Genomic DNA, 65849 nt, shown 5'->3' on the forward strand with positions numbered 1-65849 from the left:
GATTTGTTGGTGTCGATATTCTCCTTGGTTTACCGCTTGCGGCTCCGACTGCTTGTGGCGAACCATGGGATCCAACGTTCGCCTAGAACATGCGGATGTGAAGAGGGCTCAATGCGCGCGTCAAACTTTGTTATGCCTTTCAGGCCTTGTTTAGCAATTAAACAATAAAGAGCGAAAGAGCGAACGCGAATGGAATTAAACAGAGCGCTTAAGTGCTCACTAAGTGCAAACACACACACATACATACATACATATGTACATGCATAAAATTGTTAATTCTGTGCACAAGTTCTATGAGTGGGGGCATGCCATTTCAAATTTATTGGAGGCCCAGCACCCAGCTCCAGTCTCAGCGCCAGTCCCAGTCTGCGTCCCCAGTCAATAAATTTTTGGGGGCTTGCGTGCCCGAACTTGAGAGTTCTAAGAAAGTTTTTGCCTCTTTGGCCAACCCACACTAAAACTCAATCGAACCCATTTGACCCCTGGATGAGAAATTGATTCATGTTAATTAAATGTGACAAAAGTTGAGAAACTTTTACTGGCTTTTTGCCTCTGGCTTCTGGCTGTGGCGGTGGCTGAGTGGCTCCTTTGGATTCTCTCCGCTGCAGATAATTTTAATCCTGGCCATGTCGGGGCTCACTCACTGCTATCTTCCCTTTCCACCTCTTTGCCACTATACGTGTGCAGAATCTTCGATTACGATCATCAGGCCAGAAAATGTTGCATAGCAAAACTTTGTTCACTTTTACTGGAAAATAGAATCGAATTCGCAAGCTGTCGAAGTTCATTGATGCCTGATATCCCTGTCTACAGCGGGGTGGGGGCTCCAGTGGGTGGCTCCAGTGGGTGGCTCCAATGGGTGGCTCCAGTGGGTGGCTCCAGTGGGTGGCTCCAGTGGGTGCCTACAGCGGGGGAAATGGCCTGCTGCACTGCCAGCACAGAGCCAAGAGCCCATCCTAATAATGTCGACTTGGATATGGACTTCCTGCTCCTGCTACTGCCTCCACCAGGGAAAAGTTTATGCAATGTTTGGCCGCTCGGCAAAGTGGATGGGGGTGGTGGGAAGTGAGTGAGAGTCGGGAGTGGAACTGAGACGCAAAAAAGGAGCTTGGGAGCGCTGACTGCCTTTGGTCCGTTGCCAGGATTAGCAATATTTCTTTTGCTGTCAACTTATATCTTTTGCCATCAAGTTTCCATTCTCGAAGTTTATCGAGATTGATACGATGTGTAGGGTACTCATTTGTTAACAGATCAAACAAACAAGCTTGGAGTCTATTTAGGCAGCGTGATCTGGCAAGACTGCAGGATGGAAATGAAGAATGTTGAGGCCGCAGAGGTGTATAGCGGGTGGGCGTGGCATTACTACTGGCGCCCTGCGCCTCCGGCTGCGGCATGAACGCCTTGAATTGCTCGGCATTTCGATTGAGTCGCGGGGGCAGATGACGCTGGCGTGGTGGGGGCGCCTATAGTCGGGGTGCGGGCGCAGAGGCCTTAAGCGCGAGGCAGGAAATTAATCCGTTGATAGCCGAACGGGATGCGCTGCGGGATCGCCGCCAGAAGGCCGACAGCCAGCTGAAGAGTATTCAACTGGACATGCCGCAAATTGAGCGAGGATAAGAACCCGGAGTATAACGTGATCGGCCGAAGGAGGACTAACTGGGCGCATGTCCACGAAACGGGAGGACAGCGGATGCGGTCCTGGAGCTGGATCGGGATCGGCAAGGCCTCTGGTGGCTGCCCTAACGCAGGTGGATCGGACTGACCAACCGCATACGCAGAGACCTCACACGAGAAGGATGTGCTCAGCTACGAGCTGCAGGAGCAGCGTGAACTAATTCGCCAAGCTCAAGCAAAGTCAACAGAGCGTCCAGTTCAATGCAGAGCAGCAGGCCAAAAGGCTGGCGTCGGAGAAGAACAGTCCGGCAGCAATCGAAGGATCTGGCGGAGCAGTGGAATTCCCAGCTGGAGTCCAAGCGGGCGCAGCTGCCACAGTGCAAGCAGCTCAATGAAAAATGCGCCCATAGAGCGGCGAGCTGCTGTATAGGAAACAGATCGCCTTCGACAAAATCACAAAGCGATATAACGCCCTGGGAGTCGGACTTTGAGGTCATGCTGCTGGAGAAGGAGGTCAAGAGACACGAGTACGGGGTCGCTCGAACTGGCCCAGAGTCAGTACATCAAAGCTGCCGGAGGCAAGGCGGGCGAATCAGCAGAGAAGAATTCCCAGCTGAATAGCCACATGGAGGGAATCTGGCTGAATTCAGTTCGCTCGATGATCTTTTGCTCAAGATTAACATGCACTCGCGTTGGCGCCCTCGGAGTTGCGCTGATCGAAATGGCCAACTCAATGGAGGAGCTGCCTTCGGCTACGGGGGAGTCCTCGGTAAACCAGACATAGCGACTTGGTTGAATCTGTAGAGAAAGTATGGACGAGCGAAGAAAGAACTGCTCCGGGCGTGCAGGACAGTAGCAGGAGGCACTACGTATCGTGGCTAAGGCATTGAGTGAGGAGAAAACGCGACTGCAGCTGCGCCTTGTGGGCGAAGAGAACAGAAAACGGAGCGAAACAAAATTTGGCCAGCAAGGGCTATCTCGCAGCTACAGCTGAAAAGTTAGATTTGTTGGGGAGAGCCGGGGAACGGGATGCGGCTGCGGGGGGATCGCCGCCAGGGGGAAGCGCGACAGCCAGCTGAAGGAGTATTCAAACGGTGGACATGCTATTGAGCGAGGACAAGAGTCTCAAACAGGAACGTGATCGGCGGTTGAAGAGGCACGGAACTGGCGAATGTCCACGCGCAAGATACGAAGGCGGTACCTGCTGCAGTGGTATTGCATCAAGGCCTTTGGTGGCAGCGCGGCGTCGTGGAAGCTGCAAGCAAAGTCAGAGCGTCCAGTTCAAATGCAGAGCAGCAGGCCAAAAGGCTGGCGTCGGAGAAGAACAGTCAGAGCGAGCTGCAGCGGAAGCTTAGTTCAACTTTTTAGCTTCAAGGGCAACGGGAGAACTCTGGAAACTCGAAAAGCGTAAATAGCACCAGAAAACCTGCAACAGATGAAATTACGCTATACAATAAAAACTAACTGGACTCCATTCTCGCAATCCTCTGTGCCCATTGTTCAAGTGGTGTTGGACACCAAGCATCCAGCCTCCATTGAAGAAATTTTTAACGTGACCACTCAAGTACACATGACTAATGATTTTCACTTTTCGCTATGTCCGTAGATCCTTCGATTGCTGCTTCTCCTGACAGGCTCATTCAGCTGCTGCTCCATGACGCACGTTTCTGCTCCTCCTCCAGCTTCTTGCGCGTTTTTGCGGCTGCCGGGCCATGTTGTCCTGCTGCGATTTGATGTTCGTTTGTATTTGTTGGCTGCTTGATCTGGACATCCGACACCGAATTGCTTATCGAATAGCTGGTGGTTCCCTCTTCTTCATCCTCCAAGTCAAAGAAAACGGCCTTGAACCCCTCAGCTGCCTTCTGACTTAGCCTTGGGCGCCGCACTTGTCCGGTTGTCCGCTCGTGTCGCTCATTTGCTACTAAAGTGTTAAAATTATTTAGTACGAATTTAATCTTATTTAAAATTTATTTCGTACCGCTTCAATTTTGTAGTGTGTAGTTGACTCTAGGTTGTGAATTCGGTCACGAATCTGACTAACTGAATATTCTCAGTCGAATTTGTTGCTCAAGGCTACTGGCCAGCCTGCTGGGTTTCCTCTGCTAAACGTATAAAAAGTGTAGCCAAGTAAGTCGTTGATGTGGATATTTTTTAGGTTCCTTATGTAGGTTTGCTGTAAAAAATAATCACAGACAATAAAGTACAATTAGTTAACGTACTGTTACTGTTGACTAGCAACTTTTGGTAAGGGTCAAGGATTTCTTTTACTATTTGAAAAATCCGGAATGGTTTTCCCGGAACGATGTTGTGGGAATGACGCCGGTCCAGCAGCTCTAGGTGTGGTGCTTCGAAAACGGTGGTATGCGGTGTCAGCGAAAGAGACGAGAAAAAGACAGCCATTCAATTTAAATCCGTTTAATGCACTGGTCGCAGCCAGCGATGCCAACGTTCGCCCCAGTTTAGAAGGGAGGCGATCGAACGATCGTAACAGCGACTGAGCGTAACATTCCAATAACTCTTATACTATGCTATTCTATGCTATACTATGCTATGCTATTTTGCTGCTGCTCCAACATTCCGGCCCCGTTGAAGGCCTGTCAAGCCACCATCCATTGGCAATTTTGCCAGTTTTTGTATTGCGCGTTTAATAACGCCTGCGGAATCCGCACCTCTGCCACGCGCACTCTCCTACCACCGCCGTCGTTGCCACCACTCCCTCTGTGGTCCACTTCTGAGGCGGTGTGTTGTCCTCGTGGCATGAGCTGGTCCTTCGGTGAGCCTCTGCTGCCGCTGCTGCAGGCTGGCCAGGTAGTCCTTGGACCAGCCCTGCAGTGTCTTCCAAGCGGAAGTCATAGCGATCAGGGAAGCCTTGAGCTGCCTTAACAACAAGCTCGGCTACCGTGGCAAACTGTCGCAAATCTCTCCATGAGATGGCTTATCAGTTTGTCATCTGTTAATATGGGTCCCGGGCCACCAGGACATTGAAGGCAACTGTATAGCAGACGAGCTGGCCAGAGCTGGTACAACAATCCCACTTCTCCATGATAAGGAGGATATTCGTATGCCAATGGCAACCTGCAAGCTCAAAATAAAAGAAAATTTTAAGAAACTAATAAATGACAGATGGCAAACAGTGCCACTATGTCGCGTACACTGGCAAATATGGCCTAACATTACTAGGAAGCGCACCGAAGAGCTTTGCAAACTCAGTAGGAGCAGGTGCAGCTCAGTCACGCTCCCTTACGGGACATTGGCTAATAGGCACCCATGCTAACAGGCTGGGTGCCCCCTATAACGACTTCTGTCGGAGCTGTAGAGATGAGGACGAGGAGGAGACTGTGGAACACCTGTTCTGCTCCTGTGCGGCTCTCTGTAGAAGGAGACTTCAAAACTTGGGTGCACCTGTTCTAATTGACATTTCGGACATGTCTACAATCAGTCCCAGATGGATCGCAGGCTTCATAAGGGCATCCGGATGGGAGAAACGGATAACATAGTGTCTCACGAGGGAACGATCGATGCGGTATCACAACGGGCCGAAGCCGGCCTAGGTGTGTCGGGTTTCTGACGATCCGCCAGCCTTACCTAACCTAACTGAGTGCTGCTTGCTGCTGCTTGATAAACGCCTTGAATTGCTCGGCATTCCCCTTGAGCCCCGTGAGCAGACTCTGCTGCGTGGTGGAACAGTCCACAGTTGGGGTGCGGGCGCAGAGGCTTTGCAGCGTGAGGCAGAAAATTAATCCGTTGATAGCCGAACGGGATGCGCTGCGGGATCGCCGCCAGAAGGCCGACAGCCAGCTGAAGAGTATTCAATTGGACATGCTGCAATTGAGCGAGGACAAGAATCTCAAACAGGAATGTGATCGGCTGAAGGAGGACAACTGGTGCATGTCCACGAAACGGGAGACAGCGGATGCGATCCGCCTGGAGCTGGATCGGCACCAAGGCCTCTTGGTGGCTGCCCAAACGGAGGTGGATCGACTGACCCAACCGCACGCAGAGACCTCACACGAGAAGGATGTGCTCAGCTACGAGCTGCAGCAGCAGCGCGAACAATTCGCCAAGCTCAAGCAAAGTCTACAGAGCGTCCAGTTCAATGCAGAGCAGCAGGCCAAAAGGCTGGCGTCGGAGAAGAACAGTCCTTGTTCACATCCACATAGTGTTCCTTTAGGATTTTTGCCTGCCTCTTATTGATCTTCTGCAGCCTGCTCATTTGAATCTCAGCACTGCGAATTTCAGCCAACTTCTCCGCACAGCTACTGCAGTTCTCTGGCTCACATTTCGCCTGCAACTGCTGCAGTTCGCTCTGCAACTGAGAGGGCCTCTTCTTCTTAGAGCTGAGAGGGTCAACTAGCTAGTAATATTAAACTGAGTATCAAAATCATGGATTACGAGCGGCCTTGGTGCCGATCCAGCTCCAGGCGGAGCGCATCCGCTGTCTCCCACTTCGTGGACATTCGCCAGTTGTCCTCCTTCAGCCGATCACATTCCTGTTTGAGATTCTTGTCCTCGCTCAATTGCAGCATGTCCAATTGAATACTCTTCAGCTGGCTGTCGGCCTTCTGGCGGCGATCCCGCAGCGCATCCCGTTCGGCTATCAACGGATTAATTTTCTGCCTCACGCTGCAAAGCCTCTGCGCCCGCACCCCAACTGTGGACTGTTCCACCACGCAGCAGAGTCTGCTCACGGGGCTCAAGGGGAATGCCGAGCAATTCAAGGCGTTTATCAAGCAGCAGCAAGCAGCACTTAGGTTAGGTTAGGTTAAGGCGGCTGTCGGGATCGTCAGAAACCCGACACACCTAGGCCGGCTTCGGCCCGTTGTGATACCGCATCGATCGTTCCCTCGTGAGACACTATGTTATCCGTTGTCCCATCCGGATGCCCTTATGAAGCCTGCGATCCGTCTGGGACTGATTGTAGACATGTCCGAAATGTCAATTAGAACAGGTGCACCCAAGTTTTGAAGTCTCCTTCTACAGAGAGCCGCACAGGAGCAGAACAGGTGTTCCACAGTCTCCTCCTCGTCCTCATCTCTACAGCTCCGACAGAAGTCGTTATAGGGGGCACCCAGCCTGTTAGCATGGGTGCCTATTAGCCAATGTCCCGTAAGGGAGCGTATGACTGAGCTGCACCTGCTCCTACTGAGTTTGCAAAGCTCTTCGGTGCGCTTCCTAGTAATGTTAGGCCATATTTGCCGAGTTATGCGACATAGTGGCACTGTTTGCCATCTGTCATTTATTAGTTTCTTAAAATTTTCTTTTATTTTGAGCTTGCAGGTGGCCATTGGCATACGAATATCCTCCTTATCATGGAGAAGTGGGATTGTTGTACCAGCTCTGGCCAGCTCGTCTGCTATACAGTTGCCTTCAATGTCCTGGTGGCCCGGGACCCATATTAGACTGATGACAAACTGATAAGCCATCTCATGGAGAGATTTGCGACAGTTTGCCACGGTAGCCGAGCTTGTTGTTAAGGCAGCTCAAGGCTTCCCTGATCGCTATGACTTCCGCTTGGAAGACACTGCAGGGCTGGTCCAAGGACTACCTGGCCAGCCTGCAGCAGCGGCAGCAGAGGTCTACCGAAGGACCGAACCTCGAGGCAGGATGCCTAGTGCTCGTCCACGAGGACAACACACCGCCTCAGAAGTGGACCACAGAGGGAGTGGTGGCAACGACGGCGGTGGTAGGAGAGTGCGCGTGGCAGAGGTGCGGACTTCCGCAGGCGTTATTAAACGCGCAATACAAAAACTGGCAAAATTGCCAATGGATGGTTGAAGCGCCGGAGGCCTTCAACGGGGCCGGAATGTTGGAGCAGCAGCAGCAAAATAGCATAGCATAGCATAGTATAGCATAGAATAGCATAGTATAAGAGTTATTGGAATGTTACGCTCAGTCGCTGTTACGATCGTTCGATCGCCTCCCTTCTGAACTGGGGCGAACGTTGGCATCGCTGGCTGCGACCAGTGCATAAAACGGATTTAAATTGAATGGCTGTCTTTTTCTCGTCTCTTTCGCTGACACCGCATACCACCGTTTTCGAAGCACCACACCTAGAGCTGCTGGACCGGCGTCATTCCCACAATATCGTTCCGGGAAAACCATTCCGGATTTTTCAAATAGTAAAAGAAATCCTTGACCCTTACCAAAAGTTGCTAGTCAACAGTAACAGTACGTTAACTAATTGTACTTTATTGTCTGTGATTATTTTTTACAGCAAACCTACATAAGGAACCTAAAAAATATCCACATCAACGACTTACTTGGCTACACTTTTTATACGTTTAGCAGAGGAAACCCAGCAGGCTGGCCAGTAGCCTTGAGCAACAAATTCGACTGAGAATATTCAGTTAGTCAGATTCGTGACCGAATTCACAACCTAGAGTCAACTACACACTACAAAATTGAAGCGGTACGAAATAAATTTAAAATAAGATTAAATTCGTACTAAATAATTTTAACACTTTAGTAGCAAATGAGCGACACGAGCGGACAACCGGACAAGAGTGCGGCGCCCAAGGCTAAGTCAGAAGGCAGCGAGTTGCTGGATGAGGGGTTCAAGGCCGTTTTCTTTGACTTGGAGGATGAAGAAGAGGGGACCACCAGCTATTCGATAAGCAATTCGCTGTCGGATATTCCAGGGATTCCAGCAGCAGGCACAGATACAGAAGCTCAAGAAGATGGTAAAATCGAAGTCGCCCGAGCAGGACAACATGGCCCAGCAGGCCGCAGAAACACGCAAGAAGCTGGAGGAGGAGCAGAAACGTGCGTCAGCATGGAGCAGCAGCTGAAGCGAGCCTGTCAGGAGAAGCAGCAATCGAAGGATCTACCGGACACTGCGCGAAAAGTGAAAATCGTTAGTCATGTGCTTATACTTCAAGTTAATCACATTAAAAATTTCTTCGATGGAGGCTGGATGCTTGATATCCGACACCACTTGAACAATGGGCACAGAGGATTGCGAGAATGGAGATACAGTCAGGTTTTTGTTGTAGCGTAACTTCATCTTGTTGCAGGTTTTAGATTATATTTTACGCTTTTTCGAGTTTTTCAAGTTGTTTAGTTTACTTCGTTTTTTAATGTCTGGACGTTGATATGCAATGACTGCACCATCAAGTGGCCCATGCGACACCAAGCCGAAGCCTGTTACGCGCGGAACCCAGGCAGAAACGCAGCCCTCCTCCCGCCCAACCGACCGAGGGGCGCTGCCGCATGACGCGCGACGCGTGTTACCGAACCGATCGCGAGCATGCAGGAAAGATAGGTGTTAGACTAAAATTCGAGGAAAATTAGAGCTAAACACAACTCAAAGAGCTAAGCATGCAAAGATAGCTAAAAAATATAACTAATTACGGGAAAGGTATGTTAGTATTAGTGATTTAAGAAGAGGAAGGGAATTAGTAGTTGATATTATGTGGTAAAGGGAATTGAAGTCCGAGCAAAGTACCCTAAATGGTTCGTGCAAGGAATAATTCGATCTACAAAGCGGAAGGAAAAGAGGAATGAAGTTTCTAGTAGATCTGATAGGAATCGTAAAGTTTATGCGGCTCAACAAGTCAGGGCTATCTACATCACCCTTGATCAGGTTGTGCATAAAAATCACACCAAGCATTTTTCTACGACTAACTAAGGTTGGAAGGTTTATTAAAAGCAATCTACGAGGATAAGATGGCAGTCTCACACCTGCATCCCAGTTAAGGCCACGCAGAGCAAAAAGTAAAAAGTTTTTCTGGACTGATTCTATACGGTCCTGGTGTACTTTGTACTGGGGGCACCATACACAAGAGCCGTATTCTAAAATCGGACGAACAAGCGAGATATAGAGAGTCTTCGTTATATAGGGGTCGTCAAATTCCTTTGACCACCTCTTTATAAACCCAAGCACACCCATGGCCTTATTTACCATGGTAGAAATGTGTTCAGAAAACTTCAACTTTGGGTCTAATTTAACACCAAGATCATCAACCAAGGTAATTCTCTCAAGAGAACCACCGCAGAGGCTATAAGGAGCCAATAGGGCGCTGGAGCGATGAAATGTCATTACTTTGCATTTCGAGGCATTTAGGTGTAACATATTTGCACAACACCATGATTGAAAGTTATTGAGATCGGATTGCAAGCGAGAGTGAAATGAAATGTCCTTATACTGGACACAAAGTTTAACATCATCCGCATACATTAGTACTCGAGAGTTTGTTAATACTGAAGGCAGATCATTAATAAAGAGTGTGAATAGTAGGGGGCCTAGATGGCTGCCCTGTGGTACTCCAGAAGTAACCTTAACAGGTGAAGAGAAGGAGTTTTTGAAGAGGACTCTTTGAGACCTAGAACAAAGGTAGCTAGAAATCCATCTCAAGAGATTAGGCGGAAACCCTAAAAGGTCAAGTTTTTGTGCTAAAAGGGAATGGTTTACAGAATCAAATGCTTTACTAAAATCAGTGTAAATGACATCCGTCTGCAAGTTACCTTGAAAGCCTTTAATGATAAAAGAGGTAAACTCTAATAAATTTGTGGTTGTTGATCGTCGCCTTATAAATCCGTGCTGGGACGGAGATATAAGTGATTTGCAGAGATGTTGCAAGTGCGGAGTTAAAATTTTTTCAAACATTTTAGGAATAGCGGATAACTTAGATATACCCCTATAATTATTTGCATCAGACTTGCTACCTTTCTTATGGAGCGGAATAATAAAAGATTCCTTCCAGATGGGGGGGAAGCATGAAGAGTTAATAGATAGGGTGAATAGTTTAAGCAAGGGTCCACACAGAGCGTCGCAACAGTACCTGAGTACACAGCCGGGAACTCCGTCGGGACCTGGTGAAAACACCGGCTTAACTAGTCGAAGATCATGAAGCAGTGAGCTTTCATTTAACAAGGGGCTGAAGATGCCATTCGACCTTGGTAAACTGTATGGATACGGCTGACCAGAGTAGCTTTCATGAGAATAGGTTGTTTGGAAAAATTTGGCAAAAAGATCGGCAATTGCCTGATCATTGTTTGCTGACATATTGAGAAAAGATAACGAGAATGGATGTACGGACGTTCTACGCTTACTATTTACGAATCGTATCCTGCATCGAGATAGGTAGTTCTTATAGCATTGAGCGATAAGAACGGAGAAATTTGACCGAGCTATTACATAGTAAGAAAGAGAAGAGGGAGAACCAACTTCTCGAAATTTTTTATAAAGTCTTGATTTTAAATTTTTTAGACTGGATAACTCCTTGGTAAACCAAGGAGGCTTTCCAGATCTAACCGGACAAGAAAGTGGGACACAAGAATCAAAAAATGTGTCAAGTACATTGTAAAAAATGTGTGTGCCTTTCATAACGTTAGTGCACAAGTACAGAGCGGACCAATCAAAATCCCTAATAAGGTTATTAAGCTTCGTAAACTCGGCTTTACGAAAGCAGCGGACACGTTCAGATAGCCTACTCATTCGATCCAATACAGTAGGGCCAATATCGACTGACACTTCGAATGTAGGATGGTAGGAGTCTTCAGGTATACTGAGCGGAAGGGCTCGGGTTAACAACGCTATGGTCGGATCCGAGACAAAGCACAGATCAAGCAATCGACCCAAGGAATTTTTCACATGGTTGACTTGAGACAGGGATAGGTCTAGCAAGCCGTCGATAAAGTCATGTCGTGACATGGGCACAAGGTTATTAGACTCGTTTACCGAAGACCAAACAGCACCTGGCAAATTAAAATCACCAAGAACTATCATATGGTCTTTATCTGATAGCGAGGAAGAAACAGTTTTTAAAGCGGTCAGGTGATGCTCGTATATTAAGATATCCGAGGAAGGTGGAATATACGAGCAAGTAATGAAAATGGAAAAGCCTGGGAGAATCAGTTTTACGCACAGGAATTCCAGGTCTTGTTGAACCTGGACCATGAAATGTTCCGACGTGAAATTTGAGTCCACTGCAATAAGGACCCCACCTCCCATGTCGAGACGAACGGTCATTTCTAAAAATTGTGTACCGACCTGCCAAAACTTCGGAACTAAGGATGTCCGGCTTTAACCAGGTCTCGGTGAACACAATAACGTGGGATGAGAATGCGAGACTCTCAAGGAAAAGAGTGCTGAGCTTACTACGCAAGCCTCTAGCATTCTGGTAGGTAACTACAAGAGAGGAAGTTAGTTTTTTGGATGGGTGGAAGTAGAGGTGGAAGATGAGGATAGAGATGGAGCACTGGTCTGAATGCTAGGAAGAGTAATGGGGGGCCTATTCTTTTTCTTAGCCTTAAACTCTTTAACCACCAAATGCTCTGGCCAAAACTTGGCGGAACAAATGGTTTCAAATTGAGTTGGGGAGACGCTTATCTTGAAGGAAGATATCTCCTGGCGTAAGAAAAGTTAAATTTTTCCACCTTTAAGCCGACGGCTTTAATTTTGCTTTGTATAAAAGCGGTCACATCATTGGATGTGAGGTCAGGGGCTAGCCGCGAGACAAAAACTTGTCGCTTTGGTGGGACTCCCACCAGTGGTTTTGGCACCACAGGCCTAGTACCTGTGATGGCAGTATCCGGTGGTCCTGGACATCTATTAGCTGGTGGGAGCAAAACTGAGGGGATAGTTAAGGGGTTGGGTGCGGACTCGACGGACACGGACTCTACAGACATTTCTAACTGCATACTCTCCGAAGTGACGCATTCGGCTCCCGAATCTGCATCACCAGCAGCGATCGTTGCCCTTGGAGTAGCAAACGTAATCAACTGCTGCACTAAGGGAGTGGTCGAGTAAGTTTTTCGGATGCCGGCGGACATGAGGCAGTCGGCACTTGCAAGTCCCGCGGAGTAGACTTCTTGCGCCTTGCAGATCAGCCAGCAGCTGTAAACTGCTGAACTGAGTGTTCATGGCCAAGAGCCGATCGTACTGCTGTTTAAAGCCCACGATCAGCTCTTTGAAGCCACTCCGCGTCTGCCTCATGAACGAACGCATGTCGTTTTCCACAGCACGGCATTCCTCACAACTGTAATGTAGGCCGTTGTTTTGGGAAATGGCGTCTCCTACACGGCCCGAGATCCCTACACATTTTGCGTGCACTACGCTTTCGCAAAGCCAGCAGGGGATATTGGGCTGGTCATGGGTGATCTGCTTCTTGCAGGTTTTTTTGGCACAGACGACAGAAAATTCCATATTTATGTCTTTTATTATACCCGTACTCAAAAAAGAGTTAAGGGGTATATTAGATTTGTGGTAAAAGTGGATGTGTGTAACGCAGAGAAGGAAAATTTTCCGACCCCATAAAGTATATATATTCTTGATCAGCATCAATAGCCGAGTCGATATAGCTATGTCTGTCTGTCCGTCTGTCTGTCTGTCTGTCTGTCTGTCTGTCTGTCTGTCTGTCTGTCTCGATGAGCGCCTAGATCTCAGAGACTCATGTGATATCCCACTGCTACAAGTGTATTTCAAAATTTCGCCCCGCCCCCTTCCGCCCCCACAAAGAACGAAAATCTGTGGCAGGCACATTTTTAAAGATACGATAAAACTAAAAACGCAGTTTCGTAGAGAATGACCATATCTACCAGACTGCCGAATCTGAATCAGATCGGATCATAATTATAGCCAGAATGAAGAAATTAATTTTCAGTTGCTTCCCCTCCCCCTCCCGCCAACGACAACACAACTCATTTTCCTTCTCGCTCGCACACTCTGCAGCGTTCAGTGCGTGAGCAACCCCTAGCGGAGGAGATGTAGAATATGAATGGAACATGTACAATCTACATGTTAGATGTAGAATAGACATTGTATATGTAGATAGCAGATGTAGCAAAAAAAAGTGAAATGTAAAATTTTTTTTTTTTCTAAAATTCTAAAAAATCATATGCTCAATAATGTATATACTGACTGAGTACGGGTATAAGTAGAGTCGTGTCCCCAGAAACGACTCACACGTTCCTTCTCGTTTTTTTTTTACTTCGGGAAAAAAAAAGTTCAAAACAAATAGCAATCAGACCACTGTGCAGAGCAAATGCTTAGAGCAATGCTTAAAGCGAAATCGGAAAAAAAGAGAGAGAGGAAGAGTGGTTGCAGCAACAGCTTATAAGTGAGAGCGTTACTGCACAAAAGGTTACAAGAGCGAGAGCGAAAGAACAGTTATTGAGAGTTAGGTGATAGAGAGAGTGATAGAAGGCAATAAATACGACAAAGAGCGGCTAAATGTAATGAGAGGGCGTACTTACGAAAAGCAACAACACAAACACACGACTAACCGACGCACAAAATTTATTAAATAAGTTGTGTTTTTACACAATTAACAGGCATGCACCCGCGGTAAAAGAATGATTTTAATGTATGTTAGTAAGAGAGTTAAATTATAGATAAAAAACACCGGCTGTTTAAGTTAAACAAAAGGAAAATGCGGAGCGCAAAACAAAAACACGTCTGGTCACTACGAAAGAGAACGAACGAATATGAAAGTAGACTGTAGCTGCTGCAGCTCGCTCTGCAGACTGTTCTTCTCCGACGCCAGCCTTTTGGCCTGCTGCTCTGCATTGAACTGGACGCTCTGTAGACTTTGCTTGAGCTTAGCGAATTGTTCGCGCTGCCACCAAGAGGCCTTGGTGCCGATCCAGCTCCAGGCGGAGCGCATCCGCTGTCTCCCGTTTCGTGGACATGGACCAGTTGTCCTCCTTCAGCCGATCACATTCCTGTTTGAGATTCTTGTCCTCGCTCAATTGCAGCATGTCCAGTTGAATACTCTTCATCTGGCTGTCGGCCTTCTGGCGGCGATCCCGCATCGCATCCCGTTCGGCTATCAACGGATTAATTTTCTGCCTCACGCTGCAAAGCCTCTGCGCCCGCACCCCAACTGTGGACATTTCCACCACGCAGCAGAGTCTGCTCACGGGGCTCAAGGGGAATGCCGAGCAATTCAAGGCGTTTATCAAGCAGCAGGAGAAGCAGGGCGCCAGTAGTGATGCCACGCCCACCCGCTATACACCTCTGCGGCCTCAACAGTCTTCATTCTCATCCTGCAGTCTTGCAGATCTTGCAGTCTAGAGTGGACTTGAAGTCAGGTATGGTGGAAGGAGCAGGTGACAGCTCATTGCAGCATCGTTATCGATATCGATATCGATAAAGTTTGAGAATGGAAACTTGATGGCAAAAGATATAAGTTGACAGCAAAAGAAAATGTTGCTAATCCTGGCAACGGACCGGAAGCAGTGCGAACTGCCACTCCTTTTTTGAGTCTCAGCTTTCCGCTTCCGACTCTCACTCACTTCCCACCACCCTCATCCACTTGCCGACGGCCAAACGTTGCATAAACTTTTCCCTGGTGGGGAGCAGCAGCAGGAGCAGGAAGTCCATATCCAAGTCGACATTCTAGGGATGGGCTCTGGGCTCTGTGCTGGCAGTGCAGCAGGCCATTCCCCTGCTGTAGGCACCCACTGGAGCCACCCACTGGAGCCCCCCACCCCGCTGTAGACAGGGATATCAGGGCATAGATAAAACTTCGACAGCTTGCGGATTCGATTCTATTTCTAATTAAAAGTGAACAAAGTTTTGCTATGCAACATTTTGGCCTGATGATCGCAATCGAAAATATCGCACATTATAGTGGCGGAGGAGGTGGAAGGGAAAGTGGCAATAAATTAACCCCAACATGGCCAAATGAAAATTGTGTGCAGCGGAGGACACAAAGGAGAGCCACTCAGCCACCGCCACAGCCAGAGCCAGAGGCAAAAAGCCAGTAAAAGTTTCTCAACTTTTGTCACATTTAATTAACATGAATCAATTTCTCATCCAGGGTGGGATGGGTTGGGTTGGGTTTAGTGTGGGTTGGCCAAAGAGGCAAAAACTTCCTGAGACTCTCAAGTTCGGGCACGCAAGCCCCCAAAATTTATTGAGCTGGGGACGCAGACTGGGACTGGCGCTGAGACTGAGACTGGGTGCTGGGCCTGCAATAAATTTGAAATTTTCATGCCAACGACTCATTAAACTTGTGCACAGAATTAACAATTTATGCATGTACATATGTATGTATATAAGTGTGTGTGTGTTTGCACTTAGTGAGCGCTTAAGCGCTCTGTTAATTCCGTTCGTTCGCTCTTTCGCTCTTTATTGTTTAATTATTAAACAAGGCCTGAAAGGCATAACAAAGTTTAATACATACATTAGACCCTCTTCACATATGCATGTTGTAACGAACGTTGGATCCCATGGTTCGTCACAAGCAGTCGGAGCCACCAACGATAAACCAAGGAGAATATATCAACACCAACAAATCCGAAGACGCAGCACGGATCGAAAGACATCGACCGAAGAAAGAAAGAAAACCGAGAACTCAGCACACGCGCGGCCAATCGACGGAAAAGCGCGGGCCAAAATTATATAACCGGCCCCCACCATAGCAAAACCAAGTAACCAAAGTTCTCAAATGTCGAAGTCAACACATTATTTTGGGGCCAGTTATTCATCATTGTATTTATGCAGCAGTCACACCACAGCCTTTAATATGATTTGGTTAAGATGTTAAAATTATTAAGTTGTTTTAATCGAGCAGTGTCGAATTTGTCAAGGTCGCCATGTTATGTTAGTTTTCCATTGTTATATTAGAAGTACACAGAGCAAGCACGACTGCTTTATTTGGTTGATTGATTGAGAATGTTAATTGAATATAATTTGGTCCTAGGGTACAATCGTTTTTATGTATAACGGAGAGCGAGAGTTCTCCCATGCATTATATGAAAAGAGTAGCACCGCATAAGTATTAGTGCGCGTGGTCTCTGCCTGAGTCTAATGGAAATGAATGATCAGCGTTAAGGGGCTTTTGAGAGGGATACCCATCGCCTCAGTGTTAAGTCGTTTGGGTTCTGCCTGAGTTAGGGTAAATGCCTGCTCAGCAGTTTTGGTAGCTGACCTATCTGCGTTCAAGTCGTAGATCGTTGCTGTTCAAATGGAATGCGTAACATAAACATAAGTTGTTTATTTCACTGCTCATATGTACGCGCTTATATATGTATTTATATATATAACAGAGTTTTACATATGTACACGCATGGGTTCACTACAATATTAAACTTTCACATTTTTTGACATTCGGGGGGTGAGGGCTGCAATTGGTATGCAAATTGACATTGGCAATGGAGCGGCACCAATTTTGCATGCAAACTTCTTTAAGGCACACGATAATAGATAGAAACGAGAAGGAACGTGTGAGTCGTTTCTGGGGACGCGACTCTATTTATACCCGTACTCAGTCAGTATTTACATTTTTGAGCATATAATTTTAAGGATATTAGAATAAAAAAAAAATTACATTTTAAATTTTTTTGCTACATCTGCTATCCACATCTACATCTACCATGTATATTTTACATCTGTTAATGTGTGTTTGTGTGTGTGATTTGGTATGCATACGGTACATAAACCGTTTACAAATTTGTCGTCGCAACTAGAACTTGAACCAGTTGGACTGCGGAGAGGGTTTCCTACGTCGAGCAAATGAGGGTCTGAAGACACGGCGACAGCCTCTGTTGATTGCAGTTGTAGAGAATGAGTGAACAGGCAGTGATGGTACTGTTTCTGATACTGATTTTATTCAACAAACTTAATTTTTATTTATAGGTAACAAAAGGTACAGAAAGTGCTGAGTCTAGTAAGAATATGGTAAAAGGGAATTGGAATTAATATGGAATTAATTTGGATTTAATATGATATTGTGTTATTGGGCAATTGTGATAGTCAGCAATTGCAACAGTGTTTTTGCCCTCTGAAGAGCGATCGCATCGTTGGCAGAAATTGCTGCAGAAGCGGTTATTGTTGACTGAGCTACAATGCTTTGTCGTTTGTTATTATGTCTCCCGTTACATGGGTCGACCTGACTTATTCGATAAGTGTATATTATGTAATATTAATTAATGCATAAATATGCGACTGAACATTCTCCCGGCCGTTGAACTGGTGTTCAACCATCGCCCAAGTCGACTGAAAAGCGGTGTGGAATGGGGATCGGGGGTGATGATCCGCGTGGCTCTGCTTGGTTGATTGTTGACGGCCTTGGGTTCCATGATTGATACTTCTTTCGGAGTATGAACGCAATAATCAATAGCATTGATATTGCTTGGGCAGCAGAAGTAGCGATTTGATGATGCTGCACTGTGTTGAGATGGTGTGGCAGCCTTTGTTGATTGATTGCCACTAATTGCATGTGTAAATCTTCTTTAGCTTGTCTGATGTCTGGTTCTCCAATTGTACAGTTGCTGGCGAAGGGGGTGTCGTTGGTAAGCGTATGTCCCCAAATCGAGTGTAGGTTGATTTGACTTCACTGATTGTTGTGCTAAAGGTACTGATGCTTATTTTTGTATTGAGAGCAGTGCATCCAGGTGACAATGAGAGCAAGCCAGTTCCTTCCAGTTGTATGGTTGACGGAGACCCGTTGCCTCTCATTGTAGAGTGTGTTGCAAAAATCCATTTATTTGCTTGCTGAGTTTTGGACCACACCATGTCCGCCTTCGTGTGGGTCACTTCACATAAAGGTGCTGTTTTATTGTTAAACAACTGAAACTCACAGCGATTGTCGACATTGAAGACTGTTTGATGATCAAAGCAGATGTATTCTGCGTTGAGTAGTTTAAAGCATCGTCGAAATTCTTCTGGAGTAAATCCCATGAATTGATCTCGGTGAGTGTTCACAGTGATTATGGTCGTTTTGAGATTGAACAAGCTCCAACTTGTTGAGTCCCAGACCGGAATCGGCATGATACTGAAAACTTCGAGCTGAACTGGTGAAACTAACGGTAGTGTCACCTTGAAAATGAGGTGTGTGGCAGTCAGTGTTCCTTCGGCTCGCATGAGCCTGTATAATTGTATCACATTTTGTGTTGTGACAGGCAGCATTTGATCAGCTGGCAAGTGATCCCGGATTTGGTCTAGTTGCTAGTTCCGACTGCATACGTTGAAGACTCGTTGTCAGCAGAGTTAGTTGTGCTGTGAGCCCTAGGTATGACTGAATTAGATGATCGCCGTGATATGTTCCTCTTTCTCGGCTGATGGTTGCCACTTGTTGTTCCAATACCTTTAGGCGGTTGTCCATGGCTGACTTATCCTTCCTAATCACGTTCATTGTGGAGTCGACAATTGACGTTTGATTTCGTAGTAGATGTAGCATAAAGTCTTCTTTGGTTTGTACCTTTTCGATTACTTTGGCCATTTTCTCAGCATATGTAGAGTCAAGTACACCGAAAAGCTGGTGTGCCACGTTTCCTACTAAATCCAGCGGTGATCTGCGTTGTCGAGAGGCCTTCATTAGCATATTTCCTGTTTGTAGTTCTTTGTACAAATGTTGAAAGTGTTGAAATATGGAGTTGCACGCTGGAACATTTTTTAGATCAGGGTACATGTGTCTTAGTTCGGACATTCCGGTTGACATGACTTGCATATCCTTCCAATATGGATTCAAGTCGTAGTATACAATCTTGGTCCATTCGGAAGTGGTCATTCTTGGGGTTCCAAGTTTCTCATAGAATATTCCAGGCTTGTTTGCAAATTGCGTCATATTTATTTATTGTGAAAATGCTATTGGCAGCATGAGAAGTAACACTAACAATGTGGATGTTAGTGTAGGTAATGATAACCTTTTTCGCTGTGTTGGTGGCTCCTCTGTTTCAGCAATATCTTGAATAGCATTTTTAGAGCGTTTTGTTGCTACCTCCTCTGAGAATAATGGGGCGAGACGACTGAAGGGGCGTTTGTATACGACGGACGATGTTTTGACATCAACCACTCGTACATGGTTGTCTTGCCCAGGATAAGTTTTGATGATGCGACCTATTGGCCATTTCATTACTGGAAGGTTGTCTTCCTTCACCAAAACTAATAATCCTTCGGTCACGTTTGGAGCGGTGAATTTCCATTTATGCCGAGTTTGTAGTTCGTGGAGGTATTCCGTAGACCATTGTTTCCAAAATGCATGTTTTAAGCGTGAAACCAATTCCCAGCGCTTAACCAGAGTTTTCTCTTGACGATCGGTGTTGACGTCAGGTGCTGCGGTCAAAGGTTCACCGATCAGGAAATGCCCTGGAGTAAGCGCACTTGTATCCGTTGGATCATTTGACATTGGAGTTATGGGTCGGGAGTTGAGAATTGCTTCAATTTCGATTATGACTGTGTTCAGCTTCCAAACGTCAAGGATGCTGTTTCTGTGGTTGTAACTAGCAGCCTTTTCTCTGATTTTACCGCAGCTTTCCAGAGGCCGCCAAACGATGGGGCCCGAGGAGGAATGAATTTAAAATCCACTTGTTTTTTGTTGCAATGATTTTTGATCAGAGCATATGCCATTTCGCTAAATATTGCTTCTTTCAATTCCTTTAGCTTGTTATTTGCGCCGACGAAATTTGTTGCGTTGTCGCAATGAATAGTCTGACACTTCCCGCGTATGCTAAGGAATCGCCGGAGTGCTGCCAAGAATGCATCTGTGGTTAAGTCACTTACTAACTCCAGATGTACAGCCTTTGTGGAGAAGCAGCAGAATACGGCAATGTATGCCTTATCTGGCCGTTTTCCTCGGATTTTATGGTGGATCATAATTGGTCCACAGTAGTCAACGCCTGAATTAAGGAATGGGCGTGCTTGCGTTACTCTTTGTGCTGGAAGATTGCCCATGATCTGGTGCATCAGCTTTGGTCTGGCTCTGGTGCATCTAATACAGCTATGTATGATGCTTCTAGCCATCGTCTTGTCGTTGATAATCCAATATTGTTGTCTTGCGATTGTCCTTAATGCTTGGGCACCGCAATGCAGATTTTCCTCATGAAGCTCTCGCATAACCATTTTGACTTTTGGGTCGTTGTACGGTAGCAGGATTGGATGTTTTGCGTTGAACGGAATGTGAGCTTCTTCGAGTCTTCCGCCAACTCGGATGAGCTCATCATCGCCTAGTAAGGGAGATAACGAACTGATCGAACTCTTTTTATCCACTGTTTTATAGCGTTTTAACTGTTTTAAATCCGCTGTGAACTCAACTTGTTGAATCGTTCCTAGGATCATAGTGCGAGCACGCCTTAGTTCTCCTGCGCAGAGTGTCGTTGTAGGTGCTCTATTAGTTTTGTAGCAGAAGCGAAACATGTACGCTACAATACGTTGTAGTTTTTTGAACGAGTTGCTATGTCTGCATGTGTATAACTCTTCTCCGAGAGAGCTAGATGCGATTGGCAAGCTAACACGCTTAGCCTTTCTTTCGAGATTGCTGGGCTCAATGATGGGTGGTTTTGTCCATTTATCTCCTGATCCGTGCAAGAATAATGGTCCGTATAGCCATAGACTATGATCCCTTAGCTTGCTTGCTAGGATTTCGCTTGAAAGGACATCTGCGGCGTTGTTGGCTGATGAAACATGACGCCATTGTAATTGGTTAGTCAATGCCTGGATTTTGCCGATTCGATTTGCCACGAAGGTGTGGTATGCGGACGCCGATGCGTTAATCCAGGACTGTACAACGGTGGAATCAGTACAGAAGCTTCCTGATACTGTGTCAAGATTCATATGGAGATCCCTTCTAACTCGATTGGTGAGTTCGGCACCTAAAACTGCAGCGCACAGTTCTAGACGTGGTAGGGATTGTTTGGCGGTGGGTGCTACTCGAAACTTTGAGCATAATAGTCGTACAGAGACCTGATTGTTTTTGTAGGTATCTCGTTCGTACACTGCCGCACCATAGGCTCGTTCCGATGCGTCTACAAAGGTATGTAGATCCTGGATGACTGGCACTTTTCCATCATATACGTGCCGGGGAATCTCCATTGAGTTTAATGATTGTAGATCCTCCCGGTACTCCATCCATTCGTTTTGGAGTTGTAATGGCAGTTCATCGTCCCAATCGAGTTTAATCTCCCACAGCTGTTGCATAAATATTTTTGCCTTGACTATCACTAGGGCAAAGAGACCCAGTGGGTCAAAGATTTGGGCCAATTCTGAGCACACGACCCTTTTGGTGATGCGTGTTGCTTCGCTTTTTGTGGTTAGTCCTCGCAGTTGGTCTTGTTTTGGCATCCAAATGTGTAAATGCCTTGACCAAACCAAGATGAAAAGACATCTACATTTGTTGAGTTCAATATTAAAACTGGATCTTTATTAACATTGTATGAGATTAGGTAGCTCTACTGTGAAGCAAAAACTAGGCTTAGGTCTAGTGCTAACGCAGTGGTATGTGTTTGTGTGTGAGCACACTGGAGCTCTGGTAACAAAATAAGATAACACATATGTGTACAATTGGTGTGACATCGGCGACTAACGCATCGCAGCCATCTGTCAGCGTGGGACCTTTTTAAGAGATTTCTCGGCTGTGCACTTAGGTTAGGTTAGGTTAAGGCGGCTGTCGGGATCGTCAGAAACCCGACACACCTAGGCCGGCTTCGGCCCGTTGTGATACCGCATCGATCGTTCCCTCGTGAGACACTATGTTATCCGTTGTCCCATCCGGATGCCCTTATGAAGCCTGCGATCCATCTGGGACTGATTGTAGACATGTCCGAAATGTCAATTAGGAAAGGTGCACCCAAGTATTGAAGTCTCCTTCTACAGAGAGCCGGACAGGAGCAGAATAGGTGTTCCACAGTCTCCTCCTCGTCCTCATCTCCACAGCTCCGACAGAAGTCGTTATAGGGGGCACCCAGCCTGTTAGCATGGGTGCCTATTAGCCAATGTCCCGTAAGGGAGCGTATGACTGAGCTGCACCTGCTCCTACTGAGTTTGCAAAGCTCATCGGTGCGCTTCCTAGTAATGTTAGGCCATATTTGCCGAGTTATGCGACATAGTGGCACTGTTTGCCATCTGTCATTTATTAGTTTCTTAAAATGTTCTTTTATTTTGAGCTTGCAGGTGGCCATTGCATACGTGGCATACGATTATCCTCCTTATCATGGAGAAGGGGGATTGTTGTACCAGCTCTGGCCAGCTCGTCTGCTATACAGTTGCCTTCAATGTCCTGGTGGCCCGGGACCCATATTAGGCTGATGACAAACTGATAAGATTTGCGACAGTTTGCCACGGTAGCCGAGCTTGTTGTTATCGCATTCAGTGATTTGATCGCAGCTTGGCTATCACTATAGATATTTATATAAGTTGCCGTAGGGGCACGTTCCTGAAGGCAGCTCAAGGCTTCCCTGATCGCTATGACTTCCGCTTGGAAGACACTGCAGGGCTGGTCCAAGGACTACCTGGCCAGCCTGCAGCAGCGGCAGCAGAGGTCTACCGAAGGACCGAACCTCGAGGCAGGATGCCTAGTGCTCGTCCACGAGGACAACACACCGCCTCAGAAGTGGACCACAGAGGGAGTGGTGGCAACGACGGCGGTGGTAGGAGAGTGCGCGTGGCAGAGGTGCGGACTTCCGCAGGCGTTATTAAACGCGCAATACAAAAACTGGCAAAATTGCCAATGGATGGTTGAAGCGCCGGAGGCCTTCAACGGGGCCGGAATGTTGGAGCAGCAGCAGCAAAATAGCATAGCATAGCATAGTATAGCATAGAATAGCATAGTATAAGAGTTATTGGAATGTTACGCTCAGTCGCTGTTACGATCGTTCGATCGGCTCCCTTCTGAACTGGGGCGAACGTTGGCATCGCTGGCTGCGACCAGTGCATTAAACGGATTTAAATTGAGTGGCTGTCTTTTTCTCGTCTCTTTCGCTGACACCGCATACCACCGTTTTCGAAGCACCACACATAGAGCTGCTGGACCGGCGTCATTCCCACAATATCGTTCCGGGAAAACCATTCCGGATTTTTCAAATAGTAAAAGAAATCCTTGACCCTTACCAAAAGTAGCTAATCAACAGTAACAGTACGTTAAGTAATTGTACTTTGTCGTACACGCAGTGTGTAAAACAGTGCGGACGCGTTTTTCCTGGTGCTCCCGAACGGACGGCAAATTTGCCGATTTCCCTGCAGGAAAAGAGCGCAGCTTGAATAAAGTAAAACACGTGAGATCGGTACATACCGAGGAAGCCTCCAAAGCATGGACAACGCAGCCTCTGCAACCCCAAGACGGCGAGAAAGATGAAACTCAGGACGTTGACCAGGGGGGGAGGGGTGAGATTATCCTCCTTTTCTTTGCCCTCCTCTCCTCTATCACTTGTTGCACTTGTGATTTGTTGTTTAATTGTCATCTTTGTATCTGACTGTGCCGTCACGTCCCGCTCCGATATTCACTCGTCATGCCAGCTGATCGAGCCGTCAGCTGTGGACCAGTGCACGGAAGCGGCCCGACAAAAAGCTACCGACAAACTCCGGCAGAGGGCGCCACTCATGATCTACACCTACGTACGTAGACCATGAGACCTAAATGGCGCCAGCATAACTACTGCGGTCACGATGACACTGCCTACACTGCATATACATGTATATATACACACACGTATGTTAGGTGCCCCCCACCAACAGATGGCGCCAGATGCAACGGCGGCAGCCACCGCCTTGCAGGCAAACAGAAGCCTGTGAACCTTGCCCTAGCAAGGCTCATTGGGACCCCAGCCCAGTAAGGTCCCAATTATGGTATACTGGAAGCCCCGTTATTGAACTGTAGACAACAGGCTGACGGATTGCAGCATTCTGGCACCTGAGTAAGCCGAGTGATATCGTGCCGAAATGGCTGCTGGGCCAATGCTGCAGCTGCCCTCGTCCCGTTAAAACCTTGGCAGGCCTTAGGAAACGTTTGCTCCCGTCGCCACCCGCCTGGCCGTGCAGGCCCAGTTGACAATGTCCTGGCTAGTACTGATCTGGCTCTGAACCCCAGACCCCATGAAGGCTGGAGTCAACCCTCGCGTGGACCTCACTCTAAAGATAGGCACCCACGGGATCTTTTTAAGGTAACTGCACGCATGGAGAGCAATAACGGCCCTAAGGGGGGACCCATTTACACAAAAAATGAACACACCAACCACAAACAAAACCGGAAGCAAAGAGGAGGAACAGGAAATCGCATTTACCAAGTCGCGGAAAATGACGCGAACACCACCAATGGGATCGGAGCCCCCCACAATACTGGAGAATAAGAGCGAACTGGAGTCCGATAATCCAAAAAGATGTAGAGCATCGGCAAGCCCGGAATCCCCACCGAGGAGGACACCATCAAAAAGGGCGAAGGGCAATGCACCTTCATGCAGGACGCAGCTCAACAAGTTGGGAAGCATCCTGGACGAACTTATTTACTTGGTAAATGAAAAGAGGCCCATCGTGAGGACGATCAATCGAGGAATGAAGGACTCATTGGCCCAAATGAAGCACATCCAGGTTGCAGTCAGCGAGAAGCTGCACGAAGAGGAGCAGGTAGACGCCATCTGCACGAAATGCCTGGAAAGGAATCGCGTGGAATGGAAGGAACCCGACGCCACCGACACACGGAAGGAGAAGCAGCCGAAGCCCGACAAGCGCCCCGAGCGTGGCCCCGCAGAAAAACGCGTGGCGGAAGCCAGACCAAGGCTGGCCGAAACACCCCAGCAGAGAACACGGAAAAAAAGAAGCACAAAGAGCCCAGAGCGGAAGCGGCTGGTGAATCAGCCCAGGAGAACACAGAGGCCAGATGCACTGGTCGTTAAGTGCAAAGACCAGGAGTCATATGCTGAGGTACTCAGGGCGGTGAAGTCCGATAAAGCGATCCTCGAGTTCAGAGACTCGGTATCCGCAGTTCGACGAACCGCTGCAGGGGAGCTCCTCCTGCAGATGGGGAAGCACGGGGACGGCGCCACTGCAAAACTCCTCAAGGCAGTCCAGACGAAGGTGGGCAATATCGCTGAGGTCAAGGCTATCTCCGAGAAGGTACTGATTGAGGTCAGGGACATATCGGAGTGGACAACGCCGGAAGAAGTGCTCGAAGCCATCTTCGCTAAGATAGACGGAGACTTGCCGACCGAGTCAGTCCCGAAACTCCGGAAAGCATACCGTGGAACGCTGACGGCGAACATCCTTCTACCCAGAGAAGCAGCGGACAAGCTGCTTCATGAGGGAAAAGTTCGCATTGGATGGTCGGTATGCCGAATCCGGCAGAAGAACGAACCCAGGAGGTGCTTCAAGTGCCTAGCATTTGGACATATCGCGGCAAGATGCAGGAGTAGCCACGACGAAACAAGCAAATGCTTTAATTGTGGAGGTACGCAGCACAACTCGAGGGACTGCAAACAGACGCCCGCCTGCATCTTATGCACAAGAGCAGGACTAGAAGACACGGCACATGGCACCCTCAGTAGGGCATGCCCTATATATGTCAAGGCAGCAAACACACACACTAATGGGCAAAATTAAGTTCCTGCAGCTTAATTTGAACCACTGCAGAGCGGCACAGGACCTGCTCATGCAGACAGTGAGAGAAGAGGACGTCGACGTCGCCATCTTGAGTGAGCCACACCATGCGATGCAACCAGACGTATGGTTACAGAATACAAACTCAAATTATGGAGCAGCTATCTGGAGCTGTGGAACCTCGCCACAAGGCATAAGCGCCCGTCATACGTCAGTGGGGTACGTCAGAGCAAAGATTGCCGGCATCCACATATATAGCTGCTACATTGCCCCGAGCATAGAACTGGAAGAGTACGCCAACATACTCGAAGACCTAGCGGAAGATGCACGCAGTTGTTCCCCAGTGATCATTGCTGGCGATTTCAACGCATGGGCGACCGAGTGGGGAAGCACAAGGACAAACGCACGCGGAAGCGTCCTACTCGACGTGTTCGCGACCCTGAGCGTGGTGCTCCTGAATAAAGGAAGCACACAAACATACGCAAAGGGTGACCGTGGATCGGTAATCGACGTCGCATTTGCCAGCCCCCAACTTGCACGGAGTGCCACCTGGAAAGTCGCAAGTGTATATACGCATAGTGACCACCGGGCCATAACGTTCTGTATCGACGACGGACCCACCAGACGGACCACAACCATAAGGCGCACAGCTTGGAACACGGAGGACATGGACACCCAGTGCCTGCTCCTCATGTTCCGGCTAAGCAGCGAAAGTATACACGGAAATGCAGAGCAGCAGGCTAAATCGCGAGGTACAGCAATGGAAATTGCATGCGAAGCTGCCATGGTAAAAAAGCAAATGGGAGGAAGGAGGCGAAAGCCAGTGCACTGGTGGTCGCAGGAAATAGCGGATCTGCGGAGAGGGAGCCACGCAGCAAGACGCTGCTACCAGAGGACCATGAAAAGGGCAAGGCGGAGACCACAAGACCCCCAAGCAGCCCAGGAAGCGGCAGAAGCTCACTCCATGTACCACCAACAACGGGCACATCTCACCAAGGAGATCAAACGCAGCAAAGCAAACTGCTGGAAGGACCTCTGCAAGGAGGCAGACCTGCAGCCCTTCGGCATAGCCTACAAGATGGTGATGGGCAAGCTGGCGCGCAAGGTAATGCCCTCATGTCCGGAATTATTGTCCAGGATCGTGGATGCACTGTTCTCCACACAACAGGAACTAGCCTACGTGCCCAGACACCGGGAGATCCCCACACCCCCACAGATCGGTACGGAAGAGCTCCTAAATGCGGCTAAGAGCATGAAGACCGGCAAAGCGCCAGGGCCCGACGGTATACCCGCCATAGCAGTCCGGACGATAGCCACAACATACCCGGAAGCGATAGCGAAGACGTTCAACCAATGCCTGCAGGAGCAAGTCTTCCCCACGGGAAGGACCCCGAAGACCCGGCTGGATACAGGCCTCTGTGCATGATCAGCGTAACGGGGAAGCTGTTCGAGCGAATCATCGCGAATCAGATAGAAGCGGAAATTGACAGCCTACAGGGGCTATCCGATCTCCAATTCGGCTTTAGGAAGAGGAGAAGCACCACCGACGCGATCAGAGCAGTGGTGGGTAAAGCCCGCGAAGCCATAGCTGGGAAGAGATGGCACGGTGGCACCAAGAAGTACTGCCTGGTAACTACACTAGATGTAAAAAATGCCTTTAACTCTGCAAGGTGGCCAAGCATCATCGCCGCCCTCTCCAGAATTGGTGTATCGGAGTACCTGGTGAGCATAGTAGCCAGCTATTTTAAAAACAGAGTGTTGCTGTTCGACACGTCGACGGGACAAAAACGACGGCATGTTACAGGAGGCGTTCCACAGGGGTCTGTTCTCGGCCCGCTTCTGTGGAACGTCATGTACGATGGCATCCTACGACTGGACACACCAACCGGCTGCAGCATCGTTGGCTTCGCAGACGACATCGCGGTAGTAGCGGTACATAAAACCCTGTCAGAAGTAGAGGAGAACACGAACGAGACAGTCAGACGAGTGATGTGCTGGCTCCAGGAAAACGGCCTCAGCCTAGCAGCGCACAAAACCGAATCGGTCCTGATTAGTACCAGGAAAAAGGTAGACACAGCCAGAGTGGTCGTTGGAACAGACGAAATCGAGTCGTCCCCGGCTATCAAGTACCTGGGAGTCCTGCTAGACCACAGGCTTAGCTTCAAGCAGCACCTGGAAGCAACCGGAGTCAAAGCCGGCAGGGCAACAAGCGTGCTATCCGGCATAATGGCCAATATCGGCGGTCCAAGACAGAGGAGCAGACTGCTCATCTGCTCTGTCGTCAGAGCCATCATCATGTACGCTGCTCAAATATGGGCACCAGCTATGGAGCTCCCAACGTACAGCCGCACCTGCAAAGCGGCCTACCGAAGATGTGCACTGAGAGTTCTTAGTGCTTACCGCACCGTCTCCGAAGATGCGGCCCTAGTATTGGCCGGCATGGCGCCAATTGACCTTCTCGCCGCTGGAACCACCATCGAAGACCAGGCCATCCGCGAGGCGGAGACCCAACGTAGATGGCAAGAGCGATGGCGTAATACACCCAACGGCATATGGACTAGACGCATAGTCCCGGACATAGGGCCCTGGGTGAGTAGAACTTTTGGGGAGACGAACTTTTATCTAACGCAGCTTTTAACAGGACATGGGTGCTTTAAATTCTACCTACATAGATTTAAATGCGAGTCGGATCCGTTTTGCACGCACTGTGCACGGACCATAGAAGACGCTGAACATGTATTTTTTGTCTGTCCAAGATTCTCTGCTGACCGGGAAGAGCTAAGCTTAGACATTGGGAGGCCATTCATAGTCAATGACTTGATGGATATCCTACTTAGCTCGCAAAACAATTGGGATGCCGTGAGCACCTACGCTGCAGAGATCATCCAATCCTTGCGTCGCGCTGAAAGACAGCGCAATCGAAATTCAAATCCTAGATAGGATCTAGTGACGGCTTTCATGCCATCTCCCCCTCGCGAAGTAATACTTAACGGTCGTACCGCGAGAGGGATACGGAGAGTAGGGGGGTTTTTAGTGGGTGAGGTAATTCCAAGTCCCACACTTTTCCCTCCTATACATACAAAAAAAAAAAAAAAAAAGTAATTGTACTTTATTGTCTGTGATAATTTTTTACAATAAACCTACATAAGGAACCTAAAAAATATCGACATCAACGACTTACTTGGCTACACTTTTTATACGTTTAGCAGAGGAAACCCAGCAGGCTGACCAATAGCCTTGAGCAACAAATTCGACTGAGAATATTCAGTTAGTCAGATTCGTGACCGAATCCACAACCTAGAGTCAACTACACACTACAAAATTGAAGCGGTACGAAATAAATTTAAAATAAGATTAAATTCGTACTAAATAATTTTAACACTTTAGTAGCAAATGAGCGACACGAGCGGACAACCGGACAAGAGTGCGGCGCCCAAGGCTAAGTCAGAAGGCAGCGAGTTGCTGGATGAGGGGTTCAAGTCCGTTTCTTTGACTTGGAGGATGAAGAAGAGGGGACCACCAGCTATTCGATAAGCAATTCGCTGTCGGATATTCCAGGGATTCCAGCAGCAGGCACAGATACACAAGCTCAAGAAGATGGTAAAATCGAAGTCGCCCGAGCAGGACAACATGGCCCAGCAGGCCGCAGAAACACGCAAGAAGATGGAGGAGGAGCAGAAACGTGCGTCAGCATGGAGCAGCAGCTGAAGCGAGCCTGTCAGGAGAAGCAGCAATCGAAGGATCTACCGGACACTGCGCGAAAAGTGAAAATCGTTAGTCATGTGCTTATACTTCAAGTTAATCACATCAAAAATTTCTTCGATGGAGGCTGCAGCGGCAGAGAAAAAATCCTGAATGACGCGTAGTTGACATTTGTCATCGCTCACTTCTGGTACTGCAGGGATGTTATTATAGCACACAAACACACACTCACTTAGCCACACACCAGATCAGCTTTACTTTACTTTAGAGTCTTACACTAACTTGCGCGGGGGGTCACGTCAAAGCAGGCGGCTTGCTTAGAAACCAACATTAAACGGTTGTGGGGTGGGAGACAGACACAAAACTCGATGCTTGCACTAACGCCCAACCAGTAACGCAAATATATACAGTGCTAAAACATATATTAACTGACAAACACTTACCTTAAATGCCACAATAATTTGCTGGGCTACTGGAAAGCCAATCCAAAAACCAAAAAAAAAAAAAAAGGAGAACAGCTAATAAATAATAACAGATCGAAGAACCTCTTAATTATGTATGTTTATAATGCAATAAACATTATATCAAATTGGGGAAAACCAAACATACATAAGCAAGAGCAGATTGTTTACATTTCACTTTTAAAACCACATTTAATACTAATAATTCGAACAGCTAATAATATAAGTTATAACAATAATAAACAACAAGAGGAGAATGGCGGAGAACAGCAACAACACAGCTAAAATACTGAAAAACTTATATAAAAATACAAACTCTTATCTTTCAACCAAATAGAAAATCGTTTTCTTTTCTATTACCGTTCGACCAATGGTTAAATATTTAAAATGCGCGCCAACATCGGCTTATACCACTAACCATATAGTACAAAGATGTGCCAGCTCATACAACGAAAGTGGCGCAGCTGAGTTTTCAGCGTATGTTCCCAGATCTTCGGCTCTGGGGCCGATCGCGTTCGGCTCTGGGAATGACCGCGTTCGGCTCATGACGTGACACGAGCCGATTGGCAGCAAGCATGTATGTGTGTACGTGTAACACTCCAAAATATATGATCGTATGCATAGAATAATTTTTAGCTTCCAGTCAGTTTTTGGCATTTCAGATCAGTCAGCTTTTGTCAGCGAGCAATTATAATTTTTCGTATCATATCAGTCAGATTTTGTCAGTGAACAATGAGAATTTTTCGTTTCATATCAGTCAGCATTTGTCAGCGAGCAATAATAATTTTTTCCTTTCATATTAGTCAGCCTTTGTCAGCAAGCACATAGAATTTGTCGTTTCCTATCAGTCAGCTCATGTCAGAGATAGGCCATGCATACCTTGGGAAAATGGATATTATCGAATAGAGGTAATGTTTGTAATCTTAGGCTCCAATGATTGCAGAAACTGCTCTGTCCCTGTTTTAGCGAAAATTTGCAGCTTACGGGTACCAATAAAAGGTTGGGTTCGGGATAAAACACTTATGAAGGTAAAAAGGTAAAAAACCTTAGTATGTAATTAATCCATTAAAACGGAGTTCTGAAAACTAGCCAATCTTGTAGAAAATTGATTCATAAATTGAAAAAAATTGTTTTCTTGGGGCTGACAGGTCTAACTATACAGTAATATTAAACTGAACATCAAAATCGAGGAATATCAACGCATTTAGTCGTGTCAGTCAGTATATTTAAGGTATGTTTTGATAATGGTATATTTCGGTATATTTCTGAGGGCCAGACGGGTATGTTTTTATTAACACTTTTCTGATGCCGGGCATTAATATTGTTTACAAACGAAAAAAATCCCTGACCGTTTGTGCCTTGAAGGTGGTTTGATGTGTTTTGCTCGCGCTCCGGAAAAAAAAAGGAAAGAACAAAACTTTGGTTCAAAATTAAATCCATCAACACGGAATACTAGCCGGTTGTTTGTTTAATCGAGCTTCTTATATAAATATTGAATAAATTTGAAGGATTACAATTTTATTAAAGGATTAAGGTGAGTCTTGTGAGTTGAAAGTTTTGGTGAAGCAGAGTGTGAAAGTGGCTGACGCCATGGCGTCGAGCCAGAATTGTGAGTCGATGGAGGATATCTCGTCTGATATGGAAGAGTCATCTGATTTCTCAGCACCGGACAATTCCGGTAAAGCAATTAAGAGAAACGCGATAATTAAAAAGGCAATTTGCAAGGCTCCGCGTATGGACAAAAATGTGTCAGGAAGTAAGGTTGAGGTGAGCTCTTCAGACTTAAAAGACATGCTTCATACTGAAGTTGTTCAGAAAAGTGGTGTTCTAGATGTTGAGACAAGGATTAAGCAAGGGAATATAAATACAAGTGATGACTCAGCAAATCAAAAAAAATGGACGGAATATAAGTATGACGTTAGTTTTGTTGTCGAAGCGGCTGTCATTTTTAACACTGGTCAGGTTGAAAATATTCAAAATATTAGGGTTAAGAATGGTCTGTTCTTTTACGAAAAAATTAAAGGGCTAAAGCTGCTAGGGCTTTGCAATATTGTTGCTTTAGGCATTTCGTCTTACAAGGTATATTTCCAGAATGGAAAGTTTGCAAATGAGGCTGTGAGGAACGTTAATTTAAAAAGCATGAACATATCAGCGTATATACCAGGGGATTATGTAGAAACATATGGAGTTATTAAAAATATCCCTGTTGAAATAACAGATGAAGAAATACTGATGAACATCAAGTCGGACGTTCCTGTTAAGTCGGTGACTAGATTAAGACGCAAGGTAAAATCAGAGACAGGGGCTACTGAAATAGTGTGGGAACCCACTCTATCAGTGAAAATTGGTTTTTCAAATGTAGAAATCCCATCTCATGTTGTTTTGAATTACTGCAGACTAGAAGTTTCTCATTTTTTACGAAATATTTTACAGTGTTTTAACTGTGGACGGATTGGTCACGGTTCAAGAACGTGTAAAGCAAAGAAGCGTTGTCTACGTTGTGGTGCGCCGGAGTGCACATCTCCGAATTGTCAGGTGTACAAATGCATTTTATGTAACAGTAATGAACACACGGCTCGTGATAAGAACGTATGTCCAAAATGGGCACTTGAGGAAAAAAATAATGAAAGTTATGTGTGTAAAGAAATTGTCGAGGAAAGAAGTGACATCCCAATACTCGATAAATAATCGATTTGATTTATTATCCCAAAATGAAAATGCTTTTCCTGCTCTACCATCGAAAATGCCTGAGACAATAGATAAAAACGAGCTTGTAAACAATATCATAAATAGTAACCGATACACCTCAATAGTAAAAAACACCTTAGTTCCCCCACAACAAAATTTCCATCATTTCTCATTACCATCTTATACTCATGACACTTCAGAACATAAATTCCAATACCCAGTGAAGGAGGATATAAAGTTTGCTGATATTTGTGCTCAACTTTTTCGCTTAATAACACCATTCATTGATTCGGATGAAGTGTTATGTGAGTCCTTTCAGGATTTAAAAGAAAAATTTATAAGAACAGGCAAATCTAGTAGAATGTTTTTGGAGAAAAGTTTGAATCAGAGCCAGACTTTAAAAACACAATAAACATGTTCTGGTGGACTGACGAACTTACACTTTTAAATAGAATTTTTAAGTCTACGCAAGCTAAAGCTATCAAATATCCAAATGCAGAGAACTTTGAAGCGGCCAGCCAAGCTCGACTAAAATGGAAAAATGCTGTGAAAAAAGCAAAGAGAAACTCTTATCAGGATAAAATTGAAGAGATTAATCAGAGTCCTTCGTCTAGGAAATCTTGGCAATTTTTGAGGAATCTTAAAGGTCTAGGGAAACCTCAGATACAAGAGTGGTCTCCATCCAATAACAGGGAATATTTAGACTTTCTGAGCAGTCAAATTCCACAAACAGAGTTAACTGCAACTGTTCCTAATAACATGACTAACTCGCAGAGTACACAAACATTTTCTATGAAGGAATTAAGTGAGGTTATTAGAAATAAAAGATCAACGGCTGGTGGCATTGATGGGATCACATATGAAATGCTAGCATCTCTTTCGGAAGAGGTAATACAAAAACTATTGTCTTGTTTTAATGAGTCATATGATAGCTGCCAATTTCCAAATGCGTGGCGTAGCATTAAGATTTGTCCAATTCCAAAATGTGGTAAACCACTAGATGACATCAAAAACTTCAGACCAATATCGCTAATCTTAGTTCTTGCGAAATCTGTAAACGGCATGGTTAAAAATAGATTGTTTGAGTTTGTGGAAAAGAACATGTTACTGCCCTTTAGGTGTTATGCTTATAGGAGAAATAAAAGTACTTCCATGTGTATTAACGATTTTTTGTCGACCATTCACTGCCTCAAACGGCAAAATAAGAAAATAGTAGTTGCTTGCCTTGACATAGAAATGCGTATAACTGTGTAAATTTGGCATTTTAAAAAAAAATCATGTGGATAAAAGTTCCTAACCAAATTATACTATGGATTCTAAATTTCTTGTCAGTAAGGTTTTTGCATTTAGGTTCGGAGACTGAGAAGGTTACAAATGGTCTGCCACAGGGAAGCTGTCTGTCGCCAGTTCTTTTTAATCTGTATACCTTTCGGTTACATCAAACTGAGGACAACCACACCAAGATTTTTCAATTTGCTGATGATTTCATAATCTTGTCAGCCAAACCCACTTTTTGTGAGGCTGCAACAAATTTACAAGGCAAGATCGAAAGTTTTCAGCTCCTTTGTGGGGATCTGGGACTCAACCTGAATCCAACTAAGTGTTCGGTTATGGCTATGACACCATTCAAAAAAACGAAAGTAAATATCGTTATGAATCTGCAAAGTATCGCTGAAGTCAGGGAAATAAAGTTTCTGGGTAGAATAATCACATCGAGTTTGTCTGACAAGAAACATGTAGAAAAAATAAGGAAGGAATCTGGGTCTGGCATGAAACTGTTGCAAATGGCCACCAATATTAAGAGTGGCCTAAGACCTCAAGTTGCCACAAATATATACAAAGCACACATTAGATCAAAAGCTGAATAGGCGTGGACCACCATGGCAAACCTAAATAAAGGTAACTTTGGGAAACTTTTTTCGAGACAAGCCGCTGCGCTTAGTCGATGCTTAGGGGTAACACCAGATACTCCAACGCATGTGATTTTTGCGTTGGTGGGTGAAATGCCCCCAAACTTCAGAGCAATGTTTTTAACTGCCAAAGAGCTTTTGAGATTAAAGACTCAAAACTACGATCTTTACAATAGTTACACCTGCTTTCAATCAGTAAATTCGTCTTACAAGATAGTGGCAAACAAGTTTAGGGATATTTTTGAAATGACCAAACCAGCAGTGACTTTCACTGCAAATAAAAGACTGCATCTACATAGTAAACCTTTTAATATAAACAAACTAAATGTACCTAAAGAACAAATTCTTGTTATGTATTATGAAATTCTCCACAATCTCAAGGAAACAAAGTACCATATCTTTGCAAGTGATGCCTCAATATGTGATAGTAAAGTGGGTATGGGTATTATTGATGTAAACGGAAAAAAGACTTATAGATTTAAATCAGAGATAAAAATTTCGTCTGCTATGGCTGAATTATTTACAATTAACATGACCTGTCTCATTGCCAAGCGACTAAGACTAACTAAAGTAGCTATATTTACGGTTAGTTTAGCAGCTATATATATGTTAAAAAATGCAGAATCAGATGCCTATCCAGTGGCAAATATTCACAACTTACTGGTATGGCCAGAATTAATCTCTGTAGACATCTACTGGATGCCAGGTCATATGGGTATCCCAATAAACGAACAAGCGGATGAAGCTGCAAAATCTGCCATCTCAAATGGGGTGTTTGTTGGGCTGAACTATACGTTAGGTGAAGCATGTCGAGAGGTCAAGAAAAGAGTTTTCGCCATATGGAATGACTACTACAAGGAGGCTTCCTCATTGTCTGGTGGTTTTTTATTTGATTTATTTCCAAATGTTCCAGGGGAACCCTGGAACAAGAAGGTTAAATGGAACGCTCAGGATATGAGACTCCTGAATCGACTCATGATAAATCATACGTATGACAACGTTTTTTTGAAAAAATGCAAAATAGTTAGTTGTGACCTATGTCCAACATGTAACGTAACTGAATCTGCAAATCACATGATTTTCAACTGCACAAGACTCATGCCCCTAAGGCGTAAATTTAAAATATTTAAGTATTATAACTCTACGCACGAATTGTTTAAAGCAAATATCCTTCTACATATGAGGGAACTCGCGAAATTTGTAAGAGAAGCTAAATTAGACTTTTAATCTCGCGTCGTTAAAACACATCGAATGTAATTGTGTATATAACATATCAACTTAGTTTCTTGGCTTGGAAGTTTTCTTTTGGCCAATTACTCTCTTTGAGAAAAATACAAATACAAATTCGATCACGTTGCCAATTACTCATCTCTATGAATACTAGAAAGTGGCAGTATAATCGATAGTGTCTCGCACATATCGATACATCGTTTCTGGTCGCTGCTACAACAGACCAACCACTAACGCCAATAGGCGTTGAAATCACAAAAAAAAAAAAAATGTTTTTATTAATTTAATTTCTAGTTGTCGTTTGGCTGGTAGCTTGATTTTGCTGCCGCATCGAGTTCATATATTTTGTATTTAGCAATACACGTTCACGTGTATTTTCCGTGGCAGCAAAGTTTTAATTGTTTGGTGGTTGGATGCAAAGTGAAGTGCGTCGTTTGTGTGTTGTTCTCGCTGGACTGGCCCTCATTTTCACAGGATTTTTAAGCCCGACCTCGCCGAAGCAAGCAACTAATACGCATTTCTTCGTACGAAGCGCGTGCAATGGAGGAGGCTAAGGGTTTGAAGAACCCAAGCGATCCCGTGATAGATTGTGAGTAACTTTTCATTCATGCCGAGACTTCAAACTAAATCACATTCCAACACACACACACACGCACACACACACACACACATTCGACAATCAATTCAGCAGGGCGAGCGGAGGCTCCATCATAGACCTCACGTTCTCGAGCCCGTCGCCCTCACGCGTAGCTAGGTGGCAAATGGCAAATGTGTACACAGGAAGCGACCACGAAGCCATACTGTGCACCATCGGAGAGCGCCTCAGACCTAGCAGAACATACTGCAGGAGCAAGGCCTACATCGAGGACACGCTCGACACCAGAGCGATCTCCAGGTGCCTGGAGCAAGCGCCAACGAGGCAGCCAACCTTCTCGCCACGAGAATGGAGGAGGCCTGCGACTCGAGTATGAGGCAGCGTAAGCCGTTCACGAGGCACCACGAGCCGATTGCCTGGTGGACCCCGAAAATCGCACGACACCGGACAATGTGCATGAAGGCCAGGCGAGCAATGCAGAGAGCGAGACGTACGGCCCGACTCGACTCGGCACTGGAAGAGTACGGGTCCGCCAGGAAAGCCCTGAAAAAGGCGATACGAAGCAGCAAACGCGAATGTTTCCTCAAGCTCTGCGACTCGGCGGATAAAGACCCCTGGGGCAGGGCCTACAAGCTCGTGGCGAAGAAGCTCTGTGCAGGGAGCAAGGCGCCAACTGAACCCGACGCGCTCGAGGCCATAGTGCACGCATTATTCCCAAGCGCGCAGCATACGGGGCTAAGACCGAGGATACGCCCTGATCCGTTCACGGGCATAGTGAAGGTCACGGAAGAAGAGGTGCTGGAAGCCGGGAGGAGCCTACACAGGAAAAAAGCCCCTGGCCCCGACGCAACCCCAAACCGAGCGCTGAAAGTGGCACTAGCACTACAGCCATCTGCCTTCGTGGAGGTCTTCAACAAGTGCCTCGAAGAAGGTACCTTCCCATCCAGGTGGAAGAGGCAGAAACTGCTGCTGCTAAACAAGCCAGGTAAGCCACCAGGAGAGCCTTCGTCATACCGACCAATCTGCCTACTGGACAGCGTCGGTAAGGTGTGCGAAAGGCTTATAGCACGCAGGCTTAATCGAGCCATTGAAGAATCGGGAGGCCTATCGGCAAACCAGTACGGCTTCCGCAAAGGCAGGTCGACGCTGGACGCCATCCACAAGATTGTGACCATAGCGGAGAGCCATCAGCGGCACACGATGGAAAGGAGGCAGTAAGCAGTATTGCTTGCTGGTCACCCTGGACATCAAGACACGGCAAGCTGGGCAAGAACGTTAGAGGCGCTATGGACGGTAGGCATACCGGACTACCTCCTCTGCGTGATAGACAGCTACCTCAGCGACTGGGTGTTGTCGTACGAGACGAGCGAGGGAACGAAGAGGTACGAAGTCTCCGCCGGAGTGCCCCAGGGATCAGTGCTAGGGCCGCTCCTGTGGAACACGATGTACGATGGAGTCCTCCGACTGAACCTACCAGAAGGCACTACGATAGTAGGGTTCGCCGACGATGCGGCCATCGCAGTAGTGGCCAAGGACCTCGTAGCAACGGAAGCAGCGGCCAACGAGGCTATCCAAGCCGTGGAGACGTGGCTCGACCTAGCGGGACTGCAGCTGGCAGCGCACAAGACGGAGGCCGTCTTGTTCAGCAGCAGGAAGAAGGTGGAGTCAGCCAAAGTGATGGTAGGTGGCCACCAAATCACATCACAAAGGGCCCTAAAGTATTTAGGGATGATGCTGGACACCAGGCTCTCCTTCAGGGAGCACATGGAGTACGCCAATGCAAAGGCAGCGCAGACATGCCGAGCCCTATCGCGCATTCTGCTCAATACCAGGGGACCCAAACAGGAGAGGAGGAAGCTCATCACGAGCGTCATCTCATCCCAGCTGCTATACGCTGCACCGGCGTGGCTGAAGGCGACGAACGTCTCCAGCTACATGCGAGGTGCCGAGGCAACGCATCGACTCTGCGCCATCAGGATTGTCTGCGCGTTTAAAACGGTCTCCGACGACGCAGCCCTTGTCATTGCGGGTCTGATCCCGATTATGGAGCAGGCAAGGGAAAGAGCAGCGGTGCATGAGCTGACCCTAGCAGGACAGGTCGATACGAGAGAGGCGAAGGAAGCACGAAGGCAGGAGAGCATCCGCAGATGTCAGGCGTAGTGGGACTCCTCAACGAAAGGTCGCTGGACCCATAAATTGATTCCCGACCTTAAGGCGTGGATAGATCGGAAGCACGGGCAGGTTGACTTCCACCTGACCCAAATCCTCAGCGGTCACGGCTGCTTCCGGTCTTACCTGAAGCGCTTTGGGCATGAAACCGAAGACTGGTGCCCAGCTTGCGGCCGAGGCATAGAGGAGGACGCCCACCACGTCTTTTTCGAGTGCCATCGCTTCACGCACGAGAGGCATAGGCTGGAGGTGGCACTAGGCACCAGAGTCAGCGCAGAGGGACTAGTCCGCCTGATGGTCTCGGACCCTAAGGCATGGGTCTTCACAGCGCAGTTTGCTGCTGGCATCATGCGGGAGCTCCGAGGAGCAGAAAGAGAAAGGACGACGGTGGATTAAGGAAGAGCGGCTGTGCGAAGCAATGCTTTGCAGCGGTACCGTACAGCATCGCCCCTTCTTCCTACAATCGCCACCATCTACATAGTTGTATAGTTTAGATAAATAGTTAAGTAAATTACTAAATAAAAACCTGAATACAAAAAAAAACATTCGACAATCAGTGAATTTCTTTTAGAGTGCGGACGCGAAAAACAGCTGCTCTGCAAAAAAATACCGAAATCGCGAAATACACCTGCGGAAAAACCCACACATTAGCCAAAAGCGCTTGTTGACACCGCGTGCTCACCTGGGAGAGTCAAGCCACACACCTATTGGCCCCGGATCCGGACTGCTCGTCGTTCCTTCACGGGCGCCCGAAGGGGTCAAGGGGTGCCAGGCCCCACCTTGAGTGCGTTGAATTGCCACTCAATGCCCGGAGGCTCCCGCCTTTTCTTTTTTCTACCTCTTTTTGTCTTCCTATTTTTGTCTCTACTTTGGTTGCACACATTCCACTCCAGGCATCGCAGCTGATCGACTGGTACACCAGGGCTGGAGAGTGCAGGCCACTTACCAGCTGATCGACAGCAGTGCTGCGAAGGGGCACTGGGTGTCAAAGCAGCCAGCCCTTGACAGCGTCCGCTGCGGAGAGTCAGTAGCTTCCACAGCAGATAGCTTCTGTCAGCGACCTGTCTTAAGGAAAGTACTGCCTACCTTCTAGGCGGGAACATTTATACGGTTTACGCTCCATCCAAACCATATTACTTCCCACCCGCTGGCGGAATTCTGGAGGCCCCAGCAATCATTTCCCCCAACCTTGCTCTGCCGGTGGCACACTTGGCCGGCGAAGCAAGCAGCATGACAACAAGCAGCAACGGAGCAATGGCTTTCCAAAAAGCCTCAAAGGTGGCCCGAACACCGCCACGCCAAGTAGCAGCCTCAGCGCAGCCCATGAAGCAAAGCTCGATGCTCAGCTTTGCCAGCGGGCCGCCACAGGATGATCTAAAGGACGCCGATACCCCAAAGAGGCCGCAGGTCCCCCCTTCTCCATCGAGTAGCGTGAGGAATACCCCCCCTAAGAGGAGCAGGACCAGCGCCCAAGACATCGATGAGATGGGAGCAATTCTGGACGATCTCCTACATCAGATGAATGAGAAGGGAGGACACCATCCGGCACCTGACACCATCCGGCAAGAGGCGACCAAAAGCCCGATAAGCAAGGCAGAAAGCGCTGACCCAAACCAGAAGTGGAGTGAGGTCAGAGGTAGGCGTGCCAAACGCAAAAAGACAGCCCGGCCAGACGCAGTGCTGGTTAAATGCACCGAGGGGGCATCATATGCCGACATCCTCAAACTGGTCAAGGCAGCACCAACTCTCCAGAACCTAAAAAACAAGGTTCAGGGCATCCGGAAGACTGCCTCGGGCGAGCTGCTCCTCAGGATGCAGCAACCCTCAGACCCCGCCATCCAGGAGCTACAGACGGCCATACAGGAAGCGCTTGGCGACAAGGCAGCCGTGAACGCCATGCAGGAGACAGTCGCGGTTGAAGTACTCGACATCGACGAACTAACGACAGGCGAGGAAGTATGGGAGGCCATAGTTGCAGCGATCGGCGGCCACTTACCCCAAGGAGCAGTGCTGTACATGCGGAAAGCATATGGTGCCACGCAGGTAGCTACCCTGAACCTCCAGCCCGCACTCGCAAAGAAGCTCCTCGAGCTTGGCAAGGTGCGAGTCGTTTGGGTTGTCTGCCGCATGCGGCGCCGGATTGCTCCAACCCGCTGCTTTAAGTGCATGGCCTATGGACACACTGCAGCCAGGTGTAGATCCAAGCGGCCTGTGTCAAGAGACGCCTGCTACAAATGTGGAGGAGAGGGGCACAAGCACAACCAGTGCAACAACCCGCCAAAATGCATACTATGCGTTGGCACACCAGGAGACACCCGCTCAACAGCCCACTCGGTCCTGAGCCGCAGCTGCCCTGAGTATAAGAAGGCCCTATCCAAACTGGTTGATGGGTAAGTTACTACAGCTTAACCTAAACCACTGCCGGGCTGCTCAGGATCTGTTGGCGCAAACGGTCTTGGAGCAGAATATCGACATAGCGCTGCTCAGTGAGCCCTTCACGAACAAACACGAAGGCATCCAGAGTGGACTATGTGAGAGCTAAGCACAATGGAATATTTGTGTATAGCTGCTAAATAGCACCAAGATTTACGCAGCAGGATTACGAGGAGATCATCAGCAACATCGCCAACGACGCACGAGACAAATCGCCGGTCCTAATAGCGGGTGACTTTAACGCCTGGGCCACGACTTGGGGCAGCACCAGGAATACTCCCCGTGGGACATCGCTCCTAGACGAGTTTGCAAGTCTGAACGTCTGCCTTCTCAGCACAGGAAGCACCCCAACGAATAGCAGAGCAGGACGGGAGTCAATTATTGACCTTACATTTGTAAGCCCGGAGCTCGCACGCCACGCGAAGTGGCGAGTACTGAGCGTGTACACACACAGCGACCACCTAGCGGTGCTGACGGACATCTCTGCCACCAGGAATACCGTATGGAGCCAAAGAGCACTTCAGACAGGCTACAAGGAAGAAACACTCGACAGAGGCGCGCTCCTCTCTGCAGCAGGAAGACTAACAGCCACCGGGGATGCAGAAGCATGTGCGAGCGCCATCTCCAGGACCGTCACAGCGGCATGTGATGCACCTAAGGAGGGAAGGAAGATCGGAGGAAGCTGTCACCGCCCTGTACCATGGTGGAACGAACAAATCTCGCAAGCCAGGAGGGAGTGCTGTGGGGCCCGTCGCGCCTATCAGCGATCAAGAGGCACCCTGCAGTTTGTGAGCAATGGAGTGGCATTCAAGGCCAAACGGCGAGCCCTAAGAGATGCCATTAGAAGCAGAAAGGCCAAATGCTTCCAGGAGCTCTGCGATGCGGCAGATGCCGAACCCTTCGGGGGAGCTTACAAGCTGGTCATGGGAAAGCTGAATAGACAACCTATGCCCAAGTGCCCCACCCAGTTGAAGGAAATCGTTGACGCCCTCTTTCCCAGGCAACCACCACTACAAGAGGGAGTGAACGAGGAAATCACGGAAGTCACTGAGCGAATGGACAACACCATCACCGCTAGAGAGCTGTTAGAGGTCACAGCCAAGCTGAAGAACGGCAAAGCGGCAGGACCAGATGGAGTACCAAATGCGGCATTAAAATGCTTAATCAGCGCACACCCCGACGTATTCACACGGATGTTCAATCAATGCCTAGCGGAACGGACAGTGCCACGAGCGTGGAAGCGACAAAGGCTTGTCCTGCTGCCCAAGCCGGGCAAGGAGCTAAGCGACCCATCTGCATACCGGCCGCTATGTATGCTGGACACCATGGGCAAAATATTTGAGAGGCTCATATGCAATCGCCTAGAGGCTGAACTGGCTGAGCGCCACGGCCTTTCCGACCAGCAATTCGGGTTACGAAAACAAAGAAGCACCACAGACGCCATCAAAATGGTAACGGATCTGGCCAGAGCTGCCATTGCGGGATCGCGATGGGCTGGAGGCACCAAAGAATATTGTTTAGTATGCACGCTAGACGTACGGAACGCCTTCAACACATCCAGCTGGAGGAGCATACTGGAAGCCCTGACGAGGAGAGGCATATCTTTGTATAAAAACGCTGAAAAGCTATTTTACAGACCGAGTCCTGCTCTATGACACGGAAGAGGGAGCAAAGCAACACGGCATCACGGGTGGCGTTCGGTTCTAGGCCCTATTCTATGGAACGTCATGTATGACGATATCCTGCGGCTCGCACTACCGGAAGGATGCACTCTGGTGGGCTTTGCTGACGATATCGCACTGGTGACAGTAGCAAAGCACACTAGAGACACTGAAGCCAAATGCAACGAGGCAGTCGGAAGCATAGTATCCTGGCTTGCAGAGAATGGACTGTCCCTGGCGGAGAAGAAGACGGAGGCTGTGCTTATAAGCAGCAGAAAGAAGGTCGAGCAGACATGCGTGAGGGTCGGAAGCACCACCATCGTGACGAAACCTGCGGTAAAATACCTTGGGGTGATGCTGGATCAAAGGCTATCCTTCAAGGCCCACCTTGCATACGCAAACGCGAAGGCAGCCACAGCAACCGCAGCAATAAGCAGGATGATGGCCAACACAGGAGGACCTCGACAGCGCAGCATAAAGCTCATCGCCGGGGTGGTTACCTCCATAATCATGTACGGATCGACAGTGTGGGCGCCAGCAATGAGGGAGCCCTCGTACAGTGCAGGCAGCAGAAGCACATACAGACGCTGCGCTCTGCGAGTTGCGTACTACTTCCGGACGGTGTCAGAAGACGCAGCAGGCATGGTCCCGCTGGACCTTCTGGCGGACGAGCGACAGAGCGGAACGTCGGTAGTCAGCGAGCGGTGCGTCAATAATGAATGCGCAATGGTAGGAGCTCGATGATTTGAACCAGAAGGCTGCAGGTCAGAGGTCTTTGTGCCGTCTGGTTCTGCTCCCAAATTGTACTAGTCATGCCAGCTGATCTATACGTCAGCTGTCGACCAGTGCTCGGAAGCGGACCATAGAGCTATAGTAGAGCTCCGGCAGGTGGCGCACGCATAGATATGTAGACAAGTAGGCTAGGCGCCCACAGATGGCGCTAGCATTCTACGGCGACGATCTACACGGCAGATCTAAACACGGGGGTTCGGTGCCCCGCCAACAGATGGCGCCAGACTGTGCTAAGGTAATGGAGCCTACCATTAGGCACAGCTACAGCGAGCCGCTGCTGGTCGCAAGAGGCGACAAAACGGCATCAAGGCCGAGACCAGTACAGCCTTGATTAGGATACTGGACACCTACATGGAATTCGACGACGCGGGACAGTCATACCCTGTTGTAAATGACCAACAGATAAGGCGAGGGGATTTCTCTGCAAAGAAAGGTGCCTCTAGCAGGCGGAAAGACTCTGATTACGGCTAACTTAGTAGCGGTCAGGTCGATTCCTTTCTGACGCAGTAAAGGCAACTCGTGACCTCCGGCACTATGCCAGGTATCCTCGGGCGACACATCCGTGGTGCGTTTGCAGACACGAGAAGGCGACCAGGGTCGAGACCAGTAAGACCCTGGGGATTGGACACTGGACATATACATGGATCGACGTTTTGGGCTGACGCCGTCAGTATTCTGGAACCTCAGTAAGCGGAGTGATATCCTGCTGAAATGGCTTCTGGGCTAATGCTGATGCCGCCCCCGTCCCGTTAAAAACGAGCAATCCCGTTAAAAACGAGCAAAACGAGCAGGCTTAGAGAACGGGTCAGTGTCACTAAATGCTTCAGATGCATGGAGTTTGGACACATGGCCAGGCAGTGCAGGAGCGAGACTGACCGATCCAAGATGTGCCGGAGATGCGGTAAGGAGGACCACCTCGCCAAGGATTGCGAATTGGATCCTAAGTGCATGATCTGCAAGGGCAAGACTGGAGACTGGAGGCATGTCGCAGGCAGTGGCAGGTGTCCTCTATTTAAGAAGGCACTTGCTAAACGGCTATCATGAGGTGCACACAGCTAAACCTCAACCACTGCGAGGCGGCCCAGGCACTCCTGAGCCAGGACACCAAGGAGAGGAGACCAGACGTGGTCCTGGTATGTGAACCCTACAAACCCGTACCAGGAAGTGGATGGATACAGAGCAAGTGTAGGAAGGCCGCGATCTGGGGCGTGCGGACCCCGCCACTGGATACTGACGTATCCAGGGAGGGCTTCGTGCGAGCCAGACTTAGCGGCGTAACTTTCTACAGCTGCTACGCACCGCCGAGCTGGGAGCTGCCACGGTTCCAAGCCATGCTGGGAAACATTGCTGAAGACTCCCGCGGAAGGGCACCCTTCGTCATAGCAGGGGACTTCAATGCTTGGGCCGTAGAATGGGGCAGCAAAGAGACCAACACAAGAGGGTACTGCCTGTTGGAACAGTTCTCGTCTCTGGATGTTGGGCTGGCTAACGACGGAGCTAGGGTGACGTTTTGCAGGGTGGGACGGTCTTCAATAATAGACCTGACCTTCCTAAGCAGCTCCCTGTTTAGGAATTTCACCTAGAGAGTGGGGGACCACCAGGCAATCCACTTCGAGCTTGGACGACCCAACAGAGGTCGCAGTAAGCCGAAACTAACGGGCCCGAAATGGAAGGATAGCCTCTTGGACGTCGCATCCTTCTCGGACTCCATAAGGCAATGCGAGTGGAGCCCAGCTGGCAACTCAGCGGAGTACGCAGCAAGGGAACTGACGCAGCGGATCGTTGACGCATGCAACGCATTGATGCCTAAGAGGAAGCCGTCTCTACGGGGAACACCCTGCTACTGGTGGACGCAGGAGATTGCCGAACTTAGGAGCGCCTGCCTCAGAACGAGAAGACGCGCCCACCGAGCGAGAGGCCGCCAGGACTTCGAAAATAGGCAAGCAGAATTCCGAATGGCGAAACAGGAGCTAAAAGTAGCCATCAAAAAGAGCAAAAGCGACAGCTTCCGCCGCATCTGCGACGAAGCAGATGTTGATCCGTGGGGCACTGCATACAAGGTAGTCACCAAGAGGATCAGAGGAGTAAGCGCACCGACACCCACATGCCCCGAGTTGCTGCGACATATAGTGACAGCACTGTTTCCCAGGCATCCACAGAGGGCAAGCCAAGCCCAGGAGGAGGTAACCGAAGCTACCAGGAGGGTCGGGGACAGGAAAGCGCCAGGGCCAGATGGAATTCCCAACAGGGCCCTAAAGCTCGCAGTGGCCATCCGACCCGAACTCTTTGTCGACGCCTTTAACAGCTGACTGGCTGAGGGACATTTCCCGAAACGGTGGAAGCAGCATCGGCTCATTCTGCTGCCTAACGGCAACAAGCCATAGTGGGAAAGCTGCTGGAGAGAGTTCTCTACAACAGGCTCCTAGCGTTCACAGAGGAGACCGAAGCTCTATCCGAGGCACAATACGGCTTCCGGAAAGCTCGCTCGACAGTGGACGCTATTATGGCGGTGGTCAACATAGCGTCGAAGGCCATGGAGGGAAAAAGATGGAGGTGGGGTACGAAGGAGTACTGCGCCGTAGTGACGCTCGACATCCGAAACGCCTTTAACTCGGCCAGTTGGGCAAACATTGACTCTGCTTTGCGCCGGATCGGAGTACCAGGGTACCTGCTGAGAATTATCTCCAGCTACCTCTCGAATAGGGTGCTAGGGTACGAGACGGAGGAAGGAGAGACAGAGTACGAGGTCACGGCAGGAGTTCCGCAAGGATCGGTTCTTGGACCGCTCCTGTGGAACTTAATGTACGACGGGGTGCTTAGACTGCAGCTACCAGCGGGATGCCAGTTAATTGGCTTCGCCGACGACCTGGCACTAGTCGTTGTAGCCAAAGAGATCAAGGGAATCGAGGCCGCAGCCAACACAGCAATCGAAGCAATTGCCAGTTGGATGCGAGGCGCTGGTCTAGATTTGGCCAGTCATAAGACAGAAGCGATACTGATCACGAGCAGGAAGACCCTGGAGTATGCCACAAGTGCGAGTAGGAGCCGACCTAATAAAGTCTCAAGACGCGATCAAATATCTGGGAGTGATGCTGGACAACCGTCTAAACTTCCGCCCGCATGTGGAGTATGCCGCTCAAAAAGCAGCGAGGATGCAGGGAGCCCTTTCTCGTATCCTGCCCAACGTAGGTGGCCCCAAGCCTGGACGCCGAAGGCTTATGGCAAGCGTAGTGTCCTCCATCTTGCTCTACGCAGCACCAGTGTGGGCGGCAACAGTGGTCCACAACAAGAGCCTGAGGAGAAAGCTGGCTGCACCGTACAGGCTAGCAGCTCTAAGAGTTATATCCGGGTTTAGGACTGTGTCCGAGGATGCGGCACTCGTACTGGCGGGAATGCTACCAGTGGACATACTGGCCAGGGAGATGCAAGCCATATACGCAAGGCGCTAGGAGCAGGAAAGCGTAGGCGGCGCGGACGGTATCCCTGACATGGAGAGACAACGCTCCATCGAAACATGGCAGGACAGGTGGAACCAGAGCAGCAAAGGAAGATGGACGCACAGACTGATCGGCAACGTGAAGGAGGGGACCGACAGTAGCAGAGGCATGGTGGATTACCACACTACCCAGTTCCTTACAGGACATGGGGGTTATCGTGGATACCTCTTCAAATTCAAGCACGATAAGAGCCCCTACTGCCCTACGTGCCCAACCGCAGTCGAAGACCCGGAGCATGTCCTCTACAGATGTAGTCGATATGCAGCATGGACGGGAAGTGTTCCCCCGCCGGAGTCGCTGGTAGATTTCGCAACAGCATCGGAAGAAAACCAGAAGCATGTGTACAGCCTCATCAAGCGCATCCAGGATGACCTGAGACGATGCGAAAAAGAGCGTCACGTAGCGGCCTAGAATAGGCCCCCCTCCCCGCGAAGCAATACCTAGCGGTGATCCCGAGGGGGGAGAGGTGTGTTGTTGTGTGGGGGTGGTTTTAGTACATAGGACTTGACTTGAGCAAGGAATCGTGCATGCCAATGGCACGGGCCATTGGTATCTTCAGGAAGATTTCCATCCCCCATGGCGTATCCATGGGAAAAAAAAACACACACACACACAAACAGTTGAGTTGTTATTTCCAAGTGCGGTTGTATTCTCATGCGAGCTCCGAGTTGTCAACGCATAGAATCCGTAACACACCTGGAAAGCAAAAGGAAAGCGGCTCAGAACAGTGCACTGTTGCGGCGGTACGTACTGCGCATGGTGGCTGATCTCGCCGACACCTCGTCTGGTTGCAGGGGCACGGGCAGTCGTGCTACACTCGGGAGGGGGTGCGAACCACTTTTTTTGCGCCTTCCACCGTCCACTGCGTTAGTAGGAGAAAAATAAAAACAATTTCACTCATCCTGATTGTTTTCGTTTCGAGCTTCTTAACTGAGCAGCTGATCGTGCAGAGTTGCTTCCCCCACGGAGTTGCCAGAAAGCAGCGGAGCGCCGAAGGGCTGCCAGATCGGCCAAACGGTTAGAAGTTGGGCGCCAACTTTTGAATAAGTGCCGCAGATATGGAGGAGGAGGAAAAACGGGCTTTTGGGCGGAGGTTGAGCCTGCAGCGCTCCCCACCGCAGTGGCAGACGCCTTGGGGCCCAGAGAGCAGGCGGTCGATTAGATGGCTCAATTAGGCCTAGGGACCGACTCCCCCTTAAAGGAGCCCTTGAATGTGAGGCAGCAGCCAATACTGACCGTTTCAGCCCCAGCAGAAGTCCCAGTTAATCCCTTCGACTTCAATGGCACCGTCGAAGAGAGGAACACTACATGGACGGAGGCAGACACAGACCTGCGGTCAATCCTCGCTACTCTAGTCGAAAGGTCGACGGAATTGTCAAAAATGCTAACGGACGCACGCTACCTTAACAAGGACATGAAGGATCTGGCGCAGAAGGTGGTGAGACTCCAAAAATCTGCACTCTTTAGCTTCGACGCCAATCCTCGGAGAATCGAGAGGGTCTCACAGCAAGACCAGGATACGCAGTGGTCCCCACGACAGAACGGAGCGAAAACGGAGAGGCCATCTAGGAACCATCCAAAACCAAGGAAAGGACTGGGAGGCCACGCGCCAGAAAAGGCACAACAAAAAGCAGCCCGGGGGACAGAGACAGATCCCCCAAATGAGTGGATAGAAGTCAAGGGAAGGCTGATGCTGATGCCATAACAATCGCCCAAGGAAAAAATGTCCTACGCCGAAATCCTACTCACTCCTGCTAGAGCTCAAGGACACCACCTTGGAGAAAACGCAGCGGCTGAGAGACAGCATTACTACGGCCTTACAAGGTAAGGTTGAAGCACGAGCACTTACCCAACAGACGAGGCTGGAAGTAGTGGACCTGGACGAAATGGCCACGGTGGAAGACCTGCAACACGCCTTCAAAGGGCAAATCGGCGTCGCTCTCGAGGAGAACGCCATAAAAAGCCTGCGGACAGTGGACAGAAGCGGGTGGATACGCGACTGCCTCAATGAGGCCAAGTGCTTCTATTGCGCTACCAAGGGCCAGCCACATAAACACGCAGCAGGCAGCGCCAGGTGCCTAATGGCTCCCACAGCCCAGGAGAAAGCACGAAACAAACGTTTACTAAATAAACCTGAACCATTGCGAGGAGCCAGCGACCTGCTCACCCAGTCGGTACGTGACCAGAGATCAGATGTCGCCATCATCAGCGAACCATAAAGATCCCCAGCAGATGGCTGCTGGGTCCAAAGCTCGTCGGGCAAAGCAGTGCTATGGTCCTGTGGCAGGCCGCCGTTGCGGCCAACATCGTGCGAAGCCAGTCTGAGCCGCCAGAGCTTTGCAGCAGCCATGGACGAACTGGTCGACGATGCCAGAGACCACAAGCCTACCATAATCGGAGGAGATTTCAACGCATGGGCCCAAGAATGGGGCAGTGACATCACCAAAGGCAGCAGTTCTGATGCCATCAACAAGGGTTAAGCCCTTCTGGAAGCCTTTGCGACCCTAGACGTGGTTTTGCTAAACCAGGGCACAGCAAACACTTTTAACCGAGGAGGCTGTTATCGAGATCACCTTCGTGACGAGCTCCCTTTCCCCACGGGCAAACTGGCGAGTAGGCAACCACTACACGGCCAGCGATCGCGACTGGCCGAGTCTTCACATGGCTTACCGCGCTGCTAGGAAGGTACTAAAGACCTCCATCAAGATGAGCAAACTAGAGTGCTTTCTGCAACTCTGCGACTCAGCAGAGCACGACCCGTGGGGAAGAGCCTACAAGACGGTGATGAAGAGGCTGCACACCAACAATGCAGCTCCCTCTGACCCGCACCAACTCTCAGCCATCGTGGAGGCGTTGTTTCCAACTAGGATGCATAACCTGCCCCAAAACGACGAAGCGCTTCAGCACCCATACGAGGTGGAACCGGTAACGGCAGACGAGGCTATCACAGCGGCCCGCAGGTTGAAGTCAAATAAGGCCCCAGGTCCCGATGGAATCCCCAGCAGGGCAGTCAAGCTAGCTGTCTCGCATAAGCCGCAAGAGTTCGCGACGGCGTTCACTAAGTGCCTCCAAGAAGGACTGTTTCCTTCTCAATGGAAGACACAGCACCTTGTGCTCTTACCAAAACCAGGTAAGCCGCCAGAGGACCCCTCCTCATTTCGCCCGATATGTCTGATCGACTCATTGGGGAAGACGATGGAGCAGATAATCTGCACACGGATGGAGAGGGCGGTGGACGAAGCCGGTGGGCTATCTGCCAACCAGTTCGGCTTCCGAAAGGGCAGCTCGACAGTGGATGCCATCGGCAGAGTTGTCCGGATCGCAGCCAAGGCGGTAGAGGGTACGAGATGGAATGGCGGTAAGAAGGAATACTGCCTAATCGTCACCCTGGACGTTAAGAACGCCTTCAACTCTGCGAACTGGGACTGCATTGTCAACTCACTGAGACTGATGGGCATCCCTCCATATCTGCAGTCGATTGTAGGCAGTTACTTTGACGGAAGAACGCTGAACTTCGACACGGCGGCTGGCATGCAATCCCACCGTATTTCGGCAGGCGTTCCCCAAGGCTCTGTGTTGGGCCCGCTACTATGTGGAATATAGCGTACGATGGAGTTATGCGGCTGACCCTACCAACCGGTTGACAGCTCACGTGCTACGCGGACGACGTAGCCCTTTCAGTGGTGGCCAAACACCTGCAAGCGGCAGAAGAAACCTGCAACACGGCAATACAGACTATAGCAGACTGGCTTCTGTCTGTGGGGCTGGAGCTAGCGGCTCAAAAAACGGAGGCAGTGTTGGTCCGCACTCGATCAACGGTGGAGACCGAGTAGGAGACCAGACTATAGCGTCGAAGCGAGCCATCCGCTACCTAGGCGTGATGATAGACACCAGGCTCTGCTTCCGGGAGCACCTGAGTTTCGTACAGGAGAAAGCAGCCAATACAAGCCGAGCCCTGTTTCGCCTGCTACTAAACACCCGTGGGCCGAAGCAGGAGAGAAGGCTTTTGCTGACCAGCATAGTTCGCTCAGCCATAACATACTCTGCAGCTGTGTGGGCGGACGCCATCAAAATCGCCAGCTACGCGAGGGGCGTAAAATCGATACATCGGCTTTGCGGCTTCCGCACCATATCAGACGACGCCGCGCTGGTCATAGCAGGAGTTCTCCCCATCGATCTCTTAGTCGTCGAGGAGAAGAATGTAGCTCTGGCCATCCGGGCAGGAGCCGAACGGAAGGCGGCGCGAGAGCAGGCAAGAGAGGAGAGCCTCAGCGTGTGGCAAAGCCGCTGGGACAGCTCCAAAAACGGCCGGTGGACCCACCGTCTCATCCCAGATGTGAGAAGCTGGACCAACAGGGGACACGGTGCGGTGAATTTTTACACCACGCAACTCCTCAGCGGACACGGCTGCTTCGGCCAGAATTTATTTAGATTCGGGCACGAAGATATTAGATATGGACAGCAGTAACCAATTTTGCTGCCGCCGCATTGAAAGAGCTCCGGAGATGCGAGCGCCTTAGAAGGGAGGCAGTTTAGGAGGAACCACCGTCCCTGCGAAGCAATGCTTCGCGGCCGTCCCGCAGGGACACGTTACCTCCTCTGTCGCCCCACGTATCCTGGCGGCGAATAATATCTAGACTATAATCTAATATATAATAATCATTAAGCTAGTAGTTAATATTCTCTATATGCGTAATTTAAAAGAAAATAAATGAGTTAAGGAATTAAAAAAAAACAAACACATACACACACGCACACGCACGCACACACACTCACACACACGAACATGTGCCTGCCTTGCGACGCTCGCGGGAGAGTAGCATCGGATCTGGTTTGCATGGAGACCGAAACGCCGATGGAGGAGCTCAAAAACGATGAAGAAGTAGGCGAGACCCTTGTATCATGTGAGTACCTTTTTCATTCATCCTGTCCCCACAGCACAATAAACTAATCACATATATTTTATACACATCTGCTTGCCTCGTTTGCCACACAGCTTCAGTGAACGGTTTGATGGATACAACGCGCGTAGAGGAGCCCAAAGCCGAAGACGCACTTTGATGCACACATCGCCCATGAAGAAGCCAAAGCTAGAAGCTAAGCCAGAAGAGACACCGATGGCATGTGAGTATCATTTTCAGTGTTGCCGTCACCAATTTCTAAACATAATTTCGAATGTTGGGTAGCTACATCGAACGGTTTGATGGCAGAGCCTAATGTTGAGCAGCAACTAGACGACTCCGCACTGGAACGTAAGTACTGAGTACTTTTTTATGCAGGCCATCACACTAAACTAAACATAATTTCCATTCCTAAATGCTGCTTGCGGGAGTTCAGCACAAGAAAATTTGATGCACACATCGCCCATGAAGAAGCCAAAGTTAGACGCACGTGAGTACCTTCTTAATTATGGCGCCGCCAATGTACACTAAACGGCATAAATTCCCATGCAAACATGTGCCTGCTGCAGCATCAGCAGAAGAGGTTGCCGCCGCCACACGCATCACGGACATTGAAAAGCTGCGACGATTATTAGGTATCGACGATGGAAAAGTTGACTAAGGAAAAGTACGAAGAGCTGCGCCTCCTCTGTGACACGGTGGGTGCACAGCAGCTGGCGGACTGCCTGGTCGATGTTCTAATAAACAACGACGATTACTTGCCACGGCGCGATGAGGCGATGTTGGTGGTGGCCGTTTACCTGTCGACGTGCACCAATCAGCTGGAGAGGGCGTTATTTCGCAAATATTTCCCTCGGCTGGTGCGTACCGACACGGAACTGTTCATATTCACGGGGCTCGTGAATCAGGTGCAGGATTTGCGAGGGCGCAAAACCCCATTAAGTCGCACCATCCGCAAGGCGGTCATTGAGTGGTACACGGACAAGTCGGCGGCTGTGCTGCTGCAAATGTGGTCAAAGGGCGAGCAAATCTGTGCCTCGCACAAGAATCTGCTGCATATCTGCCACTATCGGGATGTGGAACTGATTCCCGAAATTAAGGCCACCCTGGAGCTGTTTTGCACCCCCACCAGGCAGCTGGGAAACTGGCCGGAATTCCTCAATCCCCTTATCGGAAGTAAGAAAATAATTGAGGGCATTGTTAAGCTTCGTAAGGCCATAAATGCCCTGGAGGCACTGCCGATACTGAAAGAGCTCTCATTGACGTATGAACAAGCGCCCGAGAATTTTCGTGCCGATCCCGTGCTCGCCGAATACCTGATCCCGACGATCAGCTACGAGCAGCTGCTAAAGACATCACCGCGAGTGTTACGCCTCTGCAAGCGTACGCAGAGGGCCTCGTACAACAAATATGAGGAATTGTTGCCCGACAAAACGAACATGGAGGCGGCCAACATAGACCCGCTGCGCATCCTGCTGTAAACGATGCGTTTGAATAAGAACAATCGAGAGGTAAGTCTCATGCATTTCCATTCATCTCTAACCTTCCTCTCTCTTTCGGTCTCTCTCCATTAGATGATCGCGGTCAAGCGGAATAGGCCAAACTTTTTGTTTAATGTCTATGCGTCGTCATTTGGACACAACAAGGCCTTGGGCAAGCGGCTGCACATTACTCTAAGTCTAGAAAAATTTTACCTAGGCAGTGAGTTCCCCAATTGAATGCTTATGACATTTTATAGCTAAAATAAAACCTCATTGTAGAGTACCTCAATGACCGTTATCGGTCTATTAATTATCTGGACGCGCTTGTGGGTGTCGCTTTCGGATATTATAAGACCGACTCTGATGGTAGTAAAGTGAACTACTGGTCCGATCGCACTGGCAAGCTCAAGACTCTGCCCTGGACTAATGCGATGACGGTGGTGGAGGCAACGGAATGTTGCAAAACTCAAGGGGTAATTTCTGTCCAGTGCCCATGCCCAAGCCATAGGCTGAACAATAAATCTATTACAGGTACAGAAAACTAAACAGGTGCTAACCCAAATATTAAATAAGGCCATGGAGGATACAAAAACGTATGATGTATTCTTAATTGTGGTACCGGCCGCCACACGAGGTAACCCCTTCAACAGCTCAAATACCTTATCCAACCTCCTGAAATTGTATCGCGAGGAGCGAAAGTGTAACGCCAAGTAAGTCAATGTGTGCACTTCTAAGCGAGCGATTTACTTACTCGAGACGTAACACTCGCGGTGATGTCTTTAGCAGCTGCTCGTAGCTGATCGTCGGGATCAGGTATTCGGCGAGCACGGGATCGGCACGAAAATTCTCGGGAGCTTGTTCATACGTCAATGAGAGCTCTTTCAGTATCGGCAGTGCCTCCAGGGCATTTATGGCCTTACGAAGCTTAACAATGCCCTCAATTATTTTCTTACTTCCGATAAGGGGATTGAGGAATTCCGGCCAGCTTCCCAGCTACCTGGTGGGGGTGCAAAGTATATTCCCCATGTTGTTATACCTGTGGAATGTTAACTGTATTATCCGGCTCGAAAGACGCTGGATTGGCTATCCGTCACACTTCCTTTGATTGTCCATTCCGTTGCGCATTTGCGCGTTTATTTCAGATTTCTTTTACAATTTTCAAACTTTAAATATATTTCTTTTTCTTCCGCGTGTTCTTCTTCTTCTTTTCTTAAGTTAAGTGATCATACACACCCATCGATATTCAGTTATCGCCATAAACTATCGGTTAAACAATATTCATTATATAAAGTAAAATATCGATTGTGAGACTAAACTAAAATAATAACTTTTTCAACATTCTCCTCCTAAGTATTGCTATCGGCAATACTTTAATTTTTTGTATACATGAAGCTTAATTAGTTTTACAACAGATCTCTTATAAATGCCAGTTTTTGTCTTAATGTCTACAATTCTTATACGACCATCAATAGATGGATATATCTTAGTCACTATGCCTTTTGGCCAACAATTTCTTGGCAAGTCAGAATCCATAAGTAATACAATGTCACCTTCTTGTATAATGTCTTGATCTTTTGACCATTTTGGGCTGCTTAAAAGATACTGTCTGTAATCTTTTTTCCATTTCTGCCAGAATACGTCTGCTAATCGTTGCGACGCTTTCCAGTTGTTTAAACATATTATATCAGAGTCAGAAACCTTAGCATAAAATGAACCCCTTAAATTGGGACCTATCAAAATATTGTTTGGCGTCAAGGGTGCTGATTCAATTGAATCTGCTGGTATTAATAAAAGTGGTCTACTATTCATGATAAATTCTATTTCGCAAAATAAAGTCCTCAAAACATACTCTTTGGGATAACGTTCTTTTAAAATAAAGGAAAGATATTTTTTGGTAGATTGAATAAGTCTCTCCCAAGCTCCTTCCATGTGGGGACTTAATGGAGGGTTAAAAACCCATCTGCATCTTTTTGAGGCAGAAAACTGTGTCAGTTCATCAGCTGGCCATTGCGATGTCAGTATGTTAATGTCTTTGCTCGCTTTGGTAAAATTTGTACCATTGTCTGAATATATTTCCTCGGGGATACCGCGTCGACCTGCAAATTGTCGGAAGACATGCATAAAAGCATTACTTGATAAGTCCTCAGCTATCTCGAGATGAACTGCACGAGTAGTCATACAAGTAAATATAACTCCATATCGTTTAACATGGCTGCGATTGACAAGAACTTCAATGGGACCAAAATAATCAATTCCTATTTTTAAAAAAGGTCGTTCCGTCGGCGTCACTCTACATGCAGGCAGTTGGCCCATTCTTGGCACCTGTGGAAGGGCTCTCTTATTTTTACAAAGTTGGCAATTACGAATTACCTTTTTAACTGTATTTCGACAGTTGGTTATCCAAAATCTTTGTCGGAGATTAGCTATCACTGTTTCTGTACCGATGTGACAATTTTTAAAATGATAAAATTGAATAATTAGAATCGTAACTTGGTTGTCTTTCGCTAACATTATCTAATCACCCTCCTTTGAGTCTGAGTAATCCATTCTCTGAGATAAATATTGGTAATGTTTTTAATTTGCTCGTGTTTGCTATTGGTGTATTGGCCAAGAGACAGTCAATCTCTGTCCCATAGCTCTGTCGTTGAACATTTTTAAAAATCAAATACTCTGCACTGTCAATATCTGTCCCAGTCAGCTCGCTGTTAGTCCGCTTGTATTTTAAAGGCTTTAAATTATTTATGTACCGTAAGACCTATGCAGTTGTTCTCAAACACCTCATCCAGTTGGAAAATCGTACAGGATCTGGCAAAATATTGGCATCATTTATAATTGTAGTGACGTGTATATATTCTACTGTCACCTGATCATCATGAACCTGAATCTCGTTAAACAACTTTCCCTTTGGCCATTCATTTGCATTGTTTGAGATGCCAAGCTTTTTTGGCACCTATATTTATCCAAATCAGTTAAAGACTTTGATTTAAACGTTATAATGTTTATTTAGACCGGCGGCTAGCTGAAGCCAATTGCTCGCTCTTTTGCCCAGACAGATAAATGTTCACAAGCGGGGGTTCAGTATGCAACCTATGCGGCGAGAGATTAGCATAGAACTACTTGGGCCACGATGGCCGATCAATGCAAGAGCCGACGCAGCAGGTGCAGAGCGCCCTTTAACAGGGAGAGCGCAGCAGCACTGCCGAACGCTGGGGACATACATAAGCTTAGGTTTCGATACTCTTATACTAGTTACAGCTACATTTAATATTGTGATAGACGCTTAAGTAGCCGCTGGCCCGAACATACTCCCCCCGTTGGAAGCTCGCCTTTCAACTGACTTCTCAAGGGCAGCAAACACAGCCGAGTAACGGCCCTCCTGATGGTTCCTGAAGCCGTCTTCAAATCAGCCAGGCGGCCTACTCCATCCTTGCCTTTGACGACGTCGACCACTCTAGCCAGTGGCCAACGCATTGGAGGAAGATTCTCATCCTTCACCAAGACGACATCGTTGACGCAGAGGTTTTTCGCAGGCGTACGCCACTTCGAGCGCTCTTGCAAAAGAGTCAGATACTCTTCGCGCCAACGCTTCCAGAATGTCTGCTGCAGTTGAGTGACCCGCTTCCAACCATCCAGACGGTTGTAGTTGAGCTTCGTTAGGTCAGGCTCGAGAATTGACTGATGCGGGCCTCCCAAAAGCAGATGAGCAGGCGTCAACACATCCAAGTCATCAGGATTTTCTGAAAGCGAGAGCAAAGGGCGAGAATTAACAATTGCCGCGATCTGGCAGATCAAGGTGCGGAGCTCGTTGAAGCTAAGGATGGATGGCCCAACTGAGCGGTACAGGTGATACTTTGCGGACTTCACGGCCGCTTCCCACAATCCGCCAAAGTGCGGAGAGTGCGGGGGGATGAAATGCCAGCCGATGGTGTCAGCCAAGCAGGATTCATGGACTTCTTTCATGTGCGAGTCGCTCAGGAAAAGCTTCTTCAGCTCCAGAAGCTCATTCTTAGCGCCAACGAAATTTGTAGCATTGTCCGACCAAATATGGCTTGGCCTTCCTCGAGTGGACGTAAAACGTTTCAGTGCGCCTAGGAACGATGCGGTGGTCAGATCTTTAACAAGCTCCATGTGTATGGCCTTAGATGTGAAGCAAATAAACACGCTTATGTAGCACTTGATCGGAGGCCTCGTGCGGATTTCTGATCGGTAGAAAAAGGGTCCACAATAGTCCACTCCAGTTACTTCGAAGGCCCGCGATCCTTCCAGACGCTCCTTAGGCAAGTCCCCCATAATGTGCTCAACCATGCGCGGCCTCGTTCTGAAGCATCTTACACACTTGCTAACCGCTTTCGAGACGGCTTTGATTCCTCCAATAGGCCAATATTCTAATCGAATTTTAGCAAGCAAGGCGCGAGGTCCGGCATGGAGGTTCCGTTGATGATAATAGCTTATCATTGCAGATGTTACGGGATGTCCCTTGGGCAAAATAAGCGGGTGCTGAGCATTAAACGGGAGCGATGAGTTGCCGAGACGACCTCCAACTCGAAGTAAACCCGACGGATCGATGAACGGAGATAGCGAACTGATGGAGCTAGACTTCCTGACTTGCCCATTGCGTCTAATCTCCTTTATGTCCGACCACAAACTTGCCAGCTGAACGTGTCGAACAAGAAGATGCGTTCCTTGCTGTATGTCAGAAACCGTGAGTCCAGGATGCCTAAGACGATGAACGAATTTATGCATGTAGGCGAATGTGCGCTGCATGCCAAAGAAAGAATTAGCAAATTTGCATCCGGACGTGAGATCGGCATGTGGAGACGCGATCAGCAATACACGCTTGCGAAGCTCAATGGTCGGAGTTTCAGAAACGGCAGATACAGGCCACTCATCCTTAGAACCTAACAAAACGAGGGGCCGTGAAACCACAGCTCTGACTGGATGAGGTAGCTGGGAAGCGAGCCTCTGGAGAGGATATCAGCGGGATTCAACAATGTAGGAACATAGCGCCATTCCATGCCTTGCGTCAACTCCTGAATTGTTGCCACTCGATTTGCCACGAAAACCTGAAATTTGGCTGGCTCATCCCGAATCCAAGATAACGCCGTAGACGAATCCGACCAGCAGTAAAACTGTCCTGGGAAAATTCCCGTCTCCTTTAATTCCAGCTTTGGAATCGACAATGATTTTAGTGGCGCCACTCGAGACTTTGAGCACAAAACATTGCTCGACGACTCCCCTTGCCTGGACACGACATATATGCAAGCACCATATGCTTCCATGCTGGCATCACAAAATCCATGAACCTCTACAATTGTGCCGGAATTATGGACAACGCGAGGAAAGGAAATGCGAGAGATGCTTGCCAAACTGTTTCTCAGGTCAATCCAAGTTGAGTGCAGCGCTGTCGGTAGGCTTTCATCCCAGTCCAAATGTTCTCTCCAAAGCTGCTGAAGAAAGATCTTGCACCTGACAATAACAGGATTAATCAATCCAAGAGGGTCGTAGAAACGCGCAATAGTTGACAAAACCGACCGCTTGGAGGGCCTTGAATTCGAGTCCAGCGCGGACAAGGCAAACAGCAGCTGATCCGACGCAGGGTCCCAAGCTAAACCAAGAGTTTTGGTAATGTCGCTTCCATCATGAAACCGTAGAAATTTCTTCACGTCGTCCTCCGGAATTCCATCAAGCACCTCCTGGTTACTCGAGCACCATTTTCTAAGCTTAAAGTTACCGCAAGACAGTAGACTTGAAGTTTGGCGCATCTTTTCCATGACCTCTGCGACCGAGTTGCCGCCAGAGATGAGATCATCAACATAGAACTCCTGTTGCAGAGCAGCTGAGCCAAGAGGGTAGGGATTACCCTCGTCGATGGCCAGCTGGTGCATTGCGCGGACCGCTAAAAACGATGCAGCCCTCGTACCGTATGTGACGGTGTCTAATGTGTAGACCTGAACCTCGGACTGGATGGAATCTCGCCATAGGATGCACTGGAGAAAATTGTCGGGCGGAGATACCTTTACGCAGCGGTACATTTTACAAATGTCACCAGTGAGAGCGACGGGATATGTGCGGAACCGGATCAGTATGTTAAACAATGCTGGCTGAATAACAGGACCTGTCATCATCACATCATTTAAGGAGCATCCAGTTGATGTAGCTGCAGAGCCATCGAAAACGACACGGAGCTTTGTCGTGGTACTATCCTCCTTTAAAACGCAGTGATGAGGCAGAAAATACTTGCAGAGGCTACGTGAGTCAGGATGGACTTTGGACATATGCTTTAAATCAGTGTACTCCTTCATAAAAGCTGAGTAACGCTCCTTGAGCGCGGGATTACGATCCAGTTTTCGCTCCAAGCTGAGAAATCGTCGATACGCCTAAGTATAGGACTGAGTATAGGACCCAAGTGATCAGCATCATGCTTTAAAGGCAGTCGAACAGAGTACTCCCCTGATGGCAACCGTGAAAAGTGGCTTACGAAATGAGCCTCACAATCCGCTTCTTCCTTTGTACTTAAGCTAGCCTTTTACACCACGCAACTCCTCAGCGGACACGGCTGCTTCGGCCAGTATTTATTTAGATTCGGGCACGAAGATATTAGATATGGACAGCAGTAACCAATTTTGCTGCCGCCGCATTGAAAGAGCTCCGGAGATGCGAGCGCCTTAGAAGGGAGGCAGTTTAGGAGGAACCACCGTCCCTGCGAAGCAATGCTTCGCGGCCGTCCCGCAGGGACACGGTACCTCCTCTGTCGCCCCACGTATCCTGGCGGCGAATAATATCTAGACTATTATCTAATATATAATAATCATTAAGCTAGTAGTTAATATTCTCTATATGCGTAATTTAATAGAAAATAAATGAGTTAAGGAATTAAAAAAAAACAAACACACACACACACACGCACGCACACACACGAACATGTGCCTGCCTTGCGACGCTCGCGGGAGAGTAGCATCGGATCTGGTTTCCATGGAGACCGAAACGCCGATGGAGGAGCTCAAAAACGATGAGGAAGTAGGCGAGACCCTTGTATCATGTGAGTACCTTTTTCATTCATCCTGTCCCCACAGCACAATAAACTAATCACATATATTTTATACACATCTTCTTGCCTCGTTTGCCACACAGCTTCAGTGAACGGTTTGATGAATACAACGCGCGTAGAGGAGCCCAAAGCCGAAGACGCACTTTGATGCACACATCGCCCATGAAGAAGCCCAAGCTAGAAGCTAAGCCAGAAGAGACACCGATGGCATGTGAGTATCATTTTCAGTGTTGCCGTCACCAATTTCTAAACATAATTTCGAATGTTGGGTAGCTACATCGAACGGTTTGATGGCAGAGCCCAATGTTGAGCAGCAACTAGACGACTCCGCACTGGAACGTAAGTACTGAGTACTTTTTTATGCAGGCCATCACACTAAAATCACACTTGCGGGAGTTCAGCACAAGAAAATTTGATGCACACATCGCCCATGAAGAAGCCAAAGTTAGACGCACGTGAGTACCTTCTTAATTATGGCACCGCCAATGTACACTAAACGGCATAAATTCCCATGCAAACATGTGCCTGCTGCAGCATCAGCAGAAGAGGTTGCCGCCGACACACGCATCACGGACATTGAAAAGCTGCGACGATTATTAGGTATCGACGATGGAAAAGTTGACTAAGGAAAAGTACGAAGAGCTGCGCCTCCTCTGTGACACGGTGGGTGCACAGCAGCTGGCGGACTGCCCGGTCGATGTTCTAATAAACAACGACGATTACTTGCCACGGCGCGATGAGGCGATGTTGGTGGTGGCCGTTTACCTGTCGACGTGCACCAATCAGCTGGAGAGGGCGTTATTTCGCAAATATTTCCCTCGGCTGGTGCGTACCGACACGGAACTGTTCATATTCACGGGGCTCGTGAATCAGGTGCAGGATTTGCGAGGGCGCTAAAAACCATTAAGTCGCACCATCCGCAAGGCGGTCATTGAGTGGTACACGGACAAGTCGGCGGCTGTGCTGCTGCAAATGTGGTCAAAGGGCGAGCAAACCTGTGCCTCGCACAAGAATCTTCTGCATATCTGCCACTATCGGGATGTGGAACTGATTCCCGAAATTAAGGCCACCCTGGAGCTGTTTTGCACCCCCACCAGGCAGCTGGGAAGCTGGCCGGAATTCCTCAATCCCCTTATCGGAAGTAAGAAAATAATTGAGGGCATTGTTAAGCTTCGTAAGGCCATAAATGCCCTGGAGGCACTGCCGATACTGAAAGAGCTCTCATTGACGTATGAACAAGCGCCCGAGAATTTTCGTGCCGATCCCGTGCTCGCCGAATACCTGATCCCGACGATCAGCTACGAGCAGCTGCTAAAGACATCACCGCGAGTGTTACGCCTCTGCAAGCCTACGCAGAGGGCCTCGTACAACAAATATGAGGAATTGATGCCCGACAAAACGAACATGGAGGCGGCCAACATAGACCCGCTGCGCATCCTGCTGGAAACGATGCGTTTGAATAAGAACAATCGAGAGGTAAGTCTCATGCATTTCCATTCATCTCTAACCTTCCTCTCTCTTTCGGTCTCTCTCCATTAGATGATCGCGGTCAAGCGGAATAGGCCAAACTTTTTGTTTAATGTCTATGCGTCGTCATTTGGACACAACAAGGCCTTGGGCAAGGGCTGCACATTACTCTAAGTCTAGAAAAATTTTACCTAGGCAGTGAGTTCCCCAATTGAATGCTTATGACATTTTATAGCTAAAATAAAACCTCATTGTAGAGTACCTCAATGGCCGTTATCGGTCTATTAATTATCTGGACGCGCTTGTGGGTGTCGCTTTCGGATATTATAAGACCGACTCTGATGGTAGTAAAGTGAACTACTGGTCCGATCGCACTGGCAAGCTCAAGACTCTGCCCTGGACTAATGCGATGACGGTGGTGGAGGCAACGGAATGTTGCAAAACTCAAGGGGTAATTTCTGTCTCGGGAGCTTGTTCATACGTCAATGAAAGCTCTTTCAGTATCGGCAGTGCCTCCAGGGCATTTATGGCCTTACGAAGCTTAACAATGCCCTCAATTATTTTCTTACTTCCGATAAGGGGATTGAGGAATTCCGGCCAGCTTCCCAGCTACCTGGTGGGGGTGCAAAGTATATTCCCCATGTTGTTATACCTGTGGAATGTTAACTGTATTATCCGGCTCGAAAGACGCTGGATTGGCTATCCGTCACACTTCCTTTGATTGTCCATTCCGTTGCGCATTTGCGCGTTTATTTCAGATTTCTTTTACAATTTTCAAACTTTAAATATATTTCTTTTTCTTCCGCGTGTTCTTCTTCTTCTTTTCTTAAGTTAAGTTATCATACACCCATCGATATTCAGTTATCGCCATAAACTATCGGTTAAACAATATTCATTATATAAAGTAAAATATCGATTGTGAGACTAAACGAAAATAATAACTTTTTCAACATTCTCCTCCTAAGTATTGCTATCGGCAATACTTTAATTTTTTGTATACATGAAGCTTAATTAGTTTTACAACAGATCTCTTATAAATGCCAGTTTTTGTCTTAATGTCTACAATTCTTATACGACCATCAATAGATGGATATATCTTAGTCACTATGCCTTTTGGCCAACAATTTCTTGGCAAGTCAGAATCCATAAGTAATACAATGTCACCTTCTTGTATAATGTCTTGATCTTTTGACCATTTTGGGCTGCTTAAAAGATACTGTCTGTAATCTTTTTTCCATTTCTGCCAGAATACGTCTGCTAATCGTTGCGACGCTTTCCAGTTGTTTAAACATATTATATCAGAGTCAGAAACATTAGCATAAAATGAACCCCTTAAATTGGGACCTATCAAAATATTGTTTGGCGTCAAGGGTGCTGATTCAATTGAATCTGCTGGTATTAATAAAAGTGGTCTACTATTCATGATAAATTCTATTTCGCAAAATAAAGTCCTCAAAACATACTCTTTGGGATAACGTTCTTTTAAAATAAAGGAAAGATATTTTTTGGTAGATTGAATAAGTCTCTCCCAAGCTCCTCCCATGTGGGGACTTAATGGAGGGTTAAAAACCCATCTGCATCTTTTTGAGGCAGAAAACTGTGTCAGTTCATCAGCTGGCCATTGCGATGTCAGTATGTTAATGTCTTTGCTCGCTTTGGTAAAATTTGTACCATTGTCTGAATATATTTCCTCGGGGATACCGCGTCGACCTGCAAATTGTCGGGAGACATGCATAAAAGCATTACTTGATAAGTCCTCAGCTATCTCGAGATGAACTGCACGAGTAGTCATACAAGTAAATATAACTCCATATCGTTTAACATGGCTGCGATTGACAAGAACTTCAATGGGACCAAAATAATCAATTCCTATTTTTAAAAAAGGTCGTTCGTCGGCGTCACTCTACATGCAGGCAGTTGGCCCATTCTTGGCACCTGTGGAAGGGCTCTCTTATTTTTACAAAGTTGGCAATTACGAATTACCTTTTTAACTGTATTTCGACAGTTGGTTATCCAAAATCTTTGTCGGAGATTAGCTATCACTGTTTCTGTACCGATGTGACAATTTTTAAAATGATAAAATTGAATAATTAGAATCGTAACTTGGTTGTCTTTCACTAACATTATCTAACCGTCCTTTGAGTCTGAGTAATCCATTCTCTGAGATAAATATTGGTAATGTTTTTAATTTGCTCGTGTTTGCTATTGGTGTATTGGCCAAGAGACAGTCAATCTCTGTCCCATAGCTCTGTCGTTGAACATTTTTAAAAATCAAATACTCTGCACTGTCAATATCTGTCCCAGTCAGCTCGCTGTTAGTCCGCTTGTATTTTAAAGGCTTTAAATTATTTATGTACCGTAAGACCTATGCAGTTGTTCTCAAACACCTCATCCAGTTGGAAAATCGTACAGGATCTGGCAAAATATTGGCATCATTTATAATTGTAGTGACGTGTATATATTCTACTGTCACCTGATCATCATGAACCTGAATCTCGTTAAACAACTTTCCCTTTGGCCATTCATTTGCATTGTTTGAGATGCCAAGCTTTTTTGGCACCTATATTTATCCAAATCAGTTAAAGACTTTGATTTAAACGTTATAATGTTTATTTAGACCGGCGGCTAGCTGAAGCCAATTGCTCGCTCTTTTGCCCAGACAGATAAATGTTCACAAGCGGGGGTTCAGTATGCAACCTATGCGGCGAGAGATTAGCATAGAACTACTTGGGCCACGATGGCCGATCAATGCAGAGCCGACGCAGCAGGTGCAGAGCGCCCTTTAACAGGGAGAGCGCAGCAGCACTGCCGAACGCTGGGGACATACATAAGCTTAGGTTTCGATACTCTTATACTAGTTACAGCTACATTTAATATTGTGATAGACGCTTAAGTAGCCGCTGGCCCGAACATACTCCCCCGTTGGAAGCTCGCCTTTCAACTGACTTCTCAAGGGGCAGCAAACACAGCCGAGTAACGGCCCTCCTGATGGTTCCTGAAGCCGTCTTCAAATCAGCCAGGCGGCCTACTCCATCCTTGCCTTTGACGACGTCGACCACTCTAGCCAGTGGCCAACGCATTGGAGGAAGATTCTCATCCTTCACCAAGACGACATCGTTGACGCAGAGGTTTTTCGCAGGCGTACGCCACTTCGAGCGCTCTTGCAAAAGAGTCAGATACTCTTCGCGCCAACGCTTCCAGAATGTCTGCTGCAGTTGAGTGACCCGCTTCCAACCATCCAGACGGTTGTAGTTGAGCTTCGTTAGGTCAGGCTCGAGAATTTACTGATGCGGGCCTCCCAAAAGCAGATGAGCAGGCGTCAACACATCCAAGTCATCAGGATTTTCTGAAAGCGAGAGCAAAGGGCGAGAATTAACAATTGCCGCGATCTGGCAGATCAAGGTGCGGAGCTCGTCGAAGCTAAGGATGGATGGCCCAACTGAGCGGTACAGGTGATACTTTGCGGACTTCACGGCCGCTTCCCACAAACCGCCAAAGTGCGGAGAGCGCGGGGGGATGAAATGCCAGCCGATGGTGTCAGCCAAGCAGGATTCATGGACTTCTTTCATGTGCGAGTCGCTCAGGAAAAGCTTCTTCAGCTCCAGAAGCTCATTCTTAGCGCCAACGAAATTTGTAGCATTGTCCGACCAAATATGGCTTGGCCTTCCTCGAGTGGACGTAAAACGTTTCAGTGCGCCTAGGAACGATGCGGTGGTCAGATCTTTAACAAGCTCCATGTGTATGGCCTTAGATGTGAAGCAAATAAACACGCTTATGTAGCACTTGATCGGAGGCCTCGTGCGGATTTCTGATCGGTAGAAAAAGGGTCCACAATAGTCCACTCCAGTTACTTCGAAGGCCCGCGATCCTTCCAGACGCTCCTTAGGCAAGTCCCCCATAATGTGCTCAACCATGCGCGGCCTCGTTCTGAAGCATCTTACACACTTGCTAAC

The 65849-nt window shown here is 48.1% G+C and overlaps 6 protein-coding genes across 7 annotated transcripts; 5 read left to right on the plus strand and 1 right to left on the minus strand.

The window, feature by feature from the left end:
* The first annotated feature begins 7925 nt into the window (after positions 1–7925).
* LOC121405408 lies at positions 7926–8656 on the plus strand. The gene is made up of 2 exons (XM_041596082.1): positions 7926–8023; positions 8081–8656. Exon 2 carries the CDS (start codon positions 8087–8089, stop codon positions 8609–8611), a length of 525 nt encoding a protein of 174 aa, XP_041452016.1. The 5' UTR covers positions 7926–8023; positions 8081–8086; the 3' UTR covers positions 8612–8656.
* A 31190-nt stretch (positions 8657–39846) lies between these two features.
* Positions 39847–42704, plus strand: LOC121405376. Its single transcript, XM_041596054.1, has 3 exons — positions 39847–40998; positions 41051–41147; positions 41194–42704. The coding sequence occupies exons 1-3, from the start codon at positions 39847–39849 to the stop codon at positions 42702–42704; spliced, it is 2760 nt and encodes a 919-aa protein (XP_041451988.1).
* Positions 42705–44333: 1629 nt separating this feature from the next.
* On the plus strand, positions 44334–45811 carry LOC121405377. Its single transcript, XM_041596056.1, has 3 exons — positions 44334–44486; positions 44558–45019; positions 45086–45811. The coding sequence occupies exons 1-3, from the start codon at positions 44334–44336 to the stop codon at positions 45809–45811; spliced, it is 1341 nt and encodes a 446-aa protein (XP_041451990.1).
* Positions 45812–52225: 6414 nt separating this feature from the next.
* Positions 52226–54095, plus strand: LOC121405378. Its single transcript, XM_041596057.1, has 7 exons — positions 52226–52251; positions 52337–52390; positions 52470–53283; positions 53346–53377; positions 53475–53601; positions 53661–53854; positions 53913–54095. The coding sequence occupies exons 3-7, from the start codon at positions 52545–52547 to the stop codon at positions 54093–54095; spliced, it is 1275 nt and encodes a 424-aa protein (XP_041451991.1). The 5' UTR covers positions 52226–52251; positions 52337–52390; positions 52470–52544.
* A 4184-nt stretch (positions 54096–58279) lies between these two features.
* LOC121405379 lies at positions 58280–59503 on the minus strand. Its single transcript, XM_041596058.1, has one exon. It carries the CDS (start codon positions 59501–59503, stop codon positions 58280–58282), a length of 1224 nt encoding a protein of 407 aa, XP_041451992.1.
* An 809-nt stretch (positions 59504–60312) lies between these two features.
* Positions 60313–62422, plus strand: LOC121405419. 2 transcript variants are annotated; one of them, XM_041596089.1, is made up of 7 exons: positions 60313–60420; positions 60513–60640; positions 60703–60768; positions 60831–60884; positions 60964–61905; positions 61969–62094; positions 62154–62422. In XM_041596089.1, exons 5-6 carry the CDS (start codon positions 61402–61404, stop codon positions 62068–62070), a joined length of 606 nt encoding a protein of 201 aa, XP_041452023.1. In that variant the 5' UTR covers positions 60313–60420; positions 60513–60640; positions 60703–60768; positions 60831–60884; positions 60964–61401; the 3' UTR covers positions 62071–62094; positions 62154–62422. The 2 variants fall into 2 exon arrangements, with proteins under 2 accessions (XP_041452023.1, XP_041452022.1); XM_041596088.1 differs by lacking the exon at positions 60313–60420 and having other exon boundaries at positions 60448–60640.
* Positions 62423–65849: the final 3427 nt, after the last annotated feature.

The sequence above is a fragment of the Drosophila obscura genome, unplaced genomic scaffold (genome assembly GCF_018151105.1).
Source record: "Drosophila obscura isolate BZ-5 IFL unplaced genomic scaffold, ASM1815110v1 contig_95, whole genome shotgun sequence".
Taxonomy (NCBI): domain Eukaryota; kingdom Metazoa; phylum Arthropoda; class Insecta; order Diptera; family Drosophilidae; genus Drosophila; species Drosophila obscura.

Excerpts from the sequence above, each read along its gene's own strand:
- LOC121405419 (XM_041596089.1), top strand. The coding sequence starts at position 61,402 with ATGTGGTCAAAGGGCGAGCAAACCTGTGCCTCGCACAAGAATCTTCTG. Across the intron at positions 61,906-61,968 it reads TGAATAAGAACAATCGAGAG|ATGATCGCGGTCAAGCGGAA; the intron begins GTAAGTCTCATG and ends TCTCTCCATTAG.
- LOC121405376 (XM_041596054.1), top strand. The coding sequence starts at position 39,847 with ATGACAACAAGCAGCAACGGAGCAATGGCTTTCCAAAAAGCCTCAAAG. Across the intron at positions 40,999-41,050 it reads AGAAGGCCCTATCCAAACTG|GATCTGTTGGCGCAAACGGT; the intron begins GTTGATGGGTAA and ends CGGGCTGCTCAG. Across the intron at positions 41,148-41,193 it reads AGGCATCCAGAGTGGACTAT|CACCAAGATTTACGCAGCAG; the intron begins GTGAGAGCTAAG and ends GCTGCTAAATAG.
- LOC121405377 (XM_041596056.1), top strand. The coding sequence starts at position 44,334 with ATGGAGTTTGGACACATGGCCAGGCAGTGCAGGAGCGAGACTGACCGA. Across the intron at positions 44,487-44,557 it reads AGACTGGAGACTGGAGGCAT|CTAAACCTCAACCACTGCGA; the intron begins GTCGCAGGCAGT and ends AGGTGCACACAG. Across the intron at positions 45,020-45,085 it reads CTAGGGTGACGTTTTGCAGG|AGAGTGGGGGACCACCAGGC; the intron begins GTGGGACGGTCT and ends AATTTCACCTAG.
- LOC121405378 (XM_041596057.1), top strand. The coding sequence starts at position 52,545 with ATGGAAAAGTTGACTAAGGAAAAGTACGAAGAGCTGCGCCTCCTCTGT. Across the intron at positions 53,284-53,345 it reads AGTGTTACGCCTCTGCAAGC|GCGGCCAACATAGACCCGCT; the intron begins GTACGCAGAGGG and ends ACGAACATGGAG. Across the intron at positions 53,855-53,912 it reads AATGTTGCAAAACTCAAGGG|GTACAGAAAACTAAACAGGT; the intron begins GTAATTTCTGTC and ends AATCTATTACAG.
- LOC121405408 (XM_041596082.1), top strand. The coding sequence starts at position 8,087 with ATGAGCGACACGAGCGGACAACCGGACAAGAGTGCGGCGCCCAAGGCT.
- LOC121405379 (XM_041596058.1), bottom strand. The coding sequence starts at position 59,503 with ATGACAGGTCCTGTTATTCAGCCAGCATTGTTTAACATACTGATCCGG.